The sequence below is a fragment of the Coregonus lavaretus genome, assembly GCF_964263955.1.
Source record: "Coregonus lavaretus genome assembly, chromosome: 24".
Lineage (NCBI taxonomy): Eukaryota > Metazoa > Chordata > Actinopteri > Salmoniformes > Salmonidae > Coregonus > Coregonus lavaretus.
This window is the reverse complement of record NC_140011.1, coordinates 32,164,153-32,236,241: the sequence shown is the minus strand read 5'-3', so window position 1 is coordinate 32,236,241 and position 72,089 is coordinate 32,164,153. Positions and strand designations below refer to the sequence as shown.

Sequence of the window (72,089 nt, the reverse complement as noted above, 5' to 3'; positions counted from 1 at the left end):
ACCTAATCTTGTAACACGGGGTAGCGATGAGCGATCTCGTCAATTAGAAATTCCCACATGAGGATGGGATCCCAAAAGGAACTCTAGCGAATGATTAACCCATTGTGGCCTGCCTGCAGCTCTGTAATTACGCCTTCCCAGAGTTCTCTCCTAATGTGTGTCGGAGGCAGATGCTGAAATCCATCCCTTCCTAATTAATCTCAGCTGACATGGTTTAGAAACAGATATAATGGACCATTTCACAGCTGACGCGCTGGCCTGGGCTCAAGTCATGAATCGACTGATCCACAGTGAAATTGTGACATTTCTATGCTGATTGCAATTGATATTTGATACTTTCTTTCTAAAGACAGAGAGATGAACAACAAACATGATAGCTAAGTCCTTTGTGTAATTTCTCTGTGTGCGTGGATGCGTGTGCTTGTACACTCTGTATTCACACCTCCTCATTTTGACATAGCAGGCTTTATTGTCACAACGAATCGGGTGGAATGTTAGGAATGTGGTGGAAGGTTAGGAATGTGGCGGAAGGTTAGGAATGTGGTGGAAGGTTAGGAATGTGGTGGAAGGTTAGGAATGTGGTGGAATGTTAGGAATGTGGTGAAATGTTAGGAATGTGGTGGAAGGTTAGGAATGTGGTGGAAGGTTAGGAATGTGGTGGAAGGATAGGAATGTGGTGGAAGGTTAGGAATGTGGTGGAAGGTTAGGAATGTGGTGGAAGGTTAGGAATGTGGTGGAAGGTTAGGAATGTGGTTGGGCCACAGAGTGAATTCTGTGGGTTAGGGTTAGAATAGGAGGGGAGGGGATAGCAAGGTGTGGACCCTAACCCTAACCCCTTTAGTCCTCACTTATGGACAGAAAGCCCTGTCTATGGAGCTCAGCAACTCACCAGAGGGAAGGGTTTTTAAACAGAACACACTGTGCTCTGTCCCCTCTCTCTAACCCACAAACCCATGCTTTGCCAAACATTAGTAGTCCCTATGGACCTAAAAAGCTTTTAAATTCATATCAAAATATTTATGAATCCAAATACATTTATATTGCTGTAGTGTCTAAGTACTGTACCAACAGTGAATGCTGTAAAAACTATAGAGCCAGATTTGCAGATTGAAGCATAAAAGTCAATTTGGGTAGCACTAGATATGATTAACATGCCATTGGCACGGAGGGTACTTAAAGGCACTGAAAATTGAAAAAATGTGTTCTTCTGCCTAGAGAGGGAACCAGGTTAGATGGTTATGTGCATGTCTGATTCCTATCTTTCATCTCCATATTACAGTCCTCATGTTTCTTTTGTATTTACTTGATGTGATGTATGGCACAGGAAACACACATTCAAGACTTTCAAATTCCACTCAGGACTGTCAACTCTGGACTCTTTTTACGCAGATGAGATTTATGTAGCCACTATTGTTTATTTATAATGGAAGCATTAGGAGTATCCATCAAAGTAAAGAATAACAAACAAAAATGTGTCTGTGTGTGCGTGCGAGTGCATGTTTGTGTGTGTGCGCCTGTGCGTATGTGCATGCGTAAGTGTGATGGGGGGGTGGGGTGGGGGGGTAGAGTGTAAACGTCATCACAGCCCTCCATCTCTCCGCCCCCCTTCACTCACTCTGACTGCTAGGCACATTCCCTAACGTCTCCTCCATAGCCTGTGAATTAATTAATCTATCAAGTATTCTGTTATTATTGGGCATGTGTATGAACGCTGTAATTCCACAGCCTACAGTATGCCCACAGAGTATAGAACAAAGTATTATGTCCCACCTACTTCTCTACTGCCTTGACCTCGTATTGTGAATGCACATTGGGTATCTCCATGGTTATCCCCACATGCAGCTCCAGTCCCAGTCTCACTCCTCTGAATCTGAAAGAGACAGAGATGGAGAGGGGGGAGGAGGACAGGAGAAGAGGGGGAGGAGGACAGGAGGAGGTGGGGTACTCACTCATGTGGCTGATGCTTCTGAGGTTTTTTTAGTTCTTAAATGCAGCTATGTGTGCTGGAAAGCCTATGCTCACTGAATTTTAAAATACCTCCAGCACCATTGTTTTTTTCCTCCTGTGTGTACCGAATACAAGCTGTCAGCAGCTGTTTCCATGGCAATATCTATCTGTGAGAGGAATTCATTAACCGTTTCTTGCAAGAATACAGTTAGGCGGACAGTAGGCAGGGACGCTTCTATTTACAGAAGCTTTCTCACATTTGATACATTCTAGTAAATCCATACATGCTTAATTTTTGGACATGACACATATTGCTGACTTCCATTGTTTTCATCCATTTACGTTATATTAGCATATACATGCCTTGATGAACTTGTTCAAATTCAAGCTTGAGCTGGAAAGAGAGCCTGTTAGGTGTCTTGAGTCTAAATGTGATGGAAAGAAAATCTATTAGAATTGTCTTTATTTAACATGGCTGATCCATCCCTTGTGAAATGTGCATCAAGACCAACAGTGTGTTAAACATGCCAGCTGTGAACAGAGGGTTAAGAGGATGTCCAGATGTAGCTCATTGCCCCTTTAAGTCAGGTTCACATCACAGTTAGAGCTCAGCATGTATACTAAACAAAGGGCTGGCTGAAATTCAGCTTTATCAATGAGAGAGAAAGGAGAGAGACTGAGAGAGAGAGAGGAGAGAGACAGAGAGAGAGAGAGAGAGAGAGAGAGAGAGAGAGAGAGAGAGAGAGAGAGAGAGAGAGAGAGAGAGAAGAGAGAGAGAGAGGAGCGAGACTGAGCGAGAGAGAGAGAGACAGAGAGAGAGAGAGAGAGGAGAGAGAGAGAGAGAAGAGAGAGAGAGAGAGAGAGATAGAGAGAGAGATGGAGAGAGACACAGAGAGAGAGAGAGAGACTGAGAGAGAGGAGAGAGAGAGAGAGAGAGAGAGAGAGAGAGAGAGAGAGAGAGAGAGAGAGAGAGAGAGAGAGAGAGAGAGGAGAGAGAGAGAGAGAGAGAGAGAGAGAGAGAGACACAGAGAGAGAGAGAGAGAGAGAGAGAGGAGAGAGAGAGAGAGAGAGAGAGAGAGAGAGAGAGAGAGAGAGAGAGAGAGAGAGAGAGAGAGAGAGAGAGAGAGATGGAGAGAGACACAGAGAGAGAGGAGAGAGACAGAGAGAGGAGAGAGAGAGAGAGAGAGAGAGAGAGAGAGAGAGAGAGAGAGAGAGAGAGAGAGAGAGAGAGAGAGAGAGAGAGAAGAGAGATGGAGAGAGAGAGAGAGAGAGAGATGGAGAGAGACAGAGAGAGAGAGAGAGAGAGAGAGAGCGAGAGAGAGAGAGAGAGAAAGACTGAGAGAGAGGAGAGAGACTGAGAGAGAGAGAGAGAGAGAGAGAGAGAGAGAGAGAGAGAGAGAGAGAGAGAGAGAGAGAGGGAGAGAGAGAGAGAGAGAGATGGAGAGAGACTGAGAGAGAGAGAGAGAGAGAGAGAGAGAGAGGGAGAGAGAGGGAGAGAAAAATATGTCCACAGAAATCACAGGCACCCACGCAGATAGGTATGTACCCACAAACACACACACACACACACACACACACACACACACACACACACACACACACACACACACACACACACACACACACACACCTGCCACTTCACTGATGATTGTGCAGCAGTCTTCTGCCTGTTCATCTGGCTCAATAGCCAGTCAGGTGTGTATGTGTGTGTGTGTGTACACATGAGATTTTGCACTTGCGCCTGTGTGCACGTGTGTGAAGTAACTTAACATTACTTGACTTAGTGCTTGTACCATTGTGCAAAAAAATATGCCCCATCGACACAATGTTGACTTCTCTAAATATGGTTCAATAATGATGGGCCATTGCAAAGATTGACCCTCTGTTTTCCTTTTACAAACACTTAATTATTCATGTGTTTTGAATTAATGGGTGTCATGTCTATATAACGAAAGGTTAATAAATTGTGAGGGAAGGGGGTTGAGTAAAGGGAAGACCCCACAGACATGCCATTCTGCACGTTTGCATTGTCTTACTCATTCTCTGTCACTAACAAGAATCAAGTGTTAGGCTGTCCCAGCTCATTTCTTGAGTAGGTCACATGTCACGTGACGATGTGGGATGTGCAGTGTCCTGGCACAGAGGACAGCTGAGTGTTTGAGGCCAGGTAGTGAGCTGCTTGGAGGGAGCTGGGCCTGTGGGTCAGGCAGGTATGGGGAAGTACAGGTAGACAAAATGGTGTCTGGAGGAGGCTGGGCTTGTATGGGGGTTATTGATTACATCACAATAATAACATTCAGGGTTCTCCCCAGAATTTGTTAACAAGGTGGTGTTGCTGAGTACGGCCGGGGGGGACGCACAGTGAGATTTTAGCGGTTTTGAACACCTGTAACTACCATTTCCTGCAATTTGGAGCAAAAAATTGCCTTATATGATAACAAGTAAAGTAAAAAAAAAAAAAAAAAACATTGATGTAGGTAAGAGTGAGTAGTGACAGCGTCAGCACATACTGTAGGTCTTCTATGTGCCTGACATATACTGTATGTTTCTTCAGTGACAACGTTGCAATTTATTGGCCTCATTGCTTTTCCAGTGTTTCTAAGGACGAAATGTTACACATTCAAAATAAAATATTAAATATAAAATATCATTTTTAATGACTGCATGTTTTTTGTGCTCCCATTTGGAGCCTATTGAAATTAGTGAGATAGCGTGGCAGTTTAATAAATTAATGAGTTAGATAGCATGGTAGTTGAACAAATGAATTAGATAGCATGGTAGTTGAATAAGTTAATGAGTGAGATAGCATGGTAGTTGAACAAACTAATGAGTGAGGATAGCATGGTAGTTGAACAAACTAATGAGTGAGATAGCATGGTAGTTGAACAAACTAATGAGTTGAGATAGCATGGTAGTTTAAGAAACTAATGCGGTGAGATCTGAAGGCCTCATAACGCATGATTGGCTGCACCCAGCATTTTTATTTGTTGTTCTCCCTGACGATTTCGTTCATTACCCTTTCTGTTCATGCTTTGTCAAGACTTGCTCATCCATTTGGTTCAGATCTACTGTATTTTTGTTCATCTGCCCCTTAACTCTCTCTCTCTCTCTGACCAACATTAGCCTAACATAATGACAGTAACAACGTACTGATTATAACTATATGTAATCCAATGATGTGGCCTAAATGGCTGTGTTATATGTCTGTCAACACAGCTTTTAATGGCAGTTGTGGATCTACATGGATGGGAACCCCCAGACGAGAGAGATTGTTTGCCTCAGTAAGACTTTTCACAGTACTGTACATGATGCTTGACGCCCAAGTAGCATCTCATAGCATGTATTAAATAACATTGTTATAATACACTATGGAAATGTCATGTTATTATTCAGATTCAGTCCTCAAAAGGCAATACATTTTGCAGCAGTCAAAGTACATACAGACAAGATCAAGTCTAAAGTAATTTTCTCTGTATCATGTTGCTTCAGTTCCTCTTTATTTGCACTATACATTTTGCCGTACCATAGCATTTATAGCACTCAAACAAATGACCTGATTCTAAACCTCTTCAAAGCAAGTTTTAAGGTTACAGTTACAATGAACTCCCCTTTAGAGCAGAACCCTATGGGGGGATTCAGCTGGCTGTGGCTGTCATAGGGTTGGCCTACAGTACAACACATCGTTTATTACTGGCCTTTACGATTTCTGTTCTGTCTAAATATAGTGAACTGAACCCCTCATGCCCCATCAGGCCTTGCAACAGGGACCAGGGAGAGACTAGCAGGGTCAGTGAGTGCATGTGGAAACTCATCAGTGAGATAATACCCTGAGCAGAAAGCCCAGAGCATTCATTAATTATACAACCATTGATTTTCACATTACTTTCTTTCTTCCGCCCAGGCTCTAGTTGTCAGGTGTGACTTGAGAAAAAGCAGTGTTTTTCAATCCCTGTTGCTCCATAGAGGTCTAATGGAACTATCTGTTCCCTATGGAGGAGAGAAAACATGAAGACAAATGATGGTCTAGCCCTGGAGAGATGGACTTGAGCTCTTCACCCAACAATGTCACCCTCCCTATCCCTTTATCGGGCCAATGTGGCCCTCCCAAAACAGATGTGTCACAGGAATCATTGAGTGGCTTGAAAGAGAACATTAACAAAAGTTTATCTGTGCTGTTTGTGGGAAAGAGAAGAAAATTATAGCTTTTTAACAAATCAAAGACAGTCTGTAGAAATGTCCCCTATTCTTTATCAAGCATGACCAAGGGACCTCTCTGTAAGGAATGAGATGGAGTAGCATGTAGATGTTGCTTAGTTTAAAGGCCCAGTGCAGTAAAAAAAATCAGTTTTGCCTGTGTTTTGTATCATACTGTACAACAGCTGATGAAACTAACAATACAGTGTGACAAAATGTGATCAGTGTTAATTCCTCATACAGTGAGGGAAGAAAGTATTTGATCCCCTGCTGATTTTGTATGTTTGCCCACTGACAAAGAAATGATCAGTCTATAATTTTAATGGTAGGTTTATTTGAAAAGTGAGAGACAGAATGACAACAAAAAAATCCAGAAAAACGCATGTCAAAAATTTTATAAATTGATTTGCATTTTAATGAGGGAAAAAAGTATTTGACCCCCTCTCAATCAGAAAGATTTCTGGCTCCCAGGTGTCTTTTATACAGGTAACGAGCTGAGATTAGAAGCACACTCTAATCTCAGTTTGTTACCTGAATAAAAGACACCTGTCCACAGAAGCAATCAATCAATCAGATTCCAAACTCTCCACCATGGCCAAGACCAAAGAGCTCTCCAAGGATGTCAGGGACAAGATTGTAGAACTACACAAGGCTGGAATGGGCTACAAGACCATTGCCAAGCAGCTTGGTGAGAAGGTGACAACAGTTGGTGCAATTATTCTCAAATGGAAGAAACACAAAATAACTGTCAATCTCCCTCGGCCTGGGGCTCCATGCAAGATCTCACTTCGTGGAGTTGCAATGATCATGAGAACAGTGAGGAATCAGCCCAGAACTACACGGGAGGATCTTGTCAATGATCTCAAGGCAGCTGGGACCATAGTCACCAAGTAAATAATTGGTAACACACTACGCCGTGAAGGACTGATTGTTATTCTGTCTCTCACTTTTGAAATAAACCTACCATTAAAATTATAGACTGATCATGTCTTTGTCAGTGGGCAACCGTACAAAATCAGCAGGGGATCAAATACTTTTTTCCCTCACTGTAGTTGCTGGTTGAAAATACAATTTAATTTACACAGGACCTTCTAATCAGCGGGTTTTGCATGGGTGGTGTTTTGGCTTGCCTGGTGACATATCACCAGGTGGTATAAGTTAATAGACCAATAACAAAGAGATAACAGCTAGTTTTCAGGTTACATATACCTCCCATTATTCCCCTCCAATTAGGTCCCTCACTGAGACCACTGCCAGACAGTCCTAGCAAAATTCTTAATGAGAAATTGTTTTTACTAGAATAACCATTTTTCTTGCTATTTGACCATTTTAATGGAGAACTGTTACAGTAAGGTACAAATAGTTACCCAGAAATGATTTGATATTGAGATGAAAACGGCTGCATTGGTCCTTTTAAAAATGATGGAAGAAATCTATTCCCTATTATTTACAATGAAAAAGATGAACGTTGGAATGCAATATGGATGACACAGGCTAGAAAACAGATCAAAGTTCATGGGAAGCCGTCCCCTTCGGCCTTCTTGCTTCTTCCTTCCTGATTAGGTGTTCCTGTATTTATTTCCAGGGATTCTTGGCTGCGCTTAGACGTCGCTGTCCATTATCTTGTGGCGCTGAACTTCGGGATTCACATGATGGCGCTGTCCATGGTGCTGAATCACCGATCGCCGCTATATACTGTTTGTTTAGCACCATCGGACCTTTTGTCTTGTGACAAAGTCACCACCGCTAATCCAACGGAAACATTGTAATTTAATAGTTTATAGATGAACACACCACAGTAAAGGAGATGTTGAGAGAGAAGTGCAACGTGGTTTTATGTATGTCGTTATGCCCAGGCTATATGTTAAGTGAAATTAGCAAAACACGTTAATTCCTCTCTCCACAGGGTGGTAAAGCAGAAACCCGCACATAGTCTACCTACAGTAGTTAGCTGATTCCAAAGCTTCAATATTTATCAAGATGTTGTTTTTGTTTTGTTTTGGTGTGATTTGAACGTTTGGATGAGATGAATAACAAGTGAAAAAGAGCAAGCGAGTGTCTGGAAGGCCGCAATGCATTAAGAATGTGATACTATTTATATCGAGGTAGCGGTGACCCAGTAACTCACATGCCTTATGCAACATGTGAGAGAAGGTGAAAAAGAGCAGAGGGCATACATATCTGGAGGCTTGGATGGCCCTACCACAGAAGCCAATAAGAGCCAGGTGCTGTGGTCAGGTGAACCTGGAGTCCAGGTTTCCAGCGTGCATGGATGGGCTTGCGGGAAAAGACAAGTGTACAGAGGCGTTGATTTTGTGTCCCCCATAGATGTTGCCAAGGGAGATCCGTCTGCCACATTGTGTGAGATGCTCTTTCGCGCTTTCTACATACTAGTGCTCCAGCTAAGCTGACCCTCGACCTTCCTCTGCCACAACACACAACCCAGCCTGCTGAAGACATGTTAAAGGTTGTCTGAAGGACATAAAAGGGAAATCAATTGAAGTGAAATTTAAATCGTTATTTTCCACATTTTAATATTTTTTGTTTGTTTTTTAATGAATATAGCCTACTATATGCCAACCCTAACCATATACCAGCACATACAGTAGTAAGAAACTCATAGGCCTAAATGTTATAAAATACTTATTGAAAATGTTTGACATAAACATGTTTGAGATTCACCAACCAAAATGTGTGATGTTTACAAAGTAAATGTGTGTTGCCAACAATGCATTGCAGTGTTGCAGTTCCAAACAGCATGCTTGGCTTTGTTCATTGGGTCAGGAAAAATAAGTATGTTGGCTTCTTTCTCTCTCTCTCTCTCTCTCTCTCTCTCGCTCTCTCTCTCTCTCTATCTCTCTCTCTCTCTCTCTCTCCTCTCTCTCTCCTCTCTCTCTCTCTCTCTCTCTCTCTCTCTCTCTCTCTCTCTCTCTCTCTCTCTCTCTCTCTCTCTCTCTCTCTCTCTCTCTCTCTCTCTCTCTCTCTCTCTCTTTCTCTCTCTCTCTCTCTCTCTCTCTCTCTCCTCTCTCTCTCTTTCTTTCTCTCTCTGTCTCTCTCAATTTCAATTCAATTCTCTCTAAATTTTCTCTCTCTCTCTCCCTTTTTTCTTCAAGAGTGCCTCTTAAGTTTATATTTTTACAATCATACAGGGAAATGAATGAATTAAAAAATATATACATATTCAACATCTTGTGCTCTTCAAGACTGTATATTTGAATTTAAATGTTCATGCAACAAATATAATTAACTTTTAAAATGTAAATACAGAGGCTGAAATTAAAAGTTAATTAAATGTTTCCAGGTGTATTGCCATGGATTAAGGTGGCCTAAGTGTATAAAGCAGGGATGCCCAACCATCTTCCTGGAGATCTACGGTCCTGTGGGTTTTCAGTCCAACCCTAATTTAACACACCTGATTCTACTTATTAGCTGCTCAACAAGACCTTAACTAGCTGAATCAGATACGCTAAATTAGGGTTGGACTGAAAACCTACAGGACAGTAGATCTCCAGGAAGAGGGTTGGGCAGCCCTGGTATAAAGGCTTTCTGCTAATTAAGATCAGCGTCAGCTATTGACACATCTGACAATGAGCAGTCCACCACAGGCGGCTGCTGAGGGGAGAACGGCTCATAATCATTCTGGAACGGAGCAAATGGAATGGCATCAAACACCTGGAAACCATGTTTTTGATGTATTTAATACCCTTCCACCAATTCCACTCCAGTCATTAACACGAGCCCGTCCTCCCCAATTAAGGTGTCACCAACCTCCTGTGCTGTCCACTGATATTGATTAGCTGTTTTAATACTTTTTTTGTGCAAATGTGTACTTTATCATCAACAATCAAGTTGATGATGCAGAGAAAGCCCAAATAGTTGCTGGTTTGACCTCAATATCAATCAACCCAGCAGCACTGACAGAGTGGCTCTCTAGCACAGAGGTTCAATACAAACTCTTGTCCTACTTGGTGAGAACATAAGTTACAGTAAGTTTGTTCTATTATTTTTGTTATATTTCAAAGCTTTCCTCAAGATTGTATTACATGATGTTACTGTCATGATGATGATGATGATAATAATGAGGTGAGGTGAGGTGGGGTGATTCAAACTGTTGTTAGCCATAACAGGGGAGGGCAACTAAGTTCATTATTGTGCAGTCAGAAAACAAGCTTGTCTCTGTTATAACACTGACAAAACACTAGAGTGTGGTGAGGTTTGAAAACAAGCTGAAAATAAGGTGAATCAAACTGTAGCCATAGCAGTGACTTCAGTCCTCTCTAAAATGTAGGGGAGGCCAAATAAGTGAATAACTGCGCAGTGGGAAAACAAGTTTGTCTCTGTTAAAACACTGACAAAGATAACAAGATGTAATGAAATTAAAATACAATTAATACGGTATTCCTGACCCATCACATCACTTAACCCTAGTTATTAGTTCAGATATATGTTAAAATTTGGAAGTATGGTTCACACATGGGCCTATACATCAGTCAATGTCTTCTCCTCTGTCCCAGAGACCCCATAGTAGTGGCAACGGTCCTTTAAATGAGCCTTGGCACATAGCCTTCAAAACACCACAACTGCATCAGTGCTTGCTGGGTTGCTTAGCAACTGGACAGCACATAAGATCCCTGCAGAAAGCCTACTCTTCTGTATAAAATACATATTGTCTGATTGTAGCATGTGATGTGCATGAGTAATGATATGATTATCATTCAAATAAATACTTAATAAAATTGTTTCATGCTATTCAAAGTATTGATGCTCAAGTGGCCGCAGGAGTGTGTATGTGTGTGTGTGTGTGTGTGTGTTTCCTTCAGTGAGTAGCCTATGAGTGTTGCTGTGTGTTCAAATATGTGGTAAAGTGGTATAAATGGATGAAAAGGCACTCGCAGCATTCTAATGGGTTGCAGGGGGAATATAATCATATGGGCATAATTGTATCTTCAATCCTTGGCGATTCAGTGGATAGGCTGCTGCTGAAATTTCTCCTTCGATTTCATTTTTTTAATTTCATTAAACATTAGCATTTTATACAATGCATTAGGCAGAACTTATTTCCCACGAAATATTGTAGGCTACAAGGGAATTTCAACACTTGTTTTCACCACCAGTGCTCTTGCGGGTGTTTCTAAATCTGTTTCATTATTTGCTCAGCGCTTCGAGGAGAAGATGAACGAAACATGTTAAGGTATTCAATCGAGAGATAAGGTTGGACAACGGAGACGACTGGGCTTTTCAGTAGGTTATCCTCTTTGACATTAAATCCAATGTTGTGATACATGCATTGGCCGATATATATGGACGGGTCATCCATATTTCTCTGTGTCTAATTTTTCACCAGAGGGTTGATATAGCCTGCTCTGACGTCTGCATTAGATATTGCCCTGTGCATTTTTTTATGTTCATTTTTTTCCTCAGTGACTTTGAGTTGAGAGAATCAACTCTACATCATCATCAGCAACAAAAAGGGAATGAAGATTTCATTCGTCATTTTTTTACCCTCCGCTGCCCCTCACCCCCCAACGTTTACAGCTGAAACAAATCCTTAAACACATCATAGCCTACATTGTGGAACAATTTATAGAGCCGGAGCACCGCTGGAACCATGTCTCTTCCGCATGTTTGGACTGGGAAATTGCAACTGCCAATTTAATCAACCAGGCGCTGCTGTTCTTTATCAAAAGTCTCTCGTTTTTGCCGGACTTATTCGTTTTTAAGGAAGAGGACTTGTTATCACTTTTTGAAAGTCTTCTGTAGGCAGTTTTGAGCAAGATGTCGGATCTTCTGGTGTTGGTTGAGGGGGTCTGTGACCTGCACGGATTTCCATAGCTTGGGAAAACATCTGGGACCAATTACGAGGTTTAAACACACGCATGTTTTTTATAAAGCCATTACATGACCAAATTTATCATATCTTTTTTTCAAGCAATTTCTTTGAATTGCTTTTGTAAAACTTTATTTTCACAATTTTCTTTGGACCACAGGCGGTTGGATTATTGAAACTATATAAGGATTTGTGGAAATGTTGGGTCCTCAAGAAGATAAATTATGTGGAATTTTCTCTGCTTTGGCGGCTCTGTCCTTCGTTTGCTTTGCTCAAAGGTAAGAGAGCATTCTAAGATGTATTTCCATAAGAGCAAAGGCTTATCATAAAGCTGCAGTATAGGAAATAAAAAACACACTGACATTTTTCTCGGCACCGACATTAAGGCGACATTACTCATATTGCACTTATGCGAAACCATTTTCTGCGGCGCACGGCCTGTGTGTGGGAGCAAGAGGAGCGCGTGCATGTTGTCTATTGTAAAACGCACTCCTAGATCCAAATTGTAAATAGCGGCTAATTGGCTGGGGCGAGTATCAATCCTATTAAATAGATAGTCATACTGGACATAACCGATAATTAGGCAGTATTAAGGCTGGGTCCATTAAATTAGCCATATCACTGATCAATCAGCATGACTATCTTGTTAATGGATGTTAGCCAGAGGAATGTAAGCCATGTCCTTACCTTCATTTAAGGCATTAACTATAGACTGTATAGGCCTACTACCGATTCATAATTGATCAGCAGGATAAAATCTAACCAAAACGCCTGTCAGTCATTTCAAGTAGGTCATCATCACTTCAACACATATTAGATTAAACCTTTTAATTAGATTAAACCTTTTAAATTCAATATTCACACTACTCTTCAGTCCTCCAATATTGCGTATTTTGAGCACCTGTAACCGCCCTAGCTGAGATGGAGAAGTAGGCTTAGCTATAGATGGACGATTTCTTAACCAATATAGGCTTTGTCATGTTCAGTGTAAATGAAGACATACATGTAGGCCGAGAAAAATAAGGGCTATATTCACCACGTTACCATGGTATATTCCCAGCTGGCCTACATTGCATTATTTTTAAAGAGACTGACAACATTCTCCCGCTAATCAAGTAGAGGGGGCCCCAAACTGGGTCTTCCATTTTGACATTTCGATTTCATAGTGGCCTATCGTGACAGGAGATATACGGGAAGATCGCTTTAATTACACTTCACACGCGCCTACAAGCATTGACAAATCTGCTCTTTGATTTCATACTTGTTAATGCATCATGAATTATGTGGTTAATGACATTGTTATTCAGTGTTAATAACTAACATATCAGGCCTTTCATTTAATTCGAGCTATTATGTCAAAATACTTCTGTTTTCTCAATGGCCTACTGACACTGACATGCATTTAGATTAGATATATGTGAATAAGAGGTGAATCTTTAGCATGCCAGGTGTAGCCTAATTCAGACCCCCTCAAGACAACAGGCTTACCAATTAGAAATGTCAGAAATATTGAAATGTCATCTTTTAGGTTTGGTATTGAATATTGAGCACGTTGAAGGCTACAAGTGTAATGTGAAACATGTTCAAAAGTAGGCTAACTGAGCTTCAAGTTTAGTTTCCACTCAAGGCTCTTGACAGGGTCTTAAAAATTTGATTTCTTTCCTCAGCACCTCCACTGGACAAACTGGAATATCTGTGGCCAAGGCCACCGTGGACAAGTTGCTGAAGGGGTATGACATCCGTTTAAGGCCTGATTTTGGAGGTATGTGAGATGTGCTTGAAAATGATACCCCACTCCCCCTTCATCAACGATGTAGGCTATTGGTCATTATTTTCCTGAATCCAGTTGAAATGTTAGCCTTTGGAACAGCAAAGGCAGATGCTTTGAGGTGACTGCAACCATCTCATTGCTATGCATCTATTCACCACCACACATGGAAGATGGATTCTTCTCTAGAAGTGGGGCACACGCATAGAGAACCATTCTAACACTACGTTTCTTGGCGTGCAGCTATGTTGTAGGATTGTGAACCAAGGGTTGCACTTGTACACAAAGTCTTTGGAATAGAAAATGACAACAAACTTCTGAAAGAGGCTTTGATGCAGCTTGTGCCAAAAGCAATTAATAGTAGGATCTAGTCTAGTACACAGTTATAACCATAGAGAACAACATAATGGGTTGAAACACTACTCTCTCTCTCTCTCTCTCTCTCTCTCTCTCTCTCTCTCTCTCTCTCTCTCTCTCTCTCTCTCTCTCTCTCTCTCTCTCTCTCTCTCTCTCTCTCTCTCTCTCTCTCTCTCTCTCTCTCTCTCTCTCTCTCTCTCTCTCTCTCTCTCTCTCTCTCTCATTTAGCCTGCTGGTCATTAGTGGGAGCACAGCCTTTGAATTATGCTTTGCTTAATGGTCTACACTTGAGATCACCATAAAAACAGTGCAGGAAGCTTTTTCTCGTCCAGCTCTATCCCTGCTTTGCAGCCCTAGTCAGTTCCCATTGCTCCTCCACACTGCAGCACACTAAGTTGTTAGTCTGAGTGTCCCGGGCAGGCAGCGGCAGCGCCTCTTCCTCCAGCCGCAGCTCCCTCAGGCCAAGGAGCTGTAGTCCATCACATCCTGATAACTCCATCATCAGTCAGCCACTTCTGTCCTGACACAACTGCTGACCAACTTCAGCTCCGGAGAGCCAAAAGAACCAGGCCTGCCTTTTAATTGGCCGTCATTGTAAATAATAATTTGTTCTTAACTGACTTGCCTAGTTAAATAAAGGATACATTTAAATGTAAATTGGTGCCCCATGCTGGACTCGGACATTGTGGCTATTGTGCTGTAAGTCTGAACCAGAACAGAGAACTCCCAGCCTGAACCAGAACAGAGGAAATTGGCCCAGAACACTATCCTTGTTGAGGATAGAGGCTGTAGTTTAAACGGTTGCCCAGGGTGCTGCCGTGGGAACCAGTTGATGTGTGGTGGCCTTAACTCTGGTAGCTCCGCATGAAAAGCCCAGGCGGCACTCACTGTCCCCTGTCCTCTCTCCTCTTCATTGATCTCTGAGCCAAACTGGAATTCAATTGACAGAGCCCTAAAACGGTCAACACAACCCAACGCCAGGCTTTCACACACTATCCCACCACCACCACCCCAACAACCACCTATCTCCACTACTCAGATGGATCATATCAATGGGATTTCATTCTCTATGCTTTTGTTTAAGGACAAACTAGTAAACCTTTACGTTGTAGCGTGAATGGCAACTGTAGGGCTGAAGGGCTACTGTGACTTTTCTCTACCCGTATCTGTGGCCAATTTGGATGTTTATTTACATACAGTCCAGAGTATGATCAGCGAGGTAAGCAAAATGGGGAGCCCACAGTACGCTAAGATAGTATTGTGACACGGCCTAGAAAAATTATAATACGGATGATACTGTACGTCTGTAATGAAACAATAAAGACTTAGCTTTTCCAACTCACTGTACTCTCCTCTGCTATGTTCCTGTAGTATTCAGTGTTGGGTTAGTTGCAGATGGTGATGCCTTGTATTTCTCTCCTCTTATACTCCTTTCATTCTTTGTGTAGATGGTTGGCTTTGGCTCTTGCTTCTCAACAAATAGCCCATGGTTGTCGTGCACTGTCTGACTGAGAAAGAGCCTGTGCTAAGCAGAATCCAAACCACCCGGGTGCTCTGTTGAATCTGATTATGCATTGATTGTAACTAGACAGACAAACAGCGCAGGAAAATAATACATCAAAGTGCTTGATGATGATGATGGCCATGGTGGTAAGGTCAGTGGTTGGTTTATAGATGGCATTACATTCATTATATTATAATGTTACTCGACAATAGGAAGAAATATTTAGAGAAGGAAATTAAAGAAAGAGAAAAGGAGAGAGAGAGTTTATGATGGTAATCATCTCTTGTCTCTGTCCCTTCTTAGAGTAGAAAGTAAAGTGCATTTTATAAATGTTGTTTATTTGGTGTTTATTTGTGTTGTTTCAAGCCTCTTCGTTGCCTTTTTAAAATTCTACCAAGTCCATGGGCTATTTTATTTCACTCAACCGTAAATGCTGTTGTGTAGTCAATATGCAAATGTGGGCATTGTCAACTGCTGTTTTACATTTAGACAAGAATCTCTTAAATCATAAAGTACACTGCCATCTCTAATTGAATGAACGTTTTTATGCACTTATGGACAGATATTGTATGGATTTATATAAAATTCCCACCATAAAAATGAAATGGAATCAGCTATTGTCCCAGCGATGCTGCCACTAAAGTGATTACCTTCTTTAAAGGCTTTATTTACAACATCTATTATCATGTCAGCTTTCGACAACCTTGATCTTTATGATTGTGGTTTCTCATTTTGAGCCAGGCCTTTCAACAAAGACAGCCCCATGTGGCCCCACACACGGGCGGGCTCATGATGACGGAGTCCATTTAAGGAACATGTCCCAAAGTTTAATTAGCAAAACTGAAAAGGGAAGCAGTTGCCTGGATATGCAACATGACACACCCAAGGCCAGGATACAGAAAGTGGGATTTTCTCCCCTTTAGTTTTGTGGTTTGAAAATAGGGTCTGTGAGAAAGATGTGGTGTGATTTCAGCAGTGACTAATGTGTTGCACTTGAATTTGTTTTAATTTCAACGATGTGAGGACACATCATCATCCCTCTGTCACTGCAGGGAAGTCACAGCGCTGGGAACATGTGGACAGTATTAAAGCCCCTCCCGCATAAACGTAGGCACGCTCTCTCTCTCTCTCTCTCTCTCTCTCTCTCACACACACACACACACACACACAAGCACACACACAGAACTAACAGTCTTATTCTAACCCTTTTCATCCCCATCTTAGTCACCATACCGTCTCTTTCCCTCTCTCACATAAATACATGCATGCATACACACTCCCTCATACACACTCCCGCATACACACTCCCTCATACACACTCCCGCATACACACTCCCTCATACACACTCCTGCATACACACTCCCTCATACACACTCCCTCATACACACTCCCGCATACACACTCCCGCATACACACTCCCGCATACACACTCCCGCATACACACTCCCTCATACACACTCCCTCATACACACTCCCGCATACACACTCCCTCATACACACTCCCACATACACACTCCCTCATACACACTCCCTCAAACACACTCCCGCATACACACTCCCTCATACACACTCCTGCATACACACTCCCGCATACACACTCCCTCATACACACTCCCGCATACACACTCCCTCATACACACTCCCGCATACACACTCCCGCATACACACTCCTCATACACACTCCCGCATACACACTCCCTCATACACACTCCCTCATACACACTCCTGCATACACACTCCCTCATACACACTTCCGCATACACACTCCCTCATACACACTCCCGCATACACACTCCCTCATACACACTCCCTCATACACACTCCCACATACACACTCCCTCATACACACTCCCTCAAACACACTCCTGCATACACACTCCCGCATACACACTCCCTCATACACACTCCTGCATACACACTCCCGCATACACACTCCCTCATACACACTCCTGCATACACACTCCCTCATACACACTCCTGCATACACACTCCCTCATACACACTCACTCAAACACACTCCTGCATACACACTCCCGCATACACACTCCCTCATACACACTCCCTCAAACACACTCCTGCATACACACTCCCGCATACACACTCCCTCATACACACTCCTGCATACACACTCCCTCATACACACTCCCTCAAACACACTCCTGCATACACACTCCCACATACACACTCCCTCATACACACTCCCTCAAACACACTCCTGCATACACACTCCCGCATACACACTCCCTCATACACACTCCCACATACACACTCCCTCATACACACTCCCGCATACACACTCCCGCGTACACACTCCCTCATACACACTCCTGCATACACACTCCCTCATACACACTCCCTCATACACACTCCCTCATACACACTCCTGACCACTCGCTCCGTCACACACACGTCACTCACGCAGGGAAGCATACACATGCATACACACACGCACACACGCACACAGACACACACAGATACACGCACACACACACACACACACGCACGCACACATACACACACATACACACAAGCAAGCTCAGACTGAATGAGAGGCTGCCTATCTCTTTGCATCAGAGGATAATTTTGTACTGAGATCCCTATCCTAGTCGCCTACCACCATGATTAGAATCTAAAGTGTACATCCCAGACGGCTATATCTCACTTTTCAGTCCACCTTAATCAGGGGGATAGAATGCTAGCTGCTGAAGTACAGTACATGTTGTCTTTGGGTGGTTTTTAAAATGTTATGGTAAGACGCACAATGCAAGTTCAATACTGTTAGACAGCCATGACTTCTGACAAACCATTAGGCCTGTAGTATTTTTTAAATGTTGTGATCTTCATTGAGGACAGGACTTTTTTAGTAAAAAAAGTATCCAAGTCCATCCAAATTCGAAGCTTGACTTTGTCTCATAGTCAATTATAACATGATGACCACTTATTAGTACATTATAATCATTTTGTCTTACACATTTTTCCAAACAAGGTTGTCCAGTCCACCAAACCATCATTTGATCACAGTGGTCAGATGGTCATATCAGGAAATAAGTGCTGAATAAGTAAGGTGATGGTTAAATAGGGAAATCCCATAGAAATGACACCATGAGCTGAAAACCACTAATTACATTATCTTTGAGCAGCTCACCATTTGGAGTTTTAAGTGGCCTCAACGGACTGTGTGAAATCTAATAAAAACTAGTGGTCTGTAAATTGTATCAGTAAGTGTTTTTCTCTATGTTAGCTACATCCTCTTTGTTTTTGAACGCCATTGGAAGTTACTTTTAAAAGCTTTGTCAAATAAGTTTTAGGCAAATTTGTTTTAAAAGGGGGAATTATTGCAATTGTATCTCACTCTGTCTACATGTCCATCTTGAATATCATTACGTGTAGACAGCCTTCTGTGTAACAGTATGTAGGAATGGATATGGAATTCCTTTACTGTAGTACGTTTTGTCAACTTGCTTTTGCTGCAGGGTCTAGCTGGAGGTTGTTGAACATCGTAGTCTATTGTAGTAATATGGGTTTGTTTATAGAAATGTGTTGTCGTACTATACTTCATGCTGCCATATACTGTAGAGTACTGTGTATTACTATCTCAAGGTTGAATTAAGAACTTAAACAAGGTCGGCCATACGCATCTGATTTATATGGTAGTTTACATTGCAGGGCCTATATAAATTATAAGTGGAATGGACAGCGTCTTAGACAAATGGCAGCATTCGGCAGCCTGAGGGGAGCAGAACTCGTTAGAGATGTGATTTAACAGCCCCAGCCACAGACAGGGGCGGCCAGTCCACAGAACAACACTGACCCAGGGCTTCTGGTTCCTCCTGGTTCTGACTGGTCCCTTCCCACCATGCATCTGTAACACATATGAGACGCCTTTATAAAGCATGAATAATTTCTAAAGCATTTTATAGCACATGGATGTATTTGTATTGTATTAATATTTATTGTGCATTATACATGCCAAATGCAACCTATATAGCATTTACATTAAACAAGGGGACAAAATGGAGCATGGCTCTGCCTCTGCCTGTGTCTCTGCCTCTTGTCTCTCCTGCCATCATTGATTTGGGCAGGGGTGCAGTGCTCTGGATCCTACCGAGGGGAATTCAGTGTAATGATCTCACACAAGAGTCGCAAAACAAAAAGCGAAGCCGCAGCCGAGTCAGTGCAAAGCAGTGAGAGCCGTCACCTCCGTCCCACACCCCTCCCCCCAGGAGAGCGCACTTTAAATCTAGCTGTCATCACCGCTGAAATGGGTTTTATGGTCTAGGCTTCCACCGTTAACAAAGCTTGAAATGGGGGTGACATATCACTGGTGCTGTGAACATTCCCCTCTTGCCCCTGGGCCCAGAGCCCAGTGTGTGTGTGTATGTGTGTGTGTGTGTGTGTTGGTGGGGGAGGTAGGTAGGTAGGTTACCTTAATCTATGAGAGCGGACATTGGAATGAAAGTTATGCCAAATGGAGTAGCATTGTCTTTAGACAAATAAGGACAAAATGGCGTGAAAGACTGTGATATTTGGTGGAAGTTCAGTACAGGCCCAAGGGGGTTACTATGTCGTATTTGTCAGCATCCCCATCCTAAGTTTTCATCCCTAAAACTGAAAGGTTGTGGGGATGACACGCTCTCTTCCTGTGTAAGTGCCTCTGGTATGTCCTGTTGCACGTCTGGCCTTCCTGTGGAGCCAGATTAGCAAACATTCTTTGATGACTCCCCTAAGCCTGTCCTGGGGGTTGGTCACAGTCTACTGTAAAGCTCCTGTACTGGGGGGCTGTCCCAGTCTACTGTAAAGCTCCTGTCCTGGGTGTTGGTCCCTGTCTACTGTAAAGCTCCTGTCCTGGGTGTTGGTCCCTGTCTACTGTAAAGCTCCTGTCCTGGGTGTTGGTCCCTGTCTACTGTAAAGCTCCTGTCCTGGGTGTTGGTCCCTGTCTACTGTAAAGCTCCTGTCCTGGGTGTTGGTCCCTGTCTACTGTAAAGCTCCTGTCCTGGGTGTTGGTCCCTGTCTACTGTAAAGCTCCTGTCCTGGGTGTTGGTCCCTGTCTACTGTAAAGCTCCTGTCCTGGGTGTTGGTCCCTGTCTACTGTAAAGCTCCTGTCCTGGGTGTTGGTCCCTGTCTACTGTAAAGCTCCTGTCCTGGGGGTTGGTCCCAGTCTACTGTAAAGCTGCTGGCCATTAATGTTATTGGTTCCAGTCCAAGGACCAGTTCCAGGATCCTGTACAGTGTGGAGCGTGGTGAGGGGCCGCAGCCATGTGGAGTAGGAGTCTGAGAAGTCACCCTGACTGACGCATAATTCAGCCATAACAATAAGCACCTGGGCTCCCACTATGGGTGGCCCAGGCACACACTCCAACACTCTAGCACTCTCAGTGCCAGTTCACCCCTCGGCCATGGCATCAGAGCACGGCCACCAGTCAGTCCCCCTCCTCCACACGCAGCCCTCTTTTTACTGATCTCATTCCCCATTGAGCCCAAATGAGTCCCAGCTGCAGCCTGATCTTATTTGTAATGGCAGAGCAGTACATGTAGTCATGAAACAGCACAGTCATTGCAATGACATTGATGCTCAGTACAGTACAGTATTTATGTACATCTCACTGACCGAATGCAAAAGTTGTTCATTAGATTCAAGCATGTCTTCCATCTGAGAAGGCGAGGCCTAGCTGTCATAATAGCTGTTATTCATCTTCTTTGCTATATTATCTGTAACAGTATCCAATAAAACACGCCCCCTCAAGTCTGTTTATCAAAGCAGAATGGCTCACACAGAGCATTTACTCTTTACGTACAGTATGTAGAGAGAGTGATTCCCATGCTTTGAAATGTGTCCATTATAAACATGACTCGTAATTAATGCATACAAGCCCATCCGTACAAACTTCATATATCAGCAACAGCCCTTAAATGTTTTATGCATATTTTCCCATGATGCTCCGATCTAAATTTCACCCAACACCTCTAGCATGTTGGAGGCAATCTGTTCTTGGTGTGTCGCCACATGTTAAATGATGGGCTGACTGTAACAGTGGAAAACGAATGCCCATTCAGCACAAAACAGGAGTGTGTTGTCAGAACAGCAGGATGGATGTTCGGGTGTGCAGGAATGATATCTATCCTGATTAAGAGAGAACAGCAAATGATTTATTGCAGAGGGAGTAGAAGGTGAAAAGGGGTGTGGGGGGCAGGGTGTGAGGGTCAGGGTGTGGGGGGCAGGGTGTGAGGGGCATGGGTGGCGAGGGATGGCATGCAGGCGATGGGAGGCATTTCATCTTCAAATTCAGAAAGTTTGAAGTGGAGAGAGAAAAAAAGTGCTGATGGAAATTACACCCAAATGCATCCCAGCGAACTGCGAAGTACAGAAACCAAAAGTCGCACACTGCCAAGGCATCTTGCACGCAGGGCATTTTTTTCCCTTTCGACTCCCCTCCTCATGCCCTTTTTGCACCCCCAGTGATTGATGGGAGATGTGTACTTGAGCGGGCCGGAAGGGACTGGCCAAGGGTGGGATGCGGCTATCCAATTGTTTAGATATATAAGGAAAGAAATTTCATTTACGGCACCTAGAGATTGATGCCACCAGCCCCAATGCCAGGAAGCATGTTTAAAAGCCAATCTCATTACTGAAACTCAGCTTTCTGGAGTCATTGGATGGTTTTGTTGGATGGGGCAACATTTCTATCTTTCCTTTCTCTATGTCCCGGTGTCCCTCTGCATGCTCTGTCCCTCTTTCTCTCTCTTTCTCTCTCGCCCTCTCTCTTTCTCATGTACTCTGTCTTCACTGTGCCCTCTGTCTGACATCACTATATAACTAGTGGAATGATCTCCCTTCATCCATCCACGATCGTGTCAACTCAGAAGTTGCTGTGCAGGACATTTCCTGAAACAACAGGGTAATCTAATTAAGATCCTACACCTGTAGCTTGCAGATCAGGGGCTTCTCAACCACAGGTGTGTCACAGATGTTATCATAAATGGTTGAGGAAAGCGATGAACATTGTATGAGGGAGAGTCATTTGAAGACATGTAAATAGGGATACATTGAGAACTCCACTTATGTAGCACAGCTGTCACTACCAATAGAGCTCTGCTTTCACTACTGCATCAACTGTCACTACTGCTACTACTAGTAATATTAACCAATATATAATGATAATAACCACAATGCGATTGAAAAATGACGATGTGGACTAATTATATACGATTCCGTTGTTCGTCTCCACAGTGCTCTTGATAGTGTGGCTGTTTCCGATGACTATTAAAGCGTAACGAGCCAACCCTTAATTATGACTCATAGCTTCCAGCTACACATGTTGGAAATGTCAACAATCTATTGATGATGACAAATATCAGGTTTGAGGGATATCAAAATATTCTAGTTACTTCCGGAGACATTCAATCCCTTGTCTCAAATTAGGCAGTGGCCTAAATGTCGGAAGAGTATGCATATTGGCACACGACTATGAAGTCATACATTTGATGCATAAACAGCATTGCATGGCAACACAGCATGCAGGTTTATTGGTTTATTGTCTCAAGAAGGAGCTTTCATGACAGCAGTGGCCTTTGAACACAAAAGTGAGTGCAAATTCAACACAATGTATGTAAAGCACCGTGCTTCCCTTGTAATGTTATAGTGAGAATGCTGCGCAGTTGCCATGGAACCCTCTGTTGCTAAGCAATGAGTCAATTATTCGTTTTTTATATCAGAGGCAGGGTGGTATTTTCTGTGCAATGGTGTTATCCAGCAAATGTGTTTTCAGTGTTCAATTGACTGTATCCATGGAATAACATGATCGATGCAAACCTCACAAATAATGCAATTACACCAGAGTAACATGAAATGGGCACAAAGCCAAAGTGCAACAATATCAACTTCCTTATCATCTACAAAGACTACTACTGCAGTCACCACCTGAGAAATAGCAGTGTGACGACACGCTTCAAAGTAATCCCCTATGTATAGTTATATTCTTTGTAAGGCATTATACAACACAGTCCTTTTCTGGTGATCAACAGCAAAACAGAGGGTAGAGAGGCAGTGAAAAGCCAGTAGAGGGCACTTCATGGTGTGTACTGTATTTGTATGTGGGGTCCTGACTTTGTCTGAAAGTGGGGGTGGCAAAAATATATATAATTTTTTAACCATTTCCTTAAATTCTACACTGTTTCTTCACAGGGGGAATTTATATTCATGGTTTTGCCACAATAATTTCAGCACACAATGCCAGAAAAAAATATGTGCACATTTACCTATATGCCAACAGTGCGCAACAATGCCTAATTTATCATAACCATTACAGATAACAAATCCTAATTGCTAAATTGCCCCATATACAGTAAATTCACTAAATAAATAAAAACTAGTGTAATTTAAGATTGATTTATTGAAACCGTAATATCAACTGGTAATATTATATTATGGAACACAGTCTTCAAAAAGGCAGTATCCTCAGCAGTGGCATAGCCTTGTTTTGTTAATATTGCAGACAAGATGCTCTTATTTCCCGAGTCGCTATCACAGTCAAAACACACCTATTTTATAGTAAAAAAACATGATGTAATATAGAATAAAATATAACAGAATGATAAACGTTGCTAGTGCCAAGTGATGCGGATTTCACGAGTCTGGAACAGTTATTCTCAAAGATCATTTGAAACGGGGCTCAATTTGGTGAGTTGAAAGACAATTTTTTCAGAATCTGTCTTCTTTTCCATATACAGACGTTGTATTTAGTTTATTTTGCCTATTCTTTGGAATTTTCTAAATGGACAATTCCACATTGAACACTGCATGATGATGAATTATGGCCACAACATCTGTTTGGTGAGTAGGCCTAGGCTTAATGATTCTGATGAAAATAAGCTCTTTGTCTTTATCAAACTAATGTTTTTTCATATTTTCTGTGAACTTTGCGAACTGCTAGTGTCTATGTTTAGGGAGGTTATAGCCTAGCCCTAGGCTAACTAATTATTAATGGCACTAGCAGTTCGCAAAGTAGCCTAAGTTTAAATTAAACGGGATGCAATTATTCCCTACTTCAATCAACCAGTCCATTTTGCATTTGTCGTAAACTGTCCGCATTTGGCAAGGAATGTAGTTTTGTATCCCATAAGTTAGATATGTTTTTATAGGCATTTATTTCTGTAGGCCTAACGGGAGCTTGAGTGAGCACTCGTTGTAAAGGGAGCGGTCAGAATGCAATTGAGTGAGTGAGACACAGAGGGGAAAGGGAATTTAGGGAGAAGTACTGCGTGACGCTTGGCTTGGTTTCTTTTTTGTTGTGCCCCACAAATGCACATGAAGGCATACAAATGGAACACTAGAGTCAAAGAAAATTAACGTTGTGAGTGTATTCAGGGCGTAGTGGGAGGTGTGGGCTTTGTCCTGACACATTTAGGTCCTGACGTTCTAATTTCACAATATCTTATCACCAACATACATTCCAGCTCCACCACTGGCCCCAGCCCTACTTAGATAATTAGGATCATAAATCTTACCTGAGCTACTGCGAAACCAGCACTTTCTCTAGCATGTAGATATACTGTACCTACTGCGAGTGATTCCCTCTCCGTCCCCAACCTCCTACTGTTAAGCAATTTGAGATCATTATTATCGTCTTTACCTATAAGACAGAAAACACTGCCGCATCAGGGATAAAAACATACAGAGGGGATTGTTGGCCCTGAAGAGGGAGCCAGTCTAAAAGGCCCCATCCACCTGAGGTATTCCTGAAAACACTAGCTCTGTGTTCCATGGAGCATCTCCCAGGCTTCCAGGGACGGGGCCCTCTGTTTAACCCTTTACACTCGTACACGTATACAAGTTGAAAATGTCAGATTTGGGCACTAATAATACCCTAAACTGGAACGTAGTGGCTGTACAGTAATATGCTATACATGACGTCAGAGCTCTGCGCTTCACAGCGCTGTATGGTTTTGACTGACAGCCGCTCTGAACTTGAGCACAGCGCACGACAAGAAGTTTCCCCCATCGCTCCCGTGAGTCCAAATGTGCACTTCACATTTCCAAATCATAAAACTCATGTCATATACAGTGTCAACTATTATTGATCACTATGTTTGATGTACAGTTTAGTTACAGGATGACATGGAGTCATACCCTAGGTTGTTCTGAACAGAATGAGCCTATGTTTGTTTATTGTGAAGAAAATTTGTTGGGGCACATGCACCTGAATGCACCCATGACTCCTTTCTATGGGCACCAAAATTACAATCTGTTGCTCTGAATTGCCTTGTAAAAGACTAACACTGTAAGATCATATTTTATAACTTAGCTAGTCATGTAGGCAATAGAACAAGCTTTCAAATCATGCCAACCTGACCCAGATTGTGATTTATAATGGACCGTTTTCGGATTGCGTAAACAACAACAGTAATTGTGTTCCAAATGAAACAACTACAAGTGTGCTTGCTCTAGTTTCTCAACGGCACAGCTAGGATACCACAAAAAAGCACCTTATAGTTGAAGACTCTTCTTTTAGTATTAAAAGTGCATTGACATTACTTAGGAACTGTGTGGCCACTTGGAGACACCAGTTAGTCCTCTCACTCCATTTTTTTTGTCTTATGTTGCACCTACCCCATATTTTCCAGGAATAGTCTTATCATGTTACCGAATGTATCCAGAGTCTTTTCAGATTTCGTTATCAACAAATGCGGCAAAAAGTACCCCAAATGTAAAATGCACATCAAATCAACAGTGTAATGTTTGGATTCAGTCTTGTGTCAGGTGAACTGTTGTGTCCTCACCTTTGGTCTAATAATTTTCCCATAATCTCCAAACTCTTCCCTGTCAATTGCTACCATGGTTATGCATATGTTTTTCACATTTCTTCTGTAAGAAACATTTCAATTTAGCCCTATCTATATAGGCCAATTCCCATGAGTGTAAAGGGTTAATAAAACCCAAAACCAGGCAGTCCAGTGATGCCACCTGGTTCACCGTTGTCATTTAAATATGGACACAGATGATTGGGCCATCTGGCTGCTGAGTGTAAAGATGGAGGAAAATAACTGAAGTTTTGAGGAAGCAGTGGATCTGCTCAGAGAAGCCCAAAAGCACAACATACAGTGGGGAGAACAAGTATTTGATACACTGCCTATTTTGCAGGTTTTCCTACTTACAAAGCATGTAGAGGTCTGTAATTTTTATCATAGGTACACTTCAACTGTGAGAGACGGAATCTAAAACAAAAATCCAGAAAATCACATTGTATGATTTTTAAGTAATTAATTTGCATTTTATTGCATGACATAAGTATTTGATCACCTACCAACCAGTAAGAATTCCGGCTCTCACAGACCTGTTAGTTTTTCTTTAAGAAGCCCTCCTGTTCTCCACTCATTACCTGTATTAACTGCACCTGTTTGAACTCGTTACCTGTATAAAAGACACCTGTCCACACACTCAATCAAACAGACTCCAACCTCTCCACAATGGCCAAGACCAGAGAGCTGTGTAAGGACATCAGGGATAAAATTGTAGACCTGCACAAGGCTGGGATGGTCTACAGGACAATAGGCAAGCAGCTTGGTGAGAAGGCAACAACTGTTGCCGCAATTATTAGAAAATGGAAGAAGTTCAAGATGACGGTCAATCACCCTCGGTCTGGGGCTCCATGCAAGATCTCACCTCGTGGGGCATCAATGATCATGAGGAAGGTGAGGGATCAGCCCAGAACTAAACAACAGGACCTGGTCAATGACCTGAAGAGAGCTGGAACCACAGTCTCAAAGAAAACCATTAGTAACACACTACGCCGTCATGGATTAAAATGCTGCAACGCACGCAAGGTCCCCCTGCTCAAGCCAGCGCATGTCCAGGCCCGTCTGAAGTTTGCCAATGACCATCTGGATGATCCAGAGGAGGAATGGGAGAAAGTCATGTGGTCTGATGAGACAAAAATTGAGCTTTTTGGTCTAAACTCCACTCGCCGTGTTTGGAGGAAGAAGAAGGATGAGTACAACCCCAAGAACACCATCCCAACCATGAAGCATGGAGGTGGAAACATCATTCTTTGGGGATGCTTTTCTGCAAAGGGGACAGGACGACTGCACCGTATTGAAGGGAGGATGGATGGGGCCATGTATCGCGAGATCTTGGCCAACAACCTCCTTCCCTCAGTAAGAGCATTGAAGATGGGTCGTGGCTGGGTCTTCCAGCATGACAATGACCCGAAACACACAGCCAGGGCAACTAAGGAGTGACTCCGTAAGAAGCATCTCAAGGTCCTGGAGTGGCCTAGCCAGTCTCCAGACCTGAACCCAATAGAAAATCTTTGGAGGGAGCTGAAATTCCGTATTGCCCAGCGACAGCCCCGAAACCTGAAGGATCTGGAGAAGGTCTGTATGGAGGAGTGGGCCAAAATCCCTGCTGCAGTGTGTGCAAACCTGGTCAAGACCTACAGGAAACGTATGATCTCTGTAATTGCAAACAAAGGTTTCTGTACCAAATATTAAGTTCTGCTTTTCTGATGTATCAAATACTTATGTCATGCAATAAAATGCAAATGAATTACTTAAAAATCATACAATGTGATTTTCTGGATTTTTGTTTTAGATTCCGTCTCTCACAGTTGAAGTGTACCTATGATAAAAATTACAGACCTCTACATGCTTTGTAAGTAGGAAAACCTGCAAAATCGGCAGTGTATCAAATACTTGTTCTCCCCACTGTAAGTAGAGAGTGTAGAGAGAGTCAAAATGTCCAACAGAGAAAGGCAGAGAGGAGTGAGGAATCTGTGTGCTATGGCTTGGAGGGGTCTAGAATGCAGCAGCTCTATTGACAAACAAACATGTTTTTCTCATTCACTGGTGCTGTCCATAGATTATTCCTGTTCAGTGGCAGACACAGGAATTTAGTGAACTGCGGATGTGTTATTGAAATATTTTGGAAAGTACCCATGCTTTTTTCAATGTTGCTGACAGGATTGGTAAACATTTTAATGTTGTTGTCTGTGTCTGCATTCGCATTGATACTAACCTCAGTGGTGACGAATTTAAATTGAGTTACAGGTTGTGCACTTACTATGCTTCTTGTCATAGGGACCACACCCATCTATGCCAATAGCTGCATCAGATCCTCACAGCCACTATCAAAGACTCTGGGATAAACAACTGTAAACCGCGGATTAAGAACATCCATTCTTCTTCTGTTCAAGATTTAAATTAAAACTATGGCCAAGTGGTAGAATTTGTTTGGTTCCTCAGAGGGCTGTGCCCTCCTTGGCAGGGGGAATGTGCTGAGATCAGAGAGGAGAGAGGAGACTGGCAGACAATCAAAGATCAGGAGATTAAGTGCCTTGATGCTGGACATGGAGTTGGATCCAAGCCTGACTTTATTAAATACTATTTTCTATACTCCACACTCCTTTAATGTGCCACATCAATACCTAGCAAGTTATGGGACTCAGCTGGAAGTAGTCTCTACTCTGGGAGATCAGGTCAGAGTTTGATGTCGGCGAACAGCATCAGGTCACAGCAGTCAGTGGCTTAGATGCAGTTTATTGGGAAAGCAGTGGAAAGTGCTGACACACTCTGATGTGATAATTGCTAATAGTAGTTGGGGTTTGGCTCTGGACATTGCTATACCCCATCTCACTCACACACACATTAGCACACACAAACACACACAAGCACACACAAATGGATGCACATACGCACACACACACATAATTATCTGATTTAATATCCTGCTTGTTCTATTTTCAGATACCCCTTATGTACAAATATTTAAAACATTTTCTCAAATGTGTTCCAATGAGAACACGTGAATTGATAAAAGCAGACATATCTGAGCCTCTCAGAAAGTGCAGCTGCAGGTAAGTGCTTTTATTTTGAGAACGCCATGGTGAAAAGTGGATCCCTCTGTTTCATTGAAGCAGGGTAAAAAATATGCAGTAAGAGAGTGAGAGAGAGAGAGATCCTGGTGCTTTCTGTTTACAACCAGGGAACGAATGTACTTTGACATCTCTGGGGAAAATTGTTACTGGTTGCCTTCACAAAGCGCAATGGAAAATGGCCCCACATTTTCCTATTTATTTTTTCTCAGAAAGAGATGGGTCAGGGAATATGACAAAGCTGCAGGGCATTGACGAGAGAGGTGGGCTGCCTTGTCATGGCAGCTGGAGTTGGAGGAGAGGGGGAAAGAAAATAGGACTAGAAAAAAAAAGGAGAGATGTGCACTCTAAGTCAAGTGCTGTGCTGCTTAATATTTCAGTACCAGTATTTTGAGAAACATGGTAATTGTCAGATTGTTCCAGCGTAGGCCGGACCGGGAGTCATCTGCAGATTATTTGAAGGAAGGAAAGAAAGTACACATAAACAACGGTAATGGATTTGAGACAGACTCAGAAAATCACTGTTTTCGAGATTCATTTCACTCCCTTGAAAAATGAGCACAAATTGAAATGCATTGAATTGCATTCAGAGATGCAGTTACAGTAGCCGTACTCTTAGGTACATCTTTCACACAGTCCTCTCTCTGTTTCTTTGTCTGTGTGTTGTGTCTCTGGAGGGAAGGTGGAACACCTTTTTCTGGATGGGTCTCCTTTGCCTGGCGTAGTTTGAGAGATTATTTTGTTCAATGCCCAACGTTGCAGTACTTGTCCTGTTGTGTGTAAACCCCCTCTGAAATATTCATGCAACTAAAAAAACATTGCTGTTGGTGGCAAGCCAGCCATTTCAAAAGCCAGCAGGGAGCTTGTTTCTCACAAGCAAATCTGTGACCGTGTGAACAAAACACAGCTGATGAAGTAGACAATGCCTAGGTAACTGTTCAAGCAACTCTCCCAAGCACTGGTCTGTGTGAAAAAATCATAAGAGCCGATTTTTTCTTATGTCAAATAATGAATTTACGGGACCATATTGGCTACTTTGGAAGCTCTCAATTGTGTGAACATTTTTACATTTTAGTCATTTAGCAGACGCTCTTATCCAGAGTGACTTACAGTTAGTGAGTGCATACATTTTCATACTGAACAATAATGAAAGATAATTGAAATAGATGTTGAAGTTAGAAAAAATGCTTCATTGGATTGTTTAGGTCCTTACTGTAACAGCTTATCTGCTTATTTTCACGGTACATTACATGTACATAGCTATACACACTAGCTGTATGCCTCTTTTACTTACATCACTCTTAGCTCAAGGAAATAGTAGTTTACCTAAAACATACTGCTGTAATAAACTTGCATTGAACCCAGTGGTTGAGATGGTTCTTCCCCGGCCACTACTAGAAACAAAGCTTTGGAGAAGTCCCGCAACAAAGGTTGGATGTTACTCTCAGCCTTTTCTGTGTGCGTCTGGTCATTGTTTTTGTGGTTACACTTCCTTTCTCCTTCACTTGATCATCATGATTCAGTGGTCTGCTAACTGGGAAATGGCTAATGTATTTATTTTGGGGGTGACACAATTCCCTTGTGCAGAAATGTTGGAATTTTTACAGATCAAGGAGTGAACATTTGGGGTGAGGGGAGGGGGGTGTCCTTGCTTTGAGCTCCAAAGTTGGCGCTGCATGAATTATCGCCAGATGTTGTGAAGGTGAAACACCTACAGTATGAAATAGCCCAACTTCTAGAATGTTCAAAATGCATTTTGTGTAGGCCTATCCATTTTAATGTCAGGTTACAGATTTAGCTGCATTCTGTTTCTAACACCGACATACTCTATGCAGATAAACTGTATCCTCATTTATGTTAATTGATTAAGCAGATGCTCCTATCCAGAGATATTCACAAGTTAAGTAACACTGAATATATTTTTAGTGTCAGTACTGTCAGTATGTTTGCGTTGTTTTCCAAAAAATTGCCTGCACATACCCTCATCTTCTAGACAGAGAGCTCTTACAGTATGATTTACATTTTTGTCATTTAGCAGACACTCTTATCTAGAGCAATTAGAGTTAAGTGCCTTGCTTAAGTGTACATTGACAGACTTTTCACCTAGTCAGCTCAGGGATTTGAACCAGCTGCCTTTTGGTTAATGGCCCAACGCTCTTAACCGCTAGGCTATCTTCCACCTGTGCTACGTTGACCATCCCACTATTTCAGCATAATTCTTTGACACAACCTCTCAACCTTTTAGATAGTACATAAACAGTATATGGACAAGTGAATTTATATTAAATATGCACACATTTTCAAATAAATTATTAATTGAACACAAGATTATACACAAGATGCGAAGTCTTCTCGCGCCCTGCAGTCACATGTTCAGCACTTCTTAAAACCAAAGATTCAACATTAGCTTTGATGAATACACAATGACAACTGCTATTTCTTATGGGAGCAAAGGTCTCTCAACCAGTTTCTTCTAATATCCAGGATTTTAACGAAGGTTAAAGCACTCCCCGGGACAAGGCTCTGTAGAGGGCTGACTAACTCCTCACTACTAAGACAAAGGCCAAATTGAGTAAATTAGTCATACACAGTAGTTGAGTATATTTGTGGCTAATTTTCAACTTTTTTTTGACCTGCCATTTACTATGACTAGGCCCACTAGGTGCCCACACATAAATCCATTTTGATTAGTTATTTTTACTGACTCAACACAGATCTACAGTCCATTATAGAATCCAGGCCACTTTATACTGAAGGCCAGCTATATCTGAATGTAACTAAAACTGATGGAACATTTCCTTTAATTATTCACTTTGACATTGCTGAATATCAACACACTTTGACATCCCTTTCACTTTAATGTTTCAGTTTCTTGTAAGGAGAAAGAGGTAGGATGAGATAATACGATTACATGATTTGGGGGGCGAGAATATTGAGCGTGAAATTAGCACGATGTACCTGAATGTCATGTGGATTCAAATTTTATGAAGATTAAAGAAAGATTTAGTCCGATTTTATATGGCTGTTTAAACACAGTGACCCTAAAGAGACACTCTTTCCTCCATAAAATTGGATGTTACAATTCATTAGCCTCCTCTGCATTTTAGTCTTTTTGTGTCATTTTATTCTTACTTTAAAGACTGCCGCCCTTTTGGTCACTTTCCACATACTGTATGAGAAAGGTAAATGGGTTCAAGGTTTAAGTAATGCTGGTCTGTTTTCTTCATGCTTTCCTCCTGTGTCTCCTCTTGTCTACCTCGCTACCATCAATGGTCTACTCCTGCTCACATGAGGCTTGTTCCCACAGTTTTCCGAGAATGTTTGATTCACTGATACTCTCTCCCACATCAGAAATGTCCAGTTCCAGTCTCATGCATAATGCATCCAAAAAAAAAGAGCTATATCATGGTACATGCAGTAATATCATGATAATTCACTGAGATAATCCAGCATGTGAATTTTAACATTAGAAATGTATTCTTGCTTATTGCATACTACTTATGCACATAAAGTACACTATAATGTGTGAATGTGTTTTCCTACGTTATTTTTTAACAGAGACCAAAAAGGGTATTTTTGGCCCAGTTTGAATAATCTGTGTGAATTTGTTGTGTGACTGTACTGGCTCTTGTGTTCCCTCAGGTGCCCCAGTCATCGTAGGAATGAGCATCAACATCGCTAGCATTGACTCCATCTCAGAAGTGAACATGGTGAGTTACGAAATCCCTTCTCTTACAGTAGCCCTGTCCATATAGTACATCCACTCAATGTTTCAATTCTTATTTATAAGGGTACCTAGTTAAAGTATGATGCACCCTTTTATAAACGCCATTAGGGTGTAGTGCGGTAATATTTTGTATATACTGTATACAGTGGGGGAAAAAAGTATTTAGTCAGCCACCAATTGTGCAAGTTCTCCCACTTAAAAAGATGAGAGAGGCCTGTAATTTTCATCATAGGTACACGTCAACTATGACAGACAAATTGAGAGAATCTTTTTTCCAGAAAATCACATTGTAGGATTTTTAATGAATTTATTTGCAAATTATGGTGGAAAATAAGTATTTGGTCACCTACAAACAAGCAAGATTTCTGGCTCTCACATACCTGTAACTTCTTCTTTAAGAGGCTCCTCTGTCCTCCACTCAGTCACACTCCAAACTCCACTATGGCCAAGACCAAAGAGCTGTCAAAGGACACCAGAAACAAAATTGTAGACCTGCACCAGGCTGGGAAGACTGAATCTGCAATAGGTAAGCAGCTTGGTTTGAAGAAATCAACTGTGGGAGCAATTATTAGGAAATGGAAGACATACAAGACCACTGATAATCTCCCTCGATCTGGGGCTCCACGCAAGATCTCACCCCGTGGGGTCAAAATGATCACAAGAACGGTGAGCAAAAATCCCAGAACCACACGGGGGGACCTAGTGAATGACATGCAGAGAGCTGGGACCAAAGTAACAAAGCCTACCATCAGTAACACACTACGCCAAAAGTTTCTCAATACTTTGTTATATACCCTTTGTTGGCAATGACACAGGTCAAACGTTTTCTGTAAGTCTTCACAAGGTTTTCACACACTGTTGCTGGTATTTTGGCCCATTCCTCCATGCAGATCTCCTCTAGAGCAGTGACGTTTTGGGGCTGTCGCTGGGCAACACGGACTTTCAACTCCCTCCAAAGATTTTCTATGGGGTTGAGATCTGGAGACTGGCTAGGCCACTCCAGGACCTTGAAATGCTTCTTACGAAGCCACTCCTTCGTTGCCCGGGCGGTGTGTTTGGGATCATTGTCATGCTGAAAGACCCAGCCACGTTTCATCTTCAATGCCCTTGCTGATGGAAGGAGGTTTTCACTCAAAATCTCACGATACATGGCCCCATTCATTCTTTCCTTTACACGGATCAGTCGTCCTGGTCCCTTTGCAGAAAAACAGCCCCAAAGCATGATGTTTCCACCCCCATGCTTCACAGTAGGTATGGTGTTCTTTGGATGCAACTCAGCATTATTTGTCCTCCAAACACGACGAGTTGAGTTTTTACCAAAAAGTTATATTTTGGTTTCATCTGACCATATGACATTCTCCCAATCCTCTTCTGGATCATCCAAATGCACTCTAGCAAACTTCAGACGGGCCTGGACATGTACTGGCTTAAGCAAGGGGACACATCTGGCACTGCAGGATTTGAGTCCCTGGCGGCGTAGTGTGTTACTGATGGTAGGCTTTGTTACTTTGGTCCCAGCTCTCTGCAGGTCATTCACTAGGTCCCCCCGTGTGGTTCTGGGATTTTTGCTCACCGTTCTTGTGATCATTTTGACCCCACGGGGTGAGATCTTGCGTGGAGCCCCAGATCGAGGGAGATTATCAGTGGTCTTGTATGTCTTCCATTTCCTAATAATTGCTCCCACAGTTGATTTCTTCAAACCAAGCTGCTTACCTATTGTAGATTCAGTCTTCCCAGCCTGGTGCAGGTCTACAATTTTGTTTCTGGTGTCATTTGACAGCTCTTTGGTCTTGGCCATAGTGGAGTTTGGAGTGTGACTGTTTGAGGTTGTGGACAGGTGTCTTTTATACTGATAACAAGTTCAAACAGGTGCCATTAATACAGGTAACGAGTGGAGGACAGAGGAGCCTCTTAAAGAAGAAGTTACAGGTCTGTGAGAGCCAGAAATCTTGCTTGTTTGTAGGTGACCAAATACTTATTTTCCACCATAATTTGCAAATAAATTCATTAAAAATCCTACAATGTGATTTTCTGGATTTTTTTTCCTCTCAATTTGTCTGTCATAGTTGACGTGTACCTATGATGAAAACTACAGGCCTCTCTCATCTTTTTAAGTGGGAGAACTTGCACAATTGGTGGCTGACTAAATACTTTTTTTCCCCACTGTATGTATGATATACAGTATACCCCACATGCGACCCGTGATAAGACTGTGCAGATAATATTAACAAAGCCTATTAAAATGTCTATAATCTAACCCATAAAGATGATCTAGCAATGTGCAAGAGACTATAGTCGAGTTACAGTAATATCAAGAAAGGGTACAAGGGTCATTTAATTAGTTTCATTTGAGTGTTTGCAACGCAATACCATTTCAATCAGTCATATTTGCCCTTGCAAACATTAGATAACCATAGACATGTTGTGCATCTGTTTTTCTTGATTATATTACGCAGTTAACTTGTGTTCATTAGAGAGCGGTGAGAAATCCGGCACAGTCTTGTCCATCTTTAAAGAAGACAATATGGCTGGTGTCTCAGCAATGACATCATTCTGTCGCTCTCCTCTCCCTTGTATTAAAAAAAATTCTGGTATTCAATGTGGCACAGTCACACTCAGAGCTCACTCCACCCACAAGCCAGAAGAGCTTTGCTATTGTGTTTTGGGTTTCTTCTCCCGGCAACATTGCCATATGGGGTCACTAGAGGATTTTCATCCAGTTTCAAGCAACATCAGATTTTATTTTTTTATTTGTTAGAGGTAGTCACTAACGTATAAAGCTGTTTTCTTTCTTTTTAAATGCATGCGAGGCCCTTTGATTTATTAATCTTGAAGTTATTGCAGAGATTTATTTTGTACTCTGGTGTTTTTGAAGACACAGCAACTTTTAGCTTATGTTTTATGTTATTTTGGTTTCCCTGGACATTGGAGAAGGCAGCATCAAGTGCAAAGCTGAAAAGGTTGAAAAAAGTTCAGGTGAACAAAGACAGACAGAAAACAATATGACATTGTCAACTTGGAAAACTCTTGATAATCACAACATGTACGTTATGTCTAACGCCATAACTCATCTATTTTAGCTGTTTGTTTTTGTACTTTATCAGCCAGCCAACATAGCCATAGCAAAGGAAAACCAAATTTCACCCAAAGAAATTGCAATCAGACAAAAGCCATGTAAAACAAAGATACTTTGTGTTAATATTTAATTTAATTATATTTTTTCATGATGCTGCAAATATATATATTTTTTATGGACAATATGGAATAGCCTTTTCATAGGGTAAGACTGAGAGAATGTAGGTCATGTCCAGCTGACTAACCACTGAGATTAGCTCTCAGTCCGCTTATAAAATGTGTCGTACATTATGGTTCACTTGTATTTTAAGACAATTATATATTGAGATTTCGGGACACTGAGGTTCCCAGAATAATTGGCAGCATTTATCATGCAAAATTCAGAAGTACTGTACTGTCATCGGAGGATGTATTAATCTTAACTTGGCCTTTAAATCACTTCCCTGTACGTCTTTCCTTTTCATTATAGTTCCATTGTATCCTAGAAAATCACTGTTAATGCTTTCTGATATTCTGTGCACATAATGATTATGATAATAAATGTAATGGCTGATACATTTATGCACATTAGGTAGTATGTGCATGGTGTAGGATAGGGCAAGTACAGTAGGGGTAACTTGTACTTCCCATAGTTGGAGCTTTTGTTAATGCATAACAACTAGTTATTCTCAATCTGACAGTACTGTTTACCCTTTTTCAACAGGATTACACCATCACAATGTATTTCCAGCAAAGTTGGCGAGACAAGCGGTTGGCATACGCTGAGCTGCCCCTCAACCTGACTCTGGATAACCGCGTGGCGGACCAGCTGTGGCTCCCAGACACCTACTTCCTTAACGACAAGAAGTCCTTCCTGCATGGTGTGACAGTAAAGAACCGTATGATTCGACTGCATCCTGATGGCACTGTGTTATATGGACTCAGGTAAAGCTAACTTTCACTGGAATTCTACTGTACCTAAACTGGTTAAAGCCTGGTCTGTCAGACAGGACTGGAAGAGACCTTGGGAACAGTGAGGCATGGGAGGAACTAGGTCTATGTCTAAATAGTATCACGACCCTCCCGCCTTTTCACGTTCCTTACTTCCTTCCTTCCAAGAAAATAAAAAGTCCAGAGAATCACTGATGAAAGCACAACTAACTTGAAATATTTTGCTGAATTGCTGAAGCCAGAATTTAATTGTAAGTAGTTGAGGCGGCAGGTAGCTTAGTGGTTAAGAGCGTTGTGCCAGTAACCGAAAGGTCGCTGGTTCTAATCCTCGAGCCGACTAGTTGAAAAATCTGTAGATGTGCCCTTGAGCAAGGCACTTAACCCTAATTGCTCCTGTAAGTCGCTCTGGATAAGAGCGTCTGCTAAATTACTAAAATGTAGTTATAGCCTACAATGACATGCTAATACCTCACACGCAGTCAGGTACATAAAGATGAGCAAAAAAGACTGTATAATACAAATACTGAGCTATATTGATTGCTCCAAAAAAAGGGTATGTTATATTATTTTGTACTAATACAATTGCTCAGAGAAAGGGATTTTGTTTAACAAGTAATATAAAAAATCAAAAAAAGATAGGTGGCAGAATTATTGCCACCCGTTTTCAGTACTCTAGCATTCTTCCCTTGTGAGGATAACGACACTGAGCCTTTTTCTAAAATGTTTTATGAGATTGGAGAACATGCTTTTCTGCATATGCTTCCGTTTTTCATGTCATCTGACCATAGCACCGCCTGGAGTTTAATAAATGCCATTGGCACTTGGATTGGAACCGGTGCTATGGTCAGACGACATGAAAATAGAGCTCTTTGGCCATGCACACCAGTGGTGGGTTTGGTGTTGAAAAACAGAAGCATATGCAGAAAAGTACATCATACCTACAGTAAAATATGGTGGTGGATCTTTGATGTTATGGGGCTTTTTTTCTTCCACTGGTCCTGGGGCTCTTGTTAAGGTCAACGGCATCATGAACTTTACCAAGTACCAGGACATTTTAGCCCAAAACCTGGTTGACTCTGCAAGGAGGCTGACACTTGGCTGCATGTGGATCTTCCAGCAAGACAATAACCCCAAGCAGTAATCAAAATCCACAGCAAAAAATGGTTAATTGAACACAAAATCAACATTTTGCAATGGCCATATCAGTCTCCGGACATGAACCCCATTGAAAACCTGTGATTAGAATTGAAGAGGGCAGTTCATAAGCGCAGACAAAGGATATCAAGGATTCTGAATGGCAGAATGGTCTAAGATCACTTTTTTATTTCTCTGAGCAGTATAGATAGCAGTAGTATAAAATAATATAATTTCCCCCTTTTTTGGAGCATACAATATAGATCAGTATTTGTGTTTATAAAGTCTTTTTTGCGCATCTTTATCAAGGGTGTCAATAATTATGAACCTGACTGTACATATGGTGCACATGTTTGTGTTTTTAAATCAATTAATTTCAATTAACTCTATTTCTGGTGCATCATTTGTCTCTGGTGAATGGAGGCCTTAGAGGACAAGACAGAGAGTCAGTGCTCTTTGGGTTATATAATGCTGATTTGCTTTGGCCAATTATGTTTGTTGATTTGTTCCACAGGGCAGTCCCATTTTGAAATGTTTCAAAGCTAAAAACAAATTCAGCTGCAAATGTTAATTATAGGAAGCTTACAGCTAAAGGCACAGATGCTGCTGAATGGCTACATGACTATGTTATGCCACTGCTATTACCTAATTCCACTCCACAATCAGTGGAGATGGCATTTGGCTCTTGTCATGCGCTTTCCTTATTGTCTAGAATATTAAATATATCTTAGGTAAGCCTCTGGAAAAGGATTTTGTTATTTTCAAGAATGGGGGACTTTGCACATGCCCATTGATATGAAATATCATGATAGCATTATGGCAGTGGTCTCCATTCCCACAAGAAAAAATACTATAGTATACAAGGGTATAAATACTATAGTATACAATGATATAAATACTATATTATACAATGATATAAATACTATAGTATACAATTATATAAGTACTATAGTATTCACTGTAGTGTTTTTGCAGACTTTACTAAAGTCAGCAAAAACACTACAGTGAATACTGTAGAATTTACTGTAGTATACTGTAATATTTACAGTTAACTATAGTATAAATACTGTAGTAAAAGAAAACGTAGTATATATTGTAGTAATTAATGTAGTGTTTATGTGGACTGTACTATACTGTAGTATTTACTGTAGTGTTTTTGTGGACATTACTGTAGTATTTGCTATAGTTCTATTATCTTTGACATAGAAGTGGAGGCTTTCTCCTTGAGGAAACTTACTGGAAAAATAGTCAAAAGTTTTGAGAATGACACAAGTATTGGTCTTCACAAAGTTTGCTGCTTCAGTGTTTTTAGATATTTTTGTCAGATGTTACTATGGTATACTGAAGTATAATTACAAGCATTCCATAAGTGTCAAAGGCTTTTATTGACAATTACATTAAGTTTATGCAAAGAGTCAATATTTGCAGTGTTGACCATTCTTTTTCAAGAACTCTGCAATCCGCCCTGGCATGCTGTCAATTAACTTCTGGGCCACATCCTGACTGATGGCAGCCCATTCTTGCATAATCAATGGTTGGAGTTTGTCAGAATTTGTGGGTTTTTGTTTGTCCACCTGCCTCTTGAGGATTGACCACAAGTTCTCAATGGGATTAAGGTCTGGGGAGTTTCCTGGCCATGGACCCAAAATGTATATGTTTTGCTCCCCGAGTCACTTAGTTATCACTTTTGCCTTATGGCAAGGTGCTCCATCATGTTGGAAAAGGCATTGTTCATCACCAAACTGTTCTTGGATGGTTGGGAGAAGTTGCTCTCGGAGGATGTGTTGGTACCATTCTTTATTCATGGCTGTGTTCTTAGGCAAAATTGTGAGTGAGCCCACTCCCTTGGCTGAGAAGCAACCCCACACATGAATGGTCTCAGGATGCTTTACTGTTGGCATGACACAGGACTGATGGTAGCGCTCACCTTGTCTTCTCCGGACAAGGTGTTTTCCGGATGCCACAAACAATCGGAAAGGGGATTCATCAGAGAAAATGACTTTACCCCAGTCCTCAGCAGTCCAATCCCTGTACCTTTTGGAGAATATCAGTCTGTCCCTGATGTTTTTCCTGGAGAGAAGTGGCTTCCTCGCTGCCCTTCTTGACACCAGGCCATCCTCCAAAAGTATTCGCCTCACTGTGCGTGCAGATGCACTCACACCTGCCTGCTGCCATTCCTGAGCAAGCTCTGCACTGGTGGTGCCCCGATCCCGCAGCTGAATCAACTTTAGGAGACAGTCCTGGCGCTTGCTGGACTTTCTTGGGCGCCCTGAAGCCTTCTTCACATCAATTGAAACTCTCTCCTTGGAAGTTCTTGATGATCCGATAAATGGTTGATTTAGGTGCAATCTTACTAGCAGCAAAATCCTTGCTGTGAAGCCCTTTTTGTGCAAAGCAATGATGACGACACGTGTTTCCTTGCAGTTAACCATGGTTAACAGAGGAAGAACAATGATTTCAAGCACCACCCTCCTTTTAAAGCTTCCAGTTTGTTATTCTAACTCAATCAGCATGACGGAGTGATCTCCAGCCTTGTCCTCGTCAACACTCTCACTTGTGTTAACGAGAGAATCACTGACATGATGTCAGCTGGTCCTTTTGTGGCAGGGCTGAAATGCAGTGGAAATGTTTTTGGGGGATTGAGTCGATTTTCATGGCAAAGAGGGACTTTGCAATTAATTGCAATTCATCTGATCACTCTTCATAACATTCTAGAGTATATGCAAATTGCCATCATAAACACTGAGGAAACAGACTTTGTGAAAATTAATATTTGTGTCATTTTCAAAACTTTTGACCACGACTGTAGGTAGGTAGGTAGGACTGGGATCTGAGCAGATAGTTCAAAGCTTCTGCCCTTTTCTATAACTTGTAGCAAACACAATCTATGCTTGGCATGTAGGTTTCTCACTTATGGGTAGCACAAATTGGTATATTGGGGAGTGGGATGGGCGGGGTATATGCAAATTAAATACTGTAGTATATACAATGCCTTCAGAAAGTATTCACAGCCCTTGACTTATTTCCAAAAAAATTGTATGACAAGGTGGGATTAAAATGGATTTAATTTTAATTATTTGTCAATGATCTTGTCACGCCCTGGCTCTGGGGACTCTTAAAAGTTGAGCCAGGGTGTGTAGTGTCTGTGTTGTGTTTTCTATGTTCATGTTCTAGTTTGTGTATTTCTATGTTGGCCGGGGTGGTTCCCAATCAGAGGCAGCTGTGGCTCGTTGTCTCTGATTGGGAACCATACTTAGGCAGCCTGTTTTGCACAGTTCATTGTGGGATCTTGTTCCGTAAGGTTTGTTTTGGTGTGTTTTGGTGTTTAACCTAGGACTTCACGTATCGTTTTATTGTTTTGTTATTTGTGTATAGTACTCATTAAAAGTATGCATATCACGCTGCGCCTTGGTCCGCTTCTTACAACGATCGTGACAGATCTACACAAAATACTCTGTACTGCCAAAGTGGAAGAAAAATAAAAATAAAATTAAAATTAAAAACACTAATATATCTTAATTACATAAGTATTAAACCCCCTGAGTCAATACATGTTAGAATCACCTATGGCAGCAATTACAGCTGTGAGTCTTTCTGGGTAAGTCTCTAAGAGCTTTGCACACCTGGATTGTACAATATTTGCACATGATTATTTTTTAAATTCTTCATGCTCTGTCAAGTTGGTTGTTGATCATTACTAGACAGCCATTTTCAAGTCTACCATAGATTTTCAAGCCGATTTAAGTCAAACTGTAACTAGGCCACTCAGGAACATTCAATGTTGTCTTGGTAAGCAACTCAAGTGTATATTTAGCCTTGTGTTTTAGGTTATTGTCCTGCTGAAAGGTACATTTGTCTCCCGGTGTCTGTTGGAAAGCAGACTGAACCAGAATTTCCTCTAGGATTGTGCCTGTGCTTAGCTCCATTCTGTTTTTTTTTTTCCTAAAAAAAACCTCCCTAGTCCTTGCCGATGACAAGCATACCCATAACATGATACAGCCACCACCATACTTGAAAATATGAAGAGTGGTACTTAGTGATGTATTGTGCTGGATTTGCCCCAAACATAATGCTTTGTATTCAGGACATAAAGTTCATTTATTTGCCATATTTTTTTGGCAGTTTTACTTTAGTGCCTCATTGCAAACAGGATACATGTTTAGGAATATTTTTTATCCTGTACAGGCTTCCTTCTTTTCACTCTGTCATTTAGGCTAGTATTGTGGAGTAACTACAATGTTGTTGATCCATCCTCAGTTTTCTCCTATCACAGCCATTAAACTCTGTAACTGATTTAAAGTCCCCATTGGCCTCATTCATGGTGAAATCCCTGAGCGGTTTCCTTCCTCTCCGGCAACTGAGGTAGGAAGGACTCCTGTATCTTTGTAGGGACTGGATGTATTGATACACCATCCAAAGTTTAATTAATAACTTCACCATGCTCAAACGGATATTCAATGTCTGCTTTTTTTTAACCCATATACCAATAGGTGCCCTTCTTTGCGAGGCATTAGAAAACCTCCCTGGTCTTTGTGGTTGAATCTGTGTTTGAAATTCACTGCTCGACTGAGGGACCTTACAGATAATTGTATGTGTGGGGTACAGAGATGAGGTAGTCATTTAAAAATCATTTTGAACACTGCACACAGAGTGAGATCATGCAACTTATTTTGTGACTTGGTAAGCACATTTTTACTCCTGAACTTATTTAGGCTTGCCATAACAAAGGGGTTGAGTACTTATTGACTGAAGACATTTCAGCTTTTCATTTTTATTAATTTGTTTAAAAAAAATCTAAAAACATAATTACACTTTGGCATTATTGGGTATTGTGTGTAGGCCAGTGACAATTAAAATCTCAATTGAATCGATTTTAAATTCAGACTGTAACACAACAGAATGTGGAAAAAGTCCAGGGATGTGAATACTTTCTGAAGGCACTGTACTATAGTAATTACTGTAGTGTTTTTGTGGACTATAGTGTTTATGCAGACATTTCTATAGTATTTACTGTAGTGTTTTTGCGGTCTGTAGTATACTGTAGTATTTACTATAGTATTCTACAGTTTACTACAGAATTCTATAGTAAGTACTGTTTGTATTCTATATATAGAAAGCTGTAGTATTTTGTCATGTGGGGACTTCAGTATTAATGAGAGAGTTTGATGATGTTTGGAAGTGAGAGGGGGAACTAATAGGCTGGTAAATGCTTACTTAATATGTCTCTTGGTGAAATCAGCTGTAGGTGCAGGGGAGGGCGGGATGGAGGGGTGGAAGTGGTAGCAGCTTCTCCTGCTGCCCAGAGGGAGTTGGTGAAAAGGTGGAGGGATGAATTGAGGACAGAATCATAAAGTGAGAACAGAATCATGCCTGTGTAGAGTACCGAATGAATCTAGGGCAGTGGTATTGGTACTGGTATTGGTAGTGGTATATAGGGCAGCAGGTAGCTTAGTGGGTAAGAGTGTTGTGCCAGTAACCGAAAGGTCGCTGGTTCTAATCCCTGAGCCGACTAGGTGAAAAATCTGCCGATGTGCAAGGCACTTAACCCTAATTGCTCATGTAAGTCGCTCTGGATAAGAGCGTCTGCTAAAAATGTAAAATGTATTCAAAGCTGGGGTAGCGGGGAATTGCAGATGGGGTTGACAAATTAAGAGTGAATGTATTTATTGGTTCTCTTAATTTTGATAAGAGAGAGGAAATGTAATGAATTGAAGGTTATTCGTTAATGTAAAAATCTAGATTCACCGATTTTAAGATTGTGTCATTAGATTTGGGGTGAGGTGAGCCTCTATGACTTATCATAAAGACCATGACCCCTTTACTTCACGGGAAGATATATTCATACTTTTTTGTTGTTGTGTTCCTGTTAATTTGATTGATTGACATGTGAGCTTCTCTTACAGTTTAAGCCTGGAGTGTTTTCAGCAGGCATGACACATGGACACAACATTGTTTTGATTGTGCAACAGAACGAATATAGTAGTCACTATAGTACTGCACAAGACAAACAAATATAGCGTACCACTTATTCCTGTTTATTTTGATTTGCTGGGATGTGAGGAGGAGGAGGCACATTTCCCATCCAGAATTCTGTGCCCCAGAAAAAAGCAACAAAAAACCCTTCTAATCCCTCATCACCACAATGTCCCAGTTTCATCAATGAACCAGCCCAGACAGTGAGTCTGCAGTGAGGTTCTCACAGAGACCCACCCAGATGACTGGGGGGCTGCTGGGGGGAGAGGAGCATCCTGGGGCCCTTTCAAAGTAACACAGCAGCCGAAGCCCCAGGGGTCACAGGCTTTGTTTCTTCCCCCAACATGTTGCAGCTTTGGTTTACAGGAGTCATGTACAGTAAAGTTGTGAGATAGAAAACAATGTGCAGTGCAGAGTGAAATGCCCTTGGTCTATGATAAAGCCGGAGGGCAGTGATAATGAGGTTATGTTGTGTTGGGCCTTGGGGAGAGTCAGAATACCTTTGCGACGGCATTATGCCTTAACACACCAAAGTGAAGGTTGTCAAAAAGTATGTCATCACAAAAGGTGACTTACTGGATGGAAATGTGTTCTGTTTTCATCATGGTTGTATAGCCCCTGCAGAAAACCCCACATTGTTTTGGTATTGCACTCTATACACTTCACCAGTACCTGTGTATGTGTTTGATAGTAGTTATAGTGGCTTGTATTAGCCTGCACACTGCAAACCTCTTGCTTTGTGCTGAATTGTCCAGCAGCCTGGAAGACAGCATGGACTCAGGCATCTTAAATTATGGATCGGAAATGTAAAATAGGCTGTTGTAAAGGGTCTCTCCCCCGCCTCCTAAAACACACAAACACACAAACTGTGTACCTATCAAACTCTCTCCGTGAATGTGGCAGTCGATCTGACACACAGGGGTGATGAGTTGTAACTCAATTACTTTTTCCATTCAGGCAAACCAGTGAGCTCCCTGTTTCATTTAAACAAGAAGCCTGAAAACAGGCGAAAGATGGTATGATTTAACAGAACAGATGTAATTATTAAAATGTGCTGCACTGGTAAAATCTGTAACCAGTGTGATTTTCCTGGGCTTCTGGATTTATGGAAATGAAATATAATGAATATATTTATATATAGCAGTCAATCACAATTTAGTGTGAGATTAAAGCACATACTCAATGCACAGGTGCTAACATTTTGCTAAACATTTTCTACTGATTCAATGTATCCCAAGGGAATAAAACAAGCTTGGTAAATTGACTTTCTGCATTTGATTGTTGGCTTTTGGGCTTGAATGAATTAGATGTTTACATTCAACATTACCTATGGTTTGTACCTATGGTTTTGTTTGAAGTTAGTGGTTTAACAGTTTGAATTCATTCAAGATGTTTCTATGGGTGGAAGTGTAAATATGTAGCAAACATCTCCAGTGTTTGAGGTTGCTGTCACAACATAGATTAGGGCTGTCATAAGGCCTATGTGAGCACAAAAATGCTACTCACTGAGACACATTCATTTTGTATTCCAACCTCTCTCTATTTGGAATCCACTTGCCTCAGTCAGAACACATTCCCAACAACCTCACCTTCTGCTATTTCATTCATTTAAAATTCATAAAGAGCTGGCCACGGCTATTATGGATGGTCTCAAACAGTTGGCCAGATTATGAGAAACGAACCCACGTATCTTTCTCTCCTTCCCCCTTCCTTTCTCATCCCTCGCTCCTAAGAAATAGACCTTGGACAGGTTTGTATGCAACACTAGTCTGCCAATGATTGCATTTCCTTTTTCCTTTTTTTTCAATACGAGACAACTGCCTAACATTACTCATTTAAAGATTCACATCGTGCAGTCAAGGCTAAACTACGATTTCTTAAAGGTTACCAAGGTAACAGCGGTTCTATCTACCCCCCTTTTCTCTCACCCTCTATGTCTCTGCTCTCCTTTTTTCCAGAATAACCACCACAGCAGCTTGCATGATGGACTTGAGGAGGTACCCGCTCGACGAACAGAACTGCACCCTGGAAATCGAAAGCTGTAGGTGGACTTAATACAAGCGTCTTCTCCCCCCCATTCCTCCCCACTCTGGCCAAGTAACACCCCCCCCCCCCCTCCAACAACTGCCTGCCTGGGCTTCTCAAGGATCTCAGCAGGAATGTCATCCTGACATTTTCACTGGGTAACACAGCAAGGGACAGCCCATGATTGCAGGCAGTTAGTGTTTTTTATAATTCAGCACACGTCTCTCTATACATTTCAAGCAAAAGCCAACCTTTAGACCTGTCATACGGTACTGTATGTCTCTAGTAGCCTGTTGTTTCTGTCAATATATACAAAACATATTTGGAATTTAACCTTTTGCAGTATGGGTTGCAGATGGGTAATTCACATATTTTCTGAAACGAGTAGTCTTACAATGCATTATAACTGCATCATAATGTGTTATACCTGCAGGCGTTAGGTGTTACTGAGAGATGAAACCCAAGTAATTCGGCCAAAATCCTCCATACAGTCTAACTTCAACCTCTAGCTTAGACTCCCTGGGGATTCTGATGTAGCTTTGACTCCCGGGTGATTCTGATGTAGCTTAGACTCCCGGGTCATTCTGATGTAGCTTAGACTCCCGGGTCATTCTGATGTAGCTTTGATCTGGGGTGGTTTAGGTCTGGGCAGGGCTGGTGTAGCTTTGACTCTGGGCTGATTCTGGGTGCAGTCCTCAGAGGCCTGCTCTCAGCAGATGTGATCATTATGGATCATTTAAAGGCCTGCTCTCAGCAGATGTGATCATTATGGATCATTTAAAGGCCTGCTCTCAGCAGATGTGATCATTATGGATCATTTAAAGGCCTGCTCTCAGCAGATGTGATCATTATGGATCATTTAAAGGCCTGCTCTCAGCAGATGTGATCATTATGGATCATTTAAAGGCCTGCTCTCAGCAGATGTGATCATTATGGATCATTTAAAGGCCTGCTCTCAGCAGATGTGATCATTATGGATCATTTAAAGCAGGATTGGCCAGCGTTATTGGCATCTCTGACTCTGAATGCCATTTCTTATAGATGCTTTCACTCCAAGGGCAATGACTGCATTGACAGAAGCAGGTGAAATGTAAAATACTTGCTTGTATTTCAATTAGAAGTCGTTACGTATTGACCACTGAATGCAACTAGAGCAGGCAGATGGACCCACTCTGTTGTAACAACATCAATGCTCCTTTCATGGCAAAGCAGCACATAGGCATGGCATTGGATGGATTTCTTTATTCGACCCAAAAACAGGATACACTTGATTTTACAACCCTGAGTAAAAAAATATTTATCACATCCTAACATATACAGTGAGGGGAAAAAAATATTTTATCCCCTGCTGATTTTGTACGTTTGCCCACTGACAAAGACATGATCAGTCTATAATTTTAATGGTAGGTTTATTTGAACAGTGAGAGACAGAATAACAACAAAAGTCCAGAAAAACGCATGTCAAAAATGTTATAAATTGATTTGCATTTTAATGAGGGAAATAAGTATTTGACCCCTCTGCAAAACATGACTTAGTACTTGGTGGCAAAACCCTTGTTAGCAATCACAGAGGTCAGACGTTTCTTGTAGTTGGCCACCAGGTTTGCACACATCTCAGGAGGGATTTTGTTCCACTCCTCTTTGCAGATCTTCTCCAAGTCATTAAGGTTTTGAGCCTGACGTTTGGCAACTCGAACCTTCAGCTCCCTCCACAGATTTTCTATGGGATTAAGGTCTGGAGACTGGCTAGGCCACTCCAGGACCTTAATGTGCTTCTTCTTGAGCCACTCCTTTGTTGCCTTGGCCGTGTGTTTTGGGTCATTGTCATGCTGGAATACCCATCCACGACCCATTTTCAATGCCCTGGCTGAGGGAAGGAGGTTCTCACCCAAGATGCGGTGAAGTTGTCCTGTCCCCTTAGCAGAAAAACACCCCCAAAGCATAATGTTTCCACCTCCATGTTTGATGGTGGGGATGGTGTTCTTGGGGTCATAGGCAGCATTCTTCCTCCTCCAAACACAGCGAGTTGAGTTGATGCCAAAGAGCTCGATTTTGGAGTCATCTGACCACAACACTTTCACCCAGTTCTCCTCTGAATCATTCAGATGTTCATTGGCAAACTTCAGAAGGCCCTGTATATGTGCTTTCTTGAGCAGGGGGACCTTGCGGGTGCTGCAGGATTTCAGTCCTTCACGGCGTAGTGTGTTACCAATTGTTTTCTTGGGGACTATGGTCCCAGCTGCCTTGAGATCATTGACAAGATCCTCCCGTGTAGTTCTGGGCTGATTCCTCACCGTTCTCATGATCATTGCAACTCCACGAGGTGAGATCTTGCATGGAGCCCCAGGCCGAGGGAGATTGACAGTTCTTTTGTGTTTCTTCCATTTGCGAATAATCGCACCAACTGTTGTCACCTTCTCACCAAGCTGCTTGGTGATGGTCTTGTAGCCCATTCCAGCCTTGTGTAGGTCTACAATCTTGTCCCTGACATCCTTGGAGAGCTCTTTGGTCTTGGCCATGGTGGAGAGTTTGGAATCTGATTGATTGATTGCTTCTGTGGACAGGTGTCTTTTATACAGGTAACAAGCTGAGATTATAAACTACAAGAAATGTCTGACCTCTGTGATTGCTAACAAGGGTTTTGCCACCAAGTACTAAGTAATGTTTTGCAGAGGGGTCAAATACCTATTTCCCTCATTAAAATGCTAATCAATTTATAACATTTTTGACATGCGTGTTTCTGTATTTTTTTGTTGTTGTTCTGTCTCTCACTGTTCAAATAAACCTACCATTAAAATTATAGACTGATCATTTCTTTGTCAGTGGGCAAACGTACAAAATCAGCAGGGGATCAGATACTTTTTTCCCTCACTGTACAAATGTGAAACCGCCGATGCATACAGGGATCGATTCAGACATAAGAAATGTACGCCTTTCCTATGCACTCCTTTCCCACGCACTTCTCAGTAGTTGGTATTCAGACTTAGCTTATGCAGGTGCGTAACGGGCTTTGCAGGCGTGGTTCCCTTGCGCACAATGAATACATTTAACTCAACCACTGAAAACACTCCCACTTGCTGGCCAACAGATTTTCTCGTGGAGTTTTCATTCCATGGGGTTTTCAGTACATTTATCTTAAGCCATCCCTTTAAATACAGTGTACCTTTAATTATAATTTTGTCGACAGACTCACTAGAATACACCAAATATGATCCTCTAATGCTAGCGACCCTCAGGAACAACTACACAGACGTGACAGAGGAAAGAAAGGTAAACGGAATGGAATGATACAAAATGTAGGCAACAAATTGAAGGAAACGAACACTAAAGTGACAGTTATAAATGTATGTGGGTATTACTGACGGTGACTCCCAATAGTGGATAATATTTAACATGATACAAATTGTAAAATAACATTGAAAAAAGGCTGAGCATATAATTAAAACATTCTGAAGCGCATACATCAACTGGGCAGGTTCGGCCCTACAGAAGCCTATAGCTTGGGTCTCCAAATTTCATCCACGCAAATTATGAGGGCATACAATTACAATTCAGAATAACGGTACAGCTATTTATAGCCTACTTCACTGTGGAAAAGGGGCCGCAATACATGTCATGTTGATTTTCAGTTTGCTTCTAAATATGACTGGTTTCACATTCGTCTCCAGGGATCATAAGACAAAGTAATTGAAAACAATTGCTATGTGCCAAAACATGCCAAATGCATAGTCATAGTTCCTGGACCTCTAACTTAAAAAAAATATTACAAGTGGATGAATGGTGGTCCGGTGCTTGCTGCTATATGACCCTGGACAGAGAGCTGGCACAGCCAGAAGGCAGAAGAGGGGTAATTCAATGTATAATACAGTATAGGCACCTATATCCAGGGAATGTAATTGCAGTGAGGTTTAACTTTACAGTGAATGTGTGAGGCAGCATATTACCTGAACCACACTACATAAATCTATCTCATACTTCTCACTTTGATTCCACTGGCATTGTAATGGAGCCCTGGAGACACTGGCAGACTCACCATTAGGCAGAAGAGGCAATTGCCTCAGGCCTCACATAATCAAGGGGCCTCATGAGCTGGGCCCCTTGATGATACTGTATATATACACTACCGGTCAAAAGTTTTAGAACACCTACTAATTCAAGGGTTTTTCTTTATGTGTACTATTTTCTACATTGTAGAATAATAGTGAAGACATCAAAACTATGAAATAACACATATGGAATCATGTAGTAACCAAAAAAGTGTTAAAATATATTTTATATTTGAGATTCTTCAAATAGCCACCCTTTGCCTTGATGGCCGGTGTAGGCCGTCATTGTAAATAAGAATTTGTTCTTAACTGACTTGCTTAGTTAAATAAAGGTTGAAAAAAATAAAAAAATTAATGACAGCTTTGCACACTCTCTGAATGAGTAGGTGTTCTAAAACTTTTGACCGGTAGTGTATAAAAAATATTAAAATAATCTCTCTGTTCAAGGCAAAATAAATAATATATTTAAAAAAATCCCCATCAAAATCTGTCTGTTTAAAATAGAGATATCTGTTTTGCATGGGCCACTGCATCCACAAATGTCGGCCTTCCACATCTGCGGTGGAAGGTGGCAGATCTACAGCGGTGTTTGTCAGACCAGGAGACATGTCGAATATCGGTCTTCTCATGAAAACATCTGTAGCGTCCGAACGGTTTGGCCTAGAAATTAATATGACCCCTCTATGGAAAGATGGGACTCTCACGGACACGATGGAGGTGTCCGTTACTGGGCCAAAAAAATGAATGGAAGTGAATAGGGCATTTCCACAGTAAAAAATCAAATTAAAAAATCTGAGCAGTTTATAGGACACACACTTCAAAATATACTTCCTTTTGATTGCATTTTTTACTATCTGTTTTTATGAATCTGTTATTCAATGTGTTTCTATGGGATAATCTGACCATAACTCTATCCTCCTGATTCCTGCTTACAAGCAAAAACTCAAACAGGAAGTACCAGAGCCGTACTCAATACGGAAGTGGACCGATGAAGCACATGCCTAGCTACAGGACTGTTTCACTTGAACAAACTGGAATATGTTCCGGGATTAATCCGATGGTATTGAGGAGTTTACCACATGAATAAGTGCATTGACCACGTCGTCCCCACAGTGACAGTACGTACATATCCCAAACAGAAGCCATGGATTACAGGCAACATCCGCACTGTGCTAAAAGCAAGAGCTGCAGCTTTCAAGGAGCGGGACACTAATCCGGATGATAATAAGAAATCCCGCTATACCCACCGACAAACCATCAAACAGGCAAAGCGTCAATACAGGACTAAGATCGACTCCTACTACACCAGCTCTGACGCTCATTGGATGTGGCAGGGCTTGCAAACTATCACGGATTACAAAGGGAAACCCAGCTGCGAGCTGCCCAGTGACGTGAGCCTACCAGACGAGATAAATGCCTTCTATGCTCGCTTCGAGGTTAGCAACACTGAACCATGCATGAGAGCACCAGCTGTTCCGGACGATTGTGTGATCACGCGCTCTGTAGCCAATGTGAGTAAGACCTTTAAACAGGTTTAACATTCACAAGGCCGCAGGGCCAGATGGATTACAAGGACGCGTACTCAGAGCATGCGCTGACCAGCTGGCAAATGTCTTCGCTGGCATTTTCATCTCCCTGACCCAGTCTGTAATACCTACATGATTCAAGCAGACCACCATAGTCCCTGTGCCCAAGAACGCCAAGGTAACCTGTCTAAATGACTCTTGCCCCGTAGCACTCACATCTGTAGCCATGAAATGCTTTGAAAGGAAAGTGGTGAGGGTAGGCAACAACACATGTGCCACGCTAACCCTCAACATGCGGGCCCCTCAGGGGTACGTGCTTAGTCCCTTCCTATACTCCCTGTTCACCCAAGACTGCATGGCCGCGCACGACTCCAACACCATCATTAACTTTGCAGACGACACAACGGTGTGTAGGCCTGAACACCGACGACAATGATAGGAGGAAGTCAGAGACCTGGGAGTGTGGTGCCAGGACAACAACCTCTCCCTCAACGTCAGCAAGAAAAAAGAGCTGATCGTGGACTATAGGAAACGGAGACTGCTGAACAGTTAATCAAATGGCTACCCTGACTATTTGCATTGACCCCCTTTTTTTTGCACCAGCTCTATGCACATTCACTGGACTCTACCCACACACTCATACATATTACACTGACACTCCAACACACACATACTCACACACACATGCACACACACATGCACTACATACGCTCACACAAAACACACACACACATGCACATTGATGCCACACACAAACACACTCACAAATAGACACACTTTCACACTCTTTCACACTCTTCACATACGCTGCTGCTACTCTGTTTATTATCTATCCTGATTGCCGAGTCACTTTTACCCCTACCTACATGTACATATTATCTCAATTACCTCAACTATCTCGTACCCCTGCACATTGATTCGGTACCGGTACTCCTTGTATATAGCCTCGTTATTGTTATTTTATTGTTACTATTTCCTTTTTTATTTTTTGCAAATTTTGCTTACTTTTTAACTCTGCATTGTTGGGAATGGGTAAAGTCTATACTTGTTCTATTCGGCGCATGTGACAAATAAAGTGGGGGAAAAAAGTATTTAGTCAGCCACCAATTGTGCAAGTTCTCCCACTTAAAAAGATGAGGGAGGCCTGTAGTTTTCATCATAGGTACACGTCAACTATGACAGACAAATTGAGATTTTTTTCTCCAGATGATCACATTGTAGGATTTTTAATGAATTTATTTGCAAATGATGGTGGAAAATAAGTATTTGGTCACCTACAAACAAGCAAGATTTCTGGCTCTCACAGACCTGTAACTTCTTCTTTAAGAGGCTCCTCTGTGCTCCACTCGTTACCTGTATTAATGGCACCTGTTTGAACTTGTTATCAGTATAAAAGACACTTGTCCACAACCTCAAACAGTCACACTCCAAACTCCACTATGGCCAAGACCAAAGAGCTGTCAAAGGACACCAGAAACAAAATTGTAGACCTGCACCAGGCTGGGAAGACTGAATCTGCAATAGGTAAGCAGCTTGGTTTGAAGAAATCAACTGTGGGAGCAATTATTAGGAAATGGAAGACATACAAGACCACTGATAATCTCCCTCGATCTGGGGCTCCACGCAAGATCTCACCCCGTGGGGTCAAAATGATCACAAGAACGGTGAGCAAAAATCCCAGAACCACACGGGGGGACCTAGTGAATGACCTGCAGAGAGCTGGGACCAAAGTAACAAAGCCTACCATCAGTAACACACTACGCCGCCAGGGACTCAAATCCTGCAGTGCCAGACGTGTCCCCGTGCTTAAGCCAGTACATGTCCAGGCCCGTCTGAAGTTTGCTAGAGTGCATTTGGATGATCCAGAAGAGGATTGGGAGAATGTCATATGGTCAGATGAAACCAAAATATAACTTTTTGGTAAAAACTCAACTCGTCGTGTTTGGAGGACAAAGAATGCTGAGTTGCATCCAAAGAACACCATACCTACTGTGAAGCATGGGGGTGGAAACATCATGCTTTGGGGCTGTTTTTCTGCAAAGGGTAAAGGAAAGAATGAATGGGGCCATGTATCGTGAGATTTTGAGTGAAAACCTCCTTCCATCAGCAAGGGCATTGAAGATGAAACGTGGCTGGGTCTTTCAGCATGACAATGATCCCAAACACACCGCCCGGGCAACGAAGGAGTGGCTTCGTAAGAAGCATTTCAAGGTCCTGGAGTGGCCTAGCCAGTCTCTAGATCTCAACCCCATAGAAAATCTTTGGAGGGAGTTGAAAATCCGTGTTGCCCAGCGACAGCCCCAAAACATCACTGCTCTAGAGGAGATCTGCATGGAGGAATGGGCCAAAATACCAGCAACAGTGTGTGAAAACCTTGTGAAGACTTACAGAAAACATTTGACCTGTGTCATTACCAACAAAGGGTATATAACAAAGTATTGAGAAACTTTTGTTATTGACCAAATACTTATTTTCCACCATAATTTGCAAATAAATTCATAAAAAATCCTACAATGTGATTTTCTGGAAAGAAAATTCTCATTTTGTCTGTCATAGTTGACGTGTACCTATGAAGAAAAATACAGGCCTCTCTCATCTTTTTAAGTGGGAGAACTTGCACAATTGGTGGCTGATTAAATACTTTTTTTCCCCACTGTACATTTGGATTTGATTTGATTTGTTCTCATACAGTTTAGCTAAGTGGGTGACAAAAGCTTAGACCATGTTATATACAGTACCAAGGGACTGAAGGCCTATTTGCCTCTGCTTTGGTCCATTCTGCTTCCCTAATGTCAAAGGTGCGAGATTCTGCCAGTACTGAACCTGTTCATTCTCCTCTCATCCCCTCCCCCCATTCCCTGTAACCTGAGACAGATGGGTACACCACAGACGACATTGTGTTCTACTGGCATGGAGGGGACACTGCGGTGACGGGGGTGGACAAGCTGGAGCTTCCTCAGTTCTCCATCGTAGCACTTCGCCTGGTGTCCAGGGAGGTCAGGTTCACCACAGGTAAGGCCGCCACACCTCATATCTGTGCTGAAGGGTTAGTGTGCCATAAGAATTTATTCTCAGAAATATGCAGAAATACATTTTAATGATCCTGTATATACATATTAGTTATTTTTCAACTTAACAATGATAGAATGTAGGTTTGCTTGTAGGATGAGTTAAATTGTCAGTCCAGTTCCACTCACTGTTTTGTGTTATTAATGTTATTCCAATGGGTAGCACTTCCAACTAGCTGCTTATCAATTCAGAGAACGTTGCCTGCAGAATATTTTAAGTAATCTCCATGTGACAGTTAACTTGAGTTCATTTAGTAGTCTAGTCTTTAAGTAGTCTTGCCCTTGTGTGTGCACTTGTTTATTTAGATTCACGAGGTACAGCAGGAAGGAATAAAATATGCCCGGATATTGATTCATTAAAAGATTTACCGGACCAGGGAGATGAAAGGGTCATTTCTCATTGTGTGTAGCACACAGTTGATTGCCTTTTAAATGAAAACCATCATGGCTATCTTAGGCCCTTTCTTTCATTTTGATAAAGTGGTCATACAAACTCCCTTGAGGGAATTAGTTGTGCATTCATAGCGGTAAACATTTCTCTCTAGCTGAAGTAGGGGAAAGTCAAAGCCACAGGGGAATATCTTTCTCATTAACAACTTGTTGTTGAGCTTGTTTGAATAATCAATACATTCAATGCAACCAATTAATGTCTCATCATAACGAGCTGACATTTTTCTCTGCAACATGCATTAATGTTAAGCGCCATAGGTTCACCCCACTAGCTTCATCACAGTCTCATGTGGGTTCCTCCTCCCCACTTAAGTAGTGAGAAGACGTGCTCTCCAATTACGAGCCTTTTTAAATCCCCTTTTGGTGATATTTAGAGGACAGAGAAAGTGCTAAACAGAGTAAAACACAGCAGCTCTCCGTGACAATTCTCAGAGGGATGCTGGAGCTGCCTGCTGAGATGGGGGGTTGCAGAAAAATCTGCTGTGTTTGCGACTTTCTGCCATGTTTAATTGGAATCGAACTTGTCCCTGGAAAGGAATCCATTGCTTTGGGGAAATGAAGTGCTCCTTCTGAACGAATGGAGAAATGACTACCCCGCGCATTGTCAAAGTGCAGACTTTGGAACTCATAAGTTGTGCCAGCGGTTCTTCCTTTTCTGCACTGATGTGTTTCCTCTGCCCCTCTCAATCACTCTATCACTCCATCACTCCATCCTCTCTCCTTCTCTCTTGTTCTCTGTGAAAGGTTCCTATCCCAGGCTATCATTGAGTTTCAGGATTAAAAGGAACATAGGCTACTTCATCCTGCAGACATACATGCCCTCCATCCTGATCACCATCCTCTCCTGGGTCTCCTTCTGGATCAACTACGATGCCTCTGCAGCTCGGGTGGCCCTGGGTAAGAATCCATCTCCACTGCAATGTTTCAGCAACACAGAGTATTCCCAGTGAACACAGTGGGCAACGGTGTCTTCAACGTTTCTCACAAGGTTGCTCTAACATTGCAGTAACTTATGTTGCTACTGCAGTACAAAATGCTACGTACAATTTTGAATCAGGATAAACAGATTAGTAACCATCTCCCACTTACACAAAGGAGCCATTACTACCACTCATAATTTTCACTTTTCATTGAAAACAGAAAGCTACGAATCTACCCAGCAGGAGCAACGTGTCAAACAATGTTTAGAGGCGCACAAACTTCCCACTCAAAATCCTTACATTGCATTTTGGTCTTCCTGATGACCAAATACTTTACTTTAATGGTGATGACTACTGATGTATATCTAATAATAATGTATTTATGTTTGTGTTTGTGTTTGCGATTTCCAGGTGTTACAACGGTGCTCACCATGACAACCATTAACACCCACCTTAGGGAGACCCTCCCAAAGATCCCGTACGTGAAAGCCATCGACGTCTACCTCATGGGCTGTTTTGTGTTTGTGTTCCTGGCCCTGCTCGAATATGCCTTCGTAAATTATGTGTTCTTTGGCCGGGGCCCCCAGCAACAGAAGAAAATCCACGAGCGGCTGAACAAAACCAATAACGAGCGCTCGCGATACGAAGAGAAGCGCCTGAGGGAACAGGTTTGCATCTTCAGCTGCCTTCTTTCTCTCTGTATCAGAATCAGAATCCTAGTGTAAAACAATATTTTGTTTTCTTTGAGAATCCCTAGCACAGGCATCTGTTATTTTCACAAGAATACGAAATACGCTTTCCTCTATGTTGGTTTGGCATAAGACAGTACTTTCACAAGCCTATAGATGCTACCTCCACCAGATACATATCCAAAAACCATCCTCCATTGCTTTTCCTCCAGCACTGACTCTTTGATTTTAATGAATATCGTTTTTTGGCATTGAGATATACTGTAGCTGTTCATTTTACTACATTCCCATTCTCTTCTCAGGTTGTTGTCTTTGTTTTTGCTGTGGACTTGATTCAGTCTTACCACTGTGCTGTCCTGGGAGTTGCATTTTTACTAACATTCACCCACTTTTGTCTAATTTTAATGGGTATGCAGCCAGAAACATTAGTATTCAAGGGAAAATGCTAAAACGGTCCGACTGAATGAAGCCCCTTGTCTCTGTGTCTGAAATATGACATGCCATGCTTATGCAAAGTTGTTCTTGTTAGCCTTATGTTTATGCATTCTGTATTTTTAAGATGTGCTTAATTGTCAGTGTTTTATAGGCGTTTAATGTTCTCTTAACTTTTTTTTTTCATTGCAAGGACTCCATTGCCACGCCGTTTCAAACCAACACCCTCAGGTCATATACACAGAGAAGAAATCTGTACCTCGAGGAGCAAAGAAAAGTTGGGGTACATGCATTTAGAAATCATATGAGCTGTGGGACTGCAGTCTAATAGAGGTCTGCTAAAATGGTTGATAGAGTGATGGCAATTAATTTGTGTCAATTTACTCTCAGTGAAAAAGCACCGTAAGGCACTAGCTATAAGGGAGAAAATGGGAAAAGTGCATAAATTCAGAATTCTTTAAAGAGGCATGAAAAGATTACATTTCCTTCCACATCATCATTACGTTTGCTTTAGCTTGAAAATTGGACACGAAAATGAAAAGCTGGGTGGGTGTAGATTATTATTAGGGCAGTTTGGGGTAATGTCACTGTGTTCTGCTTCTCCCTGACGTTCTCTCTCTCCCCTCCTCTGTCCTCCAAGGTGGACGCTTACGGGAACATCCTGCTCACCACGCTGGAGATGAATAATGAGGTGATGCCGTCAGACGTGGGAAGTAGTGTCAGTGACTCCCGGAATTCAGTGATGTCATTCGACAGCTCTGGGGTCCAGTTCAGGAAGCCCATGGCTCCCCGCGATGGCTTCAGTCACCACTCACTGGACCGCAGCGCCATGCGCAGCAGGGCCAACTGTCGGCTACGACGGCGCTCTTCCAAGCTCAAGCTGAAAATCCCTAACCTGGCAGATGTCAGCACCATTGACAAATGGTCCCGGGTCCTTTTCCCCATCATGTTTGGATTTTTCAACCTAATCTACTGGCTGTACTATGTGAATTGATGTGAATCCCACTAGGAATCATGGGCCATATTTTGAGAGCACATTAAATTGGCTTTGATACAGTTGGAAAATATGTATACACATGTACAAGTTGATACATATGTATATGCATATTTCTATATATTATATTTATATATACACGTGTGTGTGTAAATCTGAAGGACTTTTCTCCTGTATAAAGCATTATTAGAATGACTTGAATGTTTAAGAATAATTGCGAGAGAAACTTTCAAGCCTTTGAATTTTCTCCTGAAACAAACAAACAAACTAACTAACTAACTAACAAATAACCATCAGATCCCTTTGGGGGATTTTGGAACTAAAGACTGCATGATATTTTTGCTAAAAAGAAAGCGAAAGCTCTTGAGAGAAGAGATGTCTCAGAGTCTCATTGGCTTTTTATTGATACTCACTGTAATCAGCATCCTCTACCGCAGCTCATCAAATCAGAGGTGGCTTGTGTGTTCAGGCATCGGCAGAGTCAAGTCCCTAATATCCAGCTTCCCCCCCCCCCCCCCCATTTCCCATGGATAACATGCACGGAATTCTCCAGTTCTACTCTGTACAGCAACCTTGTTCGGATTATGTGTCGTTCCTTGGATTTTTCAGAGTGACATTGTTCTCTTTATGGGACATCAGCTCTGGTGCAATGCTGGTCTACATTGGGGCCCATCAGGATGGGATGTTAGACCACTGTGTTCCTGCCCAGAGTCAGTGCAAACTTCTCTTCATTTCTCTTCTCATGTTTGTTTTTAGAGCAGTTCTTTGGGGTATTTTCTTTATGGTTATAAAGATGATGATTATTGTAATTATTATTTTGTCTTGAAAATAATGTGTTTTTTGGGAGAGTGTCACTTGTTTTAGAGTTACTGCATTATTAGGAAAAGAGTCACAGGTATGAATTACTCATTTTGATTGTTTGAAAAATAGACATATACTGTACATTTGGTCATCCAGTATCCTCATGGACATAGTTGGCTAATATAATTGTACTCTTTCTTTAACTTCCTGTGCTTGATTCATCTATAGATACAGTATTCATTGCCTCATATCCAGCTTTGTGTTCTGTAAGGAAGGAAGGACAACTATAGTGAAGGATTGAAAGTTATTCCACTATAAAGATGTGAGAAAAAAATATTGTGTATTAAAAAAGAGATTTCGCCATTGTTTATTTGTTTGATATTGAAATCAACATATCATCCCATTGTTTGACCTGCTGTTGTATGTACTACTCTCTCACTGTAAACAACAACAAAAATAATCACCCTGAGAATGTTGGGTATGTATATTATAGTTCCTATGAAACATGCCTGTCTTAAATTCTAATTTACTCAAATTGATTATTTATTTAAGGGTTGTAGCAGGGGGCGGGGGGGGGGGGGCAGGATTAGAAAAAAACTCAACCTCTCACACCCAGTAGCTCTGAAAACACTGCAGAGCCACCCACCCTTCAAATGTCTCTGAGGATCAAACCCCAAAGATCAGAAACATCATCAGAATCTGAAAAAAAAGGTTTTAAGTTTCTAGAGGCAAGACAAGATGTGTGATAAATAGCCATGAACTGAAGAGACAACCAAAAAGGCCTATAATCCCCATCTTATTTTTTTATTTTGCTCTAAAAGTCACTCAATTCCATTAGCTCAGATCCACTCACCAATGAGATGTCCACTGCAGCGTTGATGCCATGTCATGTTGATCCACACTGTACATTTACAGGATACAATTATTTGGGTCTGTCTAGAGTGAAGAGGAGAGCAAATGCATTCATATATTAAAACAGGCATTTACAGACTATCTCCATGTTCAAACTAGTATCACTTTGATTCAACAATGCAATGAAGTGCAGTGCATTTGAATATTCATGCTGAGGAATGCCACATTCCTTTAAGATTCCTCCAAGATTTAAATGAAGAGAGCAGAAGGCACATTTCCGTTGTTGGCTGTAACTATGGACATTAAAGTTGTATTGTAAATGTGGTTATGATTGAAACATCTAGAATCAGAACCTACAGGGTCTGCATGGTAATCAAATGGCACCAGATGACCAAGGGAGGCAAAGTCACAGATCAGATACAGAGGTAGCCAAGAAAAAGAGATGGGGGTCCTTTGGACATTCCAGAGGATAGGAGAGGAGAAAATGTTTAGAGCATCTCAGTTACTGCCTTGCACATTGCAGTGACTAATCTCCTCAGAGCTCACTGATAGGCTCCCCTAAGTTCCAAGAGCTTCTCTCTCCAACGTCTCCATCCCCTGGCCGGGCTGGCACTAGACAGGCAGGATACGGACCTCTAACTGGGAGCGCCGAGCCCCATGGAGGGCTAGCACAGGACAGGATGTACCATGGGGCCGAGAGAGAGAGAGAGAGAGAGAGAGAGAGAGAGAGAGAGAGAGAGAGAGAGAGAGAAAGAGAAATACAGAAATTACAGAAAAAGAGAGAGAGCATACAGATGTAGGATCTTAATTTGAGCCAGTTTGCTACAGCAGGAAAATAATCATGCAGCAACTGGAAATGTGAATTATAATGTGGATTATAATTAATGGACAATTTTGTAGGGGTTGATACATTTTTCGTAAGGGAAAATCAAGTGAAATTTCTAAATGAAAATTATAAACTTCAGGAGCCTTTTTAAACCTGAAATACACTAAAAGCACTGCAGAAAATGTATCCTGCAACAGAGTGATCAAATTAAGATCCTACATCTGTTTTATTTAACTAGACAAGTCAGTTAATAACAAATTCTTATTTACAATGACGGCCTACCCCGGCCAAACCCTCCCCTAACCCAATTGTGCGCCGCCCTATTGGGCTCCTGATCACGGCCGGTTGCGATACAGCCTGGGATCGAACTCGGGTCTGTAGTGACGCCTCAAGCACTGCGATGCAGTGCCTTAGATCACTGCACCACTCGATCTGTAGTATGGAGCAGAGAAGAGATCTTGGATCTTGACACTTTTCACCACAGTAAATTGGACGCATAGAATTAGGAATAATAATACTTTAATAGGATCTAATTATATGGTTGGATGCCACTCCAATGTTCTACCTGTCACAGTGGTAGTTGTGCCACCAATGACAATTAGTTTCTGCAACACATTTGAGAGAAATGAACCAGAGTTTGCATTAAATCTAACCTGTAGTGCCAGGTTATACTACAGCAGAAAATGAAGCAGTACAGAGTAGCTACTGGGACTAAAGGTTAAAAAGGGGAGTTTCTGTATAATCTAAAACAGAATCAGTGGATGATACTAATTGGAATGCATGATACTAATCTGTAGGGGGCCGAAGTATGACATCACTCGGCGTTACTCAGGAACCTGGCATCAGATTTGAAGGATCTTCCGCTTCTGCACCCTATTGATCTATGTCAGATTAGTCTACATAATACTTTATAAACATGACATAACTGTTGTTGTAACCATCCATCACCTTTTAGCAAACAACCCCTGTGGTGTCACATATAAGGACGTAGGTTTGCTAGTGTCTTTAGGGTTTCCATGAATGGTTTTGACATGGATTGTGTCATGGTTAGATGGCATTATATGGGCTTTAGCCTTCATAATTCATAATTAACCCAGTGCCATGTTGCATTTACTGTAAGGTATTGTTCACTCAGTCCTTAATTTCTCATTGGAGACATCCAGGAGCTGATCATATTGTCAGAGTAGCCCCAGATGTCTCAGACAGAAAGCATCTAGATCTGGCACCATCTTGCGTTTTTTGTTATTGTCCACAGACTATAGATAAAAAGTTGAGCTCTGTTGATTTTCATCTCTCAGTGATCAATATGAGCACTACACATATTTCCCACCTATGGTGTGTTAGGGTTGGGCTGGGTGGATAGAGCCCACTGGATATCAAACTTCATGCTATACTGAACAAAAATATAAACCCATGCAACAATTTCAAAGATTTTACTGAGTTACATTCATATAAGGAAATCAGTCAATTGAAATAAATTCATTAGGCCCTAATCTATGTATTTCACATGACTGTGAATACAGATATACATCTGTTAGTCACAGATACCTTTAAAAAAAAGGGCCTCACAATGGGCCTCAGGATCTCGTCACGGTATCTCTGTGCATTCAAATTGCCATCTATAAAATGCAATTGTGTTCATTGTCCATAGCTTATGCCTGTCCATACAATAACCCCACCTCCACCATGGGGCACTCTGTTCACAATGTTGACATCAGCAAACCCCTCGCCCAAACGACGCCATACACGTGGTCTGCGTTTGTTAGTCCGGTTGGACGTACTACCAAATTCTCTAAAACAACGTTGGAGGCGGCTTCTCGTAAAGAAATTAACATTAAATTATCTGGCAACAGCTCTGGTGGACATTCCTGCAGTCAGCATGCCAATTGCACGCTCCCTCAAAACTTGAGACATCTGTGGCATTGTGTTGTGTGACAAAACTGCACATTTTAGAGTGGCCTTTTATTGTCCCCAGCACAAGGTGCACCTGTGTAATGATCATGCTGTTAAATCAGCTTCTTGATATGCTACACCTGTCAGGTGGATGGATTATCTTGGCAAAAAAGAAATGCTCACTAACAGGGACGTAAACAAATTTGTGCACCAAATTTGAGAGAAATAAGCTTTTAGTGCGTATGGAAAATTTCTGGGATCTTTTATTTCAGTTCATGAAATATGTTATTTCAGCTCATGAAACATGGGACCAACACTTTACATGTTGCGTTTATATTTTTGGTCAGTGTAGATAAACCTCCCAACCCCCAATTAGCCAAGTAAGTCTTGAGCAAAATGTGTAACAAATCACCTTGGCTTACATAGCCTCAACATGGAGTTCACCAAAACATTTTGTGAAAATGTTCAATGCAATACAATGAATTAAATTCTTTAAAGTGCAATACAAGTCTTACAAAAGCATACTATACAAAGATTTGAGAAACAAGAAGAAAATACATAAAGCTATCCATCTCAACAAACATCTTACGGCCAGATGTACTAGCTAAGCATTTGCATTTAAACGGCATAGTGAACATATCAAGTAAAGGTAGAAGACGGATTACATCTTTTGGCCTTTTGATTGGAAATAATCAAAATAATCCATCTAATCTGAATTTCACTTAAATGCACTAAATAGCTCATGCATTTCTTTTTTTCACACGTAACGACAGGTATTCTTTCATATAACATACAGTAAAACATAACTTCCTTCATTTTACAAAAAATAACTAATGATTGGTCCGTATGGAAACCCTTGCACGCTTGCAGTAAATATACTCATTACATTGAACTCACACCTACTATATGTGAAAATATAAACCACGTTCATATCTCGAAAGCTGTGAGGAAACACGTTTTTCATTTGATGATTTAGTTTCGTTATGCCACATCTGTTTTGTTGACACATTAATGTACAAGGAGAAGTGGAGGTAAAAAGAAACGACAACTGTTGAACTGATTTCAATGTGAATTTTCTTGCCTCTTGTGTATATGTGTAATTACATGTGAATTGTACTGTAAATATGAAATCTTTCGCTTAATATTTCTTAATGCATGAACGAAAAAAAACTGGGAAGTTCATAATAGCAGCTAGCTTCACTGCTAATGGCATGGACAGCTTATATAGCATTGGCATATTTCTGCAATACAAAACCTACAAAAAAAAAAAAACATTTTAAGAAGAGAAGATAAAGGTTTTGTTTTGCATGACCTAAGTTTGGAAAGGTTTCTTTTGGTATTTTTCTATTCCACACTGTTCATCAGTTTCATTCTCACAGCCAGGAAAGGAAGGACCCAGTGTTTACATGCTCTAGTTGCACTTGTTTTACAGCCAGCTTGACAAACACTGTAAAGCAAACTATATGTTAAATAAAACTGGAGAAAAACAAAAAATTAGAATGTACATTATATGATTCATGGTCAACATGAATAATATGTACCACTCTATCATTTTCACTTAATGTGTAGCACATACAATTTGGAATCGATGCACCAAGTACATACTGTAGTTTTATCAAGTTTAGCTTTAGCACTAACATCAATCACCCTCCAGCTACAAAGGATGTAAAGGAAACTCACCAGTAGTATCTGAACTTAAGCCATGGGATTGCATGCTGAGTGGGTATTCCCAGCCGTTTCTCTTAAATGAGTTGCCTCTGGACTGGGGGGTTCTGCTCTGTTGCTGATTATGATGATACTTGCAGGAGGCTGTGCTGAGCCCCAATTATACATCAGTATACCTCCCTCTTTCAAGGAGATTTTACCAGGGAAAACATACTTGTAAAACAAATAGCTAGGGGAAAAAATCTGTAAAGATTGGCAAAAAAAATTAAAGGCCAACAACCCCTATCTATTTGAAATATTTCAATCAGTAGTATTATTGTACTTTTTATATATACTTTTTTGTAATTGGCTGTATTTTGTTGCATTTCGTCATGGATTGTTATTATTACTGTAGTTGTGGTTTTCTCATAAAAAGGAAATGTATTTCTACTTGCAACCTGCCCTGGAAGTAAAATGCATTTAGTTTTTGTACTGTAATTGTTTTGTTCACATTGAGCGCTTTATTTTGGTCAGTTATCTAATGAGGTGTTTTATTTCATTTGGGGTATGAGTTTTCTATCAACATTTCTATAATACGAAGTCGTATTTCCTTTTTTTGTCAGTGCCAATTAATGTTATAGTGTCAATCAGCTTTTTTAGGTGTTTGAGCAAAATGTGTTTTTTACAAATACAAGGTGTTAAAGTATGTGGTATAAAAAGGGTTATCATTCAAACAACTGACTTTTTACTAATAAAGGCTTATACAGTAAAGAATGACAATGTCTTTTCGTTTGCCCTTTGAGGACTAATATCTATTGTTTAATTTACATTTTGATGAATTTATTTTATTGTGTTAGTCCCCAAAAGGTAAATAAAATACTCAGTTGCAAAAAAATATATTGAAAGTTCTTTACTGTTGCAATTTCAAGCTGTTGTAGGAGGTTTTACCTATGTTGGTGTGTTGCTTTTTCATAAGGGCTGTTGGGTTATGAAGACAGACTTGAGTACAAGTAAGAGAAAAGACAAGAGAGTGTCTTCTTGTACCAGATTTTAATTTGATTACAACCATGATACATTAATGAGAGGATACATCCATTCATGGCCTATTTCCTGAATAAAGACACAAAGTGATTCCTGCTGAGAAGTGTAATGTTTGCCCCTTGTTCAACTCAAGCCATAGCGCTGCTTACTCCCCTTGCCCAATGTTGGCCAAACATCAAACTCTGCATAAAGAGAGGTGGAGACTTTAAGATAGACGCCTAGCACTAACTGTTGTCTAAGACCATTTTGCGGGACCACTGTGTTCTCTGGTTCATATTGAGTCCTGTTCCCTGTTTTGGTGTATCTAGAGTGGTGAAGGTATTTGGAGAGATTGTTGAGGACAAAGAGCATGTGGCCAGAGTGTCATCTATCTGGTCTTGTGAAGTTAGCACGTTGATACTTACAGGAGATAAAGATTCTCATTCACAAACACAAACACACAGAGCCTCTGTAGATCCTAGTTCCATACATGTTTTCCATGACATTTGGTGTGGGACATGTTAGATAGATGCAGGAGCAACTCTTACCAGGATGCCATGGGCAGAAATACATCTTTGCTGTTTTCCCCTCTTTTCTCTCTGTCTTACTTTCTATGGTAAACTTTGAAAATGGCCCCAGTAGAGGAGAAGCACTCACAGGATTGGAGTGCATTGCTCTGTTAAGAATATGGATGCAGAGCCATTGAACTAGATCGGCAAAATGTGCCCTCCATTTCCATGTTCTATTGTCAGCACTCCATATAAAAACATCAAATATTGAAAGGGTACATTAACATTGGCCAGAAATTGATGACTGCTCCACTGAGGGACAAAAAGCAGAAAATGGTCAGAAAGCAGAGGATGCTTTAGCTTCATGGCTTACACTTTCTAATGCAGTGATTTATTTTGATCTATTGTGTCATAACCAAAGCTAACCCTAACCCTGCACTGTCTGGGGTTGAGTGGTAATATCCGATTTTTACAAAATAATATGTAAAAAACGATTGTTCTTCCATTGGTGGACACACATACACGGAGTATACAAAACCGAAAGAACACCTGCTCTTTCCATGACACAGACTGACCAGGTGAATCCAGGTGAAAGCTATGATCCCTTACTGATGTCACTTGTTAAATCCTCTTCAATCAGTGTAGATGAAGGGGAGGAGACAGGTTAAAGACGGATTTTTAAGCCTTGAGACAATTGTGACATGGATTGTGTATGTGTGCCATTCAGTGGGTGAATGGGCAAGACAAAAAATGTAAGTGCCTTTGAATGGGGTATGGTAGTAGGTTCCAGGCGCACCTGTTAGTGTCAAGAAGTGCAACGTTGCTGGGTTTTTCACGCTCAACAGTTTCCTGTGTGTATCAAGAATGGTACACCACCCAAAGGACATTCAGTCAACTTGAAACTACTGTGGGAAGCATTGGAGTCAACATGCGCCAGCATCCCTGTGGAACGCTTTCAACACCTTATAAAGTCCATGCCCCGACGAATGCAACTCAATATTAGGAAGGTGTTCCTAATGTTTGGTATACTCAGTGTATAGTTGTATACATGATGATGATATTATGACAATGGATTAAAAACTGTGGTCATCATTGGCCTGACAGTATCATGCCATCATATGTGATGAATGGAGCTGTTTACTTAAAATGCCAGATGGGCTGGTCCATTTTTAGCCAAGTGGGCCTGTAAAACATAGTTTTATTCCCGCAAAATGATCATTATCTGGCTAATGATGTGGGCTTTGAGGAGTGGGGGCCTCAAGAAAAATAAATAGGTCGGTGTCAGGGCCTCAACCAAAAAAAATGGGCCTGTGTGTTAGAAATGCCAGTGCCGAGTTTTGGTCCCAGTCCACCCCTGATGTTAAGCACACCTGCATTGTTGTAAAGCATGAAGCACAAGGCAAGTAGTCCTCACAATTGTGCTTGAGAAAAGCCACCAAGCATAATCTATTCAAATATCTCATGGAGACAGATCTTTGGTGTCCTTTTGAGTTGACTTATAAATAGACTTGGAAAACTGCTCCAGGGAATGACATGTCTTGTTAGAGGCCAGAAATATTCAAGACTTCCAAAGGACTAATCATGCTTCTCTGGAATGTGCTTTAGTAGTGGGAGATAAATGTACAACTTCATATCTACAGTCGTATCCCCAACTCCCATTTATTGATAACACACGTTGGTAACTATGGTCTTTTAAATAACTTTGGTATCAAATTAGAGATCAAAATGTTCTCAGTAAAAACCTTTTTTCTAACTTGTGACTTTATGAATACATGTCCTTGTTGCTTTTTCCTTTAGAGAATCCATGTTTTGATTTTGGCCATGGTGTATCTTGTCTCTGAGGGAGAGGTCACTTCACTCTGGGATGTCCATCCATTTTGAGATGTTTTGCCTTTGGAGTTCCTGTTTTGGGGTTGAGCAGAGAGAGTGGAGAGATGAGGGGGAGTGGAGACAGAATGCGTCTAATAAAATATTAAGACACAGCTCTTTTATCCAATACAATGTGACCATCGCTGCACTGCTGGATCTACGTCTTTCTCTCCACCATGTCCCTAGCTCTCTCTCTTCCTCTCTCTCTCTCTCTCTCTTTCTCTCTCTCTCTCTCTTTCTCTCTCTGAATGTTTATTTTTAACAATCTAGTGAGAGTTTGTACATGGTTGTGTGTGGTTGTGTGTTGTCACGAATGTGAATTTGCAATCTCTATTTTGTGTCGATGGTATTTTCAGTGGCTGTGGGGACAGTGTGAAGTCATGCTAAATGTCTGGCCTGTTTTCCCCAGGCTGCTGGGAAGATGGGAGGAGGGGCAACGAGTGAGCCATGTTGAGGACAGAGAAGCGCTCTTGTCTCTGTTGTCATCGCTCGCCTCAAGCTCCCCGCACCTCCATCTCCCAAATGGCCTTCCCTCCCGCTCATCATTCAGCAGCTAACACTGCTCTCTGCTGGCAGATGATCTAACTACACCGCTGCTAAATCAAATCTCTTATGAGCCGCTCTGGTTGAACAACAACAGCAGCCAAAACCAACGTCTTTGTTACCTAATCAAATCTAATATGAGATGATTGTAAGTAATTACAGGCAGACCTGCACACTGTGTCCTCCAGGCTACTATTCTCATCAAAGCACAGTAAGAGTGAGGCCCTTCTGCTCTCTGCGTTTCAGAGATCCAGCATAATTTATCATATCACTAAACATTGACACTTAGTTGATTGGGATAATTTTAAGACAGCAGAAAAATGATTGAGTGCAAGAGAGCGGTTTAAAATATGAACAAGGGCCACGTTGGAATTTAAGACCATTTCACGACTCCTGAAAGAGTTAACGGCCTATTTTTATGGCGTGATGAATGGACAGAGAAAGAGAGGAGAGGTCATAAGCAGAGTTTTAATAGATAGCTTTATTAAACTAGGTAAATATGCTGCACCAGCCAGACAGGGCCTCTCTCCAGCGTTTCTTGGGGGGCAGGACCAGTGTGCAGTCTTCCTCTGGATCCACATTGGCTGGTACCACTGGTAAGGACATCTTCACAACCAGGCTCAGCACGACAGTAGGACTGCCGCTGTAACCACTCAGATTGGTTACCAAGTCATAAATATTACCACAGTCTTTCTCCGCTTCCATCACTGATTGGGCAAGGCCACGGGCTCTCTTCAGGATTCGGTGACTGCTTGGTACTAATCTTGGCGTCTTTTGATTGATGACCTGTCAATCACCTTACATTTACATTTAAGTCATTTAGCAGACGCTCTTATCCAGAGCCACTTACAGATTGGTGCATTCAACTTAGGATAGCCAGTGGGACAACCACATCTTGATCACAGTAAGTACACTTCTTCAAACAAGCAGCTGTGAGCAAAGTCAGTGCAATCAGGGACAACTACATCTCGATCACAATAAGTACATTTCTTTAAACAAGTCAGTGCTAGCAGGTGAAATAAGTCAGGTGTTAGTTTAGACAAAAGACAGTGGTAGTAAAGGGGGGGTAGAATGATTACTATTATACTATTCCAGGTATTCCTTAAAGAGGTAGGGTTTCAAGTGTCTCCGGAAGGTGGTCAGTGACTCCGCTGTCCTGGCGTCGTGGGGGAGCTTGTTCCACCATTGGGGTGCCAGAGCAGCGAATAGCTTTGACTGGGCTGAGCGGGAACTGCGCTTCCGTAGAGGTATGGGGGCTAGCAGGCCAGAGGTGGATGAACGTAGTGCCCTCGTTTGGGTGTAGGGTCTGATCAGAGCCTGAAGGTAAGGAGGTGCCGTTCCCCTCACAGCTCCATAGGCAAGCACCATGGTTTTGTAGTAGATGCGAGCTTCAACCGGAAGCCAGTGGAGTGTGCGGAGGAGCGGGGTGACGTGAGAGAACTTGGGAAGGTTGAACACCAGACGGGCTGCAGCGTTCTGGATAAGTTGCAGGGGTTTAATGGCACAGGCAGGGAGCCCAGCCAACAGCGAGTTGCAGTAATCCAGATGGGAGATGACAAGTGCCTGGATTAGGACCTGTGCCGCTTTCAGCACCTTATACCCAGGCACGAAGGCATAGGAGAGGTTCTGGATTCGCTGGATGGGCTGGGAGGCCTCTGGCTGGGAGGGCCCTGCAGTCTCTAGCTGGGAGGGCCCAGCAGTCTCTGGCTGGTAAGCGCCAGAAGTTTCTGGCTGGGAGGGCCCAGCAGTTTCTGGCTGGGAGGCCCCAGCAGTCTCTGACTGGGAGGGCCCTGCAGTCTCTAGCTGGGAAGGCCCTGTAACCTCTGTGGAGAAATTGTGAATACCATCTCGGAGTATGAGAATTACTTGCATTCTAGAATTTGGGATTCTCACAGGTTCCATTAGATTCCTGACTATGGTCTAAAAAGAAAAAGAAAGATGATAAGAATAGAGAAGTCAGACAACAGATGGGGCGATAATGTTTGGAAGGATGAAGTTCCGAGTTCTTTGATTTAATTGGTGACAAAATGTTATTGTAATCCTAACAGGGATCCATTTTTTGTTGGGCATTAAAATGTAACTTCCTGGCCTCCCGAATGGCGCAACGATCTAAGGCACTGCATCGCAGTGCTTGAGGCGTCACTACAGACCCGGGTTCGATCACAGGCTGTGTCACAGCCGGCCGTGACCGGGAGACCAATGAGGCGGCGCACAATTGGCACAGCATCATCAGGGTTAGGGGAGGGTTTGGCCGGCCATGATGTCCTTGTCCCATCGCGCTCTAGCGACTCCTTGTGGCGGGCCGGGCGCCTGCAAGCTGACTTCGGTCGCCAGTTGTACAGTGTTTTCTCCGACACATTGGTGCGGCTGGTTTCCAGGTTAAGCAAGCAGTGCGGCTTGGCAGGGTCATGTTTCGGAGGACGCATGGCTCTCGACCTTCGGCTCTCCCGAGTCCGTATGGGAGTTGTGGTGATGGGACAAGACCATAACTACCAATTAGATATCATGAAATTGGGGCGAAAAAGGGGTACAAGTGTTTACACAAACAAAACAAAAAATGTAAAATTATTTTACCTCCAACAAGAACATAAAAACAACATTGTCTTCATTCCTCACTCTCTCCATGCCTTTGCAGGTAATCATACTGTATGGCACATTCAGTGCAAAACACCGTGTATGCATACTCCTGAGTTTCGGTTTGCATAGACTAGAGGAGGAGCTAGCAGGGCCACACCAGTAAGGCTCTTGAGATGTCAATGATTAACCTTTTTGTTTTCTTTTCGTTCAGCGTACCTACTGTGTGTGTGTACCTACTGTGTGTAAGGGTTTATTCACGATGGTCACATTCCGTTTTCATACAATCCAGCAGAACTGTAACATGGTAACATGGTAGCATGGTAACTGTAACATGGTAACATGGTAACTGTAACATGGTAACATGGTAACTGTAACATGGTAACATGGTAACTGTAACATGGACACCCTTTGCTCTGACATTTCTGGTGCTTTTTCTGATTATCCTTTTCATACATCCTGATGATGGTCATGGTATGACACCTTGGCAGACGTATATGAGCTCTGTGCCTAATGAGATGATTCCCTCCCACTCCCTCCACCTCGCCTCAACACCACCTCCATCCTCCACATCTCCCTCTACATCCTCCTTCCCCTTTTTCACTGCTGATCAACATTTTCCACATTGTTAATTTCTTATGTCACTTTATTGTAATTATGCACAATTAATCATACATGATTCATTGTCCCCCCTACACTCATAGAAAAAGGGGTTCCAAAAGGGTTCATCTGCTGTCCCCATAGGAGAACCCTTTGGGGTTCCATGTTGAACCCTCTTTAGAAAGGGTTCTTCATGGATCCAAATAACCCTTTTAGGTTCTAGATAGCACCTTTTTTTCTAAGAGTGTACCGCCGTGTCGAGCTCTTAGCATGAGCAGAGTGACGGGCGAAACTGCCATTAATAACTCAGCGCCAGTGGCAGGGAGTAAACTCCCCAGAGATAAGCAGAGTATTGTAGTGCTCTGGCTCACTCCTCCTCAGGGCAGGAGATAAAGGCCAGGTGGAGATTACATTACATTAATTACTTTGTCAGAAGCCCTGACCCAGAATGACTTACAAGGTACATTTAGAGCATATAAGAGGGAGAGATGAGCATCAGCCCAAGT

At 41.8% G+C, this 72,089-nt stretch overlaps 1 protein-coding gene across 1 annotated transcript; it reads left to right on the top strand.

The window, feature by feature from the left end:
• Nucleotides 1-12,166: 12,166 nt before the first annotated feature.
• On the top strand, nt 12,167-58,452 carry LOC311099545 (gamma-aminobutyric acid receptor subunit beta-4-like; the record flags this gene model as incomplete). Its single annotated transcript, XM_084140244.1, has 10 exons — nt 12,167-12,246; nt 13,636-13,730; nt 33,106-33,173; nt 36,969-37,189; nt 46,261-46,343; nt 54,774-54,911; nt 56,162-56,314; nt 56,749-57,005; nt 57,652-57,741; nt 58,099-58,452. The coding sequence occupies 10 exons, from the start codon at nt 12,167-12,169 to the stop codon at nt 58,450-58,452; spliced, it is 1,539 nt and encodes a 512-aa protein (XP_083996370.1).
• Between the last annotated feature and the right edge of the window lie 13,637 nt (nt 58,453-72,089).